General features: G+C 36.9%; 1 protein-coding gene across 1 annotated transcript; it reads right to left on the minus strand.

The window, feature by feature from the left end:
* Positions 1-239: 239 nt before the first annotated feature.
* Positions 240-29,603, minus strand: RGS13 (regulator of G protein signaling 13). The gene is made up of 6 exons (XM_081299817.1): positions 29,501-29,603; positions 28,166-28,237; positions 23,307-23,375; positions 20,183-20,244; positions 1,695-1,861; positions 240-670 (listed from the first exon to the last, which is right to left on the minus strand). The coding sequence occupies exons 3-6, from the start codon at positions 23,369-23,371 to the stop codon at positions 482-484; spliced, it is 483 nt and encodes a 160-aa protein (XP_081155943.1). The 5' UTR covers positions 23,372-23,375; positions 28,166-28,237; positions 29,501-29,603; the 3' UTR covers positions 240-481.
* Positions 29,604-64,392: the final 34,789 nt, after the last annotated feature.

Consider the following 64,392-nt stretch of genomic DNA (forward strand, 5'->3'; position numbering starts at 1 on the left):
CATAGAATGTTAGTTATGAACAGATTAATAGGAAAATTATACAGATTAAATATCTCTCAAGAATGTATCTTTTTAATATTATTCATGATAAAATACAACTGAATTACAAATACCAAATTTGTCTACTAATTCGAGTTATTAAGAATACTATATTTGCAGAATACATTCATGATAGAGACATAATTCACAGAGATAAAGTTTTTAAATAAGTAATCTGTGCATGATGACAGCAAAATTAATAAAAACATCCATTAGTTGATTACTATAGTAAAAATGTCATACTGTTAATATAATGAAGATAGATATCCTATACCTTGTGTTACTTATAAGAGTTGTAGAGTTCATTCCTTTTGGAATCTTTCTCTTTGGAACTAGAAATAAATTTTTAGCTAGATTTTTATTTTATTCCTTCTGTTGTTGTGATTTGTGCTTTCCTAAAGTAAAAGATCAAAGAAAGTACTTGCTATATACAATTTTCAATTTAAACTTTTGAGTGGCAGTCAGGAATAGTTTTCAAAAGTTTCTGGTACATTTCTGACTTTAGAAACCTGGGATAGGAATCCATTGCCATATGCATATATACTATTTTCTGAGCCTCTTCAAAACATGTTTGAGTGGGTTCCTGAATGTTCCTGATGATAGTTTCTCTTGTTGAATTGTCAATGTTAATCTGAAAAGGGAAATTACATGTAGAGCGTAAGTAAGCACAATTAAACATGGACATGTAAAACGGGAAGGTTTCATTTATTCCCCCCTCCTTTTCAGTCCAATAGGTAATTTTGCTCACAGTGTTCACAGATATCTAAAAAGATTTATCAGAGATAATTTTTTTTTTGCTTTTTAAAAGTAAATATCCACGTTCACATCCCAAAGGAATAAAGAAGCCACCTGGCCTAAGACCACAGGAGCCTCAGAAACCACACTCTACTTGGGAGGATGCTGGTGGCTTTTTTAGTGGATGTCTGCAAACAAGGAAGCTTATGAAACCAAGGCCTCTTTTTAAGGAAAGGGGAAGCTGGTTCTATTTTAAAATCTATCTTCCTTATTAGTTACAAAGGTTGTTTTCACTGAATATGCCCTGAAATGGGAAGAAGGTGAGAAGAGGAGAAATGGATGGCAGAAGTGGTTGTCTAAGTAAACCAAAAAAAATTTCCAAATAAGAATTTCAGAGAATAAGTTACCATTGTCTGTTCTTTTCCCTCAACAGGAATGTTCATTTTTCATTGTCTGCTAGGAAAAGTCTCAGTGAATCTGTTTCATTCACTGTAAATGACTGGTGGTAATCACAATGTGGATGTCTGCTGGGTCTGTTGGTTTTATGCGGAGGTGAACAGTAATCTCTGGTGCGGTGGTGGATTGCCACTGGGATGTGCACATGCCTAGTTATGGCATTTGTAGTTTCTGTTGGCAAGGACACTTTTTTTTTCTTTTTAACCTTCCTGGGAATTAAGATAATCTAATGAGAAATTTTGAAGCCAGACTGCCTACGTTTGAATACTAACATTACCACTGTAATGACACTGGACAAGTTCATTAACTTTACAAATTCTTTTTTTATCCATAAAATAAGGTTAGTAATATCAAATTTATAACATATTAGGAGATACTGGGATGTAAAGTGCCTGGCATGTATGGATGATTGACAGATACTAGTGTCAAAAGATGCACTGATTTCATTTCCCATCGGTTTTTACCTCTCTAGGGGACTGTGGCTGGATGTAGGTCTTATAAAGCTTCTTTGCCATAGAAACTCTGCTCCACCGTGAGGCAATTTTCTTATAGGTTTCACATGCCTTCCAGAATTTAATGTTCTCATCACTGTGCTCCATTTTTAAGTATGCTGCATAGACTACTGGACCATCTAAACATAGTAGAGAAATCAGTTTATTTTTATAGTTAAAATTATCAGAAAGTCTGAACAATATTTAAAATGCAGCTTAAAACAAAAGTCTGAATAAAATCTCCCTAGTTATTTATCAAGCTTAAAGCAAAAGTCTGAATAAAATCTCCCTAATTATTTATCAAGTGAGTGTTTCATATCCATATCTGCATCTATCACACTCTTAAATCTATACATCTGAGGCACATTCAACAATCCAGTCATTGGTGAGGTTATTTCTTCATTCTGAGTCACTCAGAGGAAATTGCTAACCACTGTGGATGGGTCTATGACACATAGGACAGGAGATGTCACAGGGACCTAGAAAAAAGGCTTAAGCTGGGCAGGTAGGAAGAGCTCTGATCATGATAAGAAAAAGCTAAGAACTCATGCCAAACTGGTGGCTAAGAGCAGAGTGTAGATTCTAAAAATACAGGGCAGGGTTAGAAGAAAACTATTCGAGCCATGTGGAAGTGATATTCTTATCAGGTTGTACAGCCTGAAGTGTTTCTGAGTATCCAGTCAGTGCAGGAGAACAGAGACAGATGAAAATTAAGCTTCTTATTCATGGTTTATGGTTCACATAAGAAATAAGGACCAGGCAATGAATGGAATTCAGATAGGATATTGGAAACTATCTCAGAATCTAATACAGGGAAGTGATTATGTGGAGCATGACCATCAAATGACACTTGATGCCAAGATAGTTATCCTCAGGTCTGGTCTTAAACTGCCTTTCTGGAATGAGTATATAAGGAAAAAGGTTGCAGGAGCTTTTCTTGGTTGTGGCACTATTTTCTAGGAACTTCTGTTTGAAGAAGGCAGCTTTCAAAAATCTAACACATGAATCAGAATTTTTGGGAAGACCAAGTACTCTCAAGGTTCACCATGAATATTTTGAGATTAATATTAAACTTCTTTTGGTGTCTATGGAGTCTCTTGACATGCCTGAGCAATCAAATTGTTAAATGACAAAACAACAAAGTAACTTTCTTTTCTTTTTTTTTTTTTTGATATGGGGGATTGAACCCAGGGATGCTTAACCACTGAGCCACATCCCCAGCCCTTTCTGTTTAATTTTTAATTTTGAGATGGGTCTTGTTAAATTGCCTAGGGCCTAACTAAGTTGCTGAGGCTGGCTTTGAATTTGCAATCATATATACTACATAAAATATAGTTAGCATAGATGCTTGATGTGACAGCTTGCAGTATTATTCTCAGTTTTCCTTGCTCTTCCTCTAAAGGCAATCTTTTTGCAATCTTCCTGCCTCAGCCTTCAGAATTATCTCAGCCTCTGGGATTACAGGCAGATGCCACTGCACCCAGCCAAAGTAACTTTTGATAGAAATGTGTGTATAGACATGCTGGATGCATGACCATTTAGACCCTGACTGCTATCATAGGATTCTTTTTTTTTCTTTTACAAAAATCTGTGCATAATTTAATGTGTACAACCTGATGTGTTTGAAGCTAAGTATATACCTATTAAACTGTCACCACAATCAAAGCCATAAACATATCCAGCAAGTGAAAAAGGATTTTAATTAATAAAACATTGGTCAGTAGCATTAACTATTATGAAAAGTAAGTATAATTAAATGGAATGGAAATAATGAGTAATCATAACCATGTTTTCCTGGGTTTTCACCTAAGAGCTTAGATCAAATTTTCTAACACGAGAAAGTCAGACTTTTTGACTTCTTAATTTCTAATTACTCTGTCAGAAATGATACAGGAATAAAGATAACAAAGTAGTTTGTTTTCAAGAAAAAAAACTCAAATAGAGGTAGATACCTTCTATGGAGGCAGTATGGTTATGGAAAGTTGGTAATCTGCAAGAAATATAACATCCTAATAACACACAAACTTAGACCATGGCTTAATATTGTCATGTGAGCATATGCAGCCTTCCTGAAATTGGGCAGTATGTTGTTTGCCAGGAATATTACCTCAATATGGAGGACATATGAGATGGGAGCAGAACATATATAGATATGTAACACAGGAAATGACATAGACTAGATGTTCCTACCGAAAGGGGGAATATATTTAAACTTAGATTTTAAACAAAAAATTTATTTTCATGTTAAAGTGACTTTATGTTGCACCTTGCCTTACCATAGGCACAGGAAATGGAGCAGAGAACACATGTAGCAACTGATCCTCCTATTAAGGAAATAGTCGGATGGGTGGGAAAAGCAAAACAAACAAACAAACAAATAAAAAAATAACCAAAAATTTATTTCTGGTTTAACATGTTAAGTTCAAGCTAGCGTTTTTCAGAATATATTGAAAGAAACAGCTGTATTTAAAAATGAATAAACATATAGTTTGTAATAAGAGAAAGTTTGACTTAATAATTAGGAATAGAAAATAAGCTCCTTAAAATAAAAATTAAGAAATGAGCTAGAGAATAGGAAAATAAAGAGCATATGTGAGAGAGACAGACAGACAGACCAACAGACACCTGGTAAAAATCCATAGATCATGGAATGAGAGTCAGCCATAGTTCCTAGAGTGATGAGTGGGTGGGGTGGAAAGATGATCTGGAAACCCCTATTAGATTCCACATTGTAATATTCAGATTTGTGTTTATGTTTTGCTTGATTTTGTATTAAAATGTTTATGGGTTGTCATTCTAGAGCCCACCTGCATTTACACCTGCCTTCCTCGCTTCCCCCCGTGATGGAGAAGAATGAGTTTCTGCTTCTTTTGGGGTTTGCCTAATGTTTCCACAATTCTCAAGACCTTTGCTAATGAAGTAATCTATGTGTTGCTCTATATAGTTTTTATGTTTTCTGAGTGATCGTTTCCATATATACTATATAAAATATAGTTAGCAAATACAGCTTGCAGTATTATTCTCAGTTTTTCCTTGCCCTTCCTCTAAAGGCATTATATTTCCCTATCCCATTTACATCTGCACTGGCCATTGAACTTGTGCTAGTCAATAAAATACATGCAAAAGTGCTGTGTGTAGTTCCGAGAAAATGGTTTAAGAACCCTCATGTGGTTGGTTCTGCTTCTCCCTTCCTTATGAAGAGAATGCGTCCTGGAAAAAAAGCTGCTCATTTAGCCTAAAGGCTGGAATGAGGACAGAGAAAAGAGTGAGAGCTGACCTTAGTTGCTATGTATCCTGAGCAAGGAAAGGATCTTTCTTACTGTAAATCATCGGGATTTTAATGTCATTTGTTACTGTATCATAACTTAGCAGAAGCTGACCTGGATGACTCGAACCCATCTGATATTTCGGATGTGATTCTGATGCGTGGAATGAGTAGACTTATGTGATTGGTATGTCTCACAGAATTATGTATAAATTAGGTTAATTTTTGTCTGAGTATGCTACACATTATCCAAACAGGCCGCTGAGAGTGTATTTATGTAAAAATGTTTCAGGAATCATAGTAAATATTAAATTCATACTTAAATTGCCAGTTTAGAATTTGGTTGATGCATGTACCACATGAATCATAATGTAAAAAAGTCTTTCCCGAATCAGACAATCGAACCCAATGTGGCCCATTCTGAAGTTTTAAATTATAATCATTCCTGAGCACTATACTGAAAAAGCCATGATTCTGCTGCAGAAGAGTGATTCAAAGCTAAGCAACAGAATTGGTCACTTAAGTTGAGAGGGTGGCAGAAATAGGTTTATGGCATATGTGGTGTATACCTTTTCCTTGAAGAATCAGAGTGTTGCTTTTGGAAATCTCTAACTTGCCCTTTTAAAAGTAGTCACTAAAATTAGCACTCCTGTGACACACAAGATGACACATGACATCGTTTCTTTTTTTTTTTTTTTTTTAATTATTTTATTGTTGGTTGTTCATAACATTACATAGTTCTTAACATACCATATTTCACAGATTGATTCAAGTGGGTTATGAACTCCCATTTTTACCCCGTATACAGATTGCTGTGTCACATCAGTTACATTTCCATTGATTTACAAATTGCCTTTCTAGTGACTGATGTATTCTGCTGCCCAGTGCCTCACACTTGCGAGGCAACTGCTTTACCACTGAGCCACAACCCCAGCCCGTGGAATTTCTTTTGACTGAATCAGAATGGTGGTCTATCTTATTCCAGGATCATGTTTTTCTGTAAGACGTCAAGTCTTGTACCATGTATTAAGTCCTAAAAGTGAGCTATGTCCATTAGAAATATGTCCAAACCAATTATAAATTCACCTTTTAATTTTAAATCTGTATCACTGGAGATATAATAAATTCCATAATTCTACCAGAATCTGTGTGAAGTTTTATCGTAAATCTTCCTGTTTTATTAAAATTTTCTGGTTTGGTTTCTAGGATATTAATTATTTCTAATCTTGCTCCTACTTTTTCTTTGCTATGTTATTATAAAAGTAGTTTAAAATGCTATGTTATTAACACAGAAAATGTCTAATAAAGTAGTATTTATTGTTGACAATTTGTTGTTTCCTTTTATTCTTTCAACCTATTGATCATGTAAAAACATGTATCTAGCTAGCATTCATTCATCTGCACACACAGATACAAATGCAAGTTACTTATTGACATAATGTAAAGGCATTTTTTTAAAAAAAATCACTATTGCTCTTTCATGCTTAATATTATGCAACAAACACTTTCCTTTTTACTTTAGATGATCATGATAGTCCATTGAAGGGCTAGGTTGTAAGACAATTGTTCTTCTGTGTCCATAGGGCATTGGTTTCAGGACCCCCTGAGGAAGCCAAAATCTGAAAATGCTAAGTCTTCTACATAAAATGGGATAACATTTGTGGATAAGCTACACACATCCTTCTGTATACTTTAAGTCATCTCTAGATTACTGATAATACCTAGTATCATGTGTTATGTAAACAGTTGTTATACCATATTGTTTAGGGAAGAAAAAAATCTCTCTACATGTTTAATATACATACAATTATTTTCCTAAATATTTTTCATCTGCAGGTCATTGAACTCAGAGCTGCAGGACATGTGGATACAGAAGGGTGACTGTATATTTAGTCATTCTATTATTATTGAACATTTGGATTTTTCAACTTTTTGGTATATAGATATCAAACATTTTGTATATAAATACCAAACATCTTGGTCTATAAGTCCTTAGGACCAATTATCTTAGGAGTGATTCAAGGAATTAAATACCTAAACTGAACATGTAATATTTTGAGAGAGTTTTGATACATACTGTAATATTTCCTAACCTTTTCTTCTTTTTTCCTGTGAACTTCAAACATTTTGTCCATTTTCTTTTGTATCATTAGTGTTTCTTGACTTTTCAGATAGTATCTTAAAGGCACTCTCTATAATATTATGGCTTTATTTTCTATTCTCCATTTACTCATTATTCTTTTAAAAGTATTATTATTTATTTAGATGGGGACTCACTATGTTGCTCAGGCTGGTCTCAAACTCAAGTGATCATTTCACCTCAGCTTCCCAAGTGACTAGGACAGGCTCTCACCTGCTGGCCTGACTTTCCTTTTTATGTGTTACTTTTGTTGATGATTTTGAGACTTGTGAACTCTCTAATATGAAAAAGCTTCAGTTCAACTCTGACCTGATCTAGCTGCCAATCTTTTCTGTTCTTTTATTCGAGAAAAATCTCTAAAACAAAACCCTAGTCATTACCATCTATTATACCTTTCAAAATTTTCCCATTTCCCAAATGACAAAGGCCGGACCTCTTGGCTGTGGTTCTAGGGCTCATTAGGACACAGCCCTCCATCTCCCCTGCTTCCTCCCTTGCCCTTCCTGGCTGGCAGTCTCTGAGCCTTATTTAGACACTTCCTGTGTGTTATGTATGCAGTTCCTTTCGTGTTGCAGGTTTTCTACCTTGATTCAAGACTTAGCTTATATATTTCAATTTCTGGAAAAAATTTGTCTGAATACCCCAAGCTGGATAAGCACTTCATATCAGTTGACAAATAGCACGGAGTGCATATCTGTTTTAATTTATAGTTTATCTATCTACCTACTCACAGTCTATTATATTTATGGGTTTACTTCCACTATGTTTCCATTCACCTGAGAAGCTTTGAGGATTAGGAATGAAGTTTATTCATCTTTATATACCCAGTTCTTATATACTACCTTATATATAGCAGGTATTGACTAAAGTGTTAATCTGGGCTTTTGTATCTCTCATGCTTCTACATTTTAAAGACATTTTGTACAGGTCTTGGAAAGTGAAGAAGTAGGCCCTAATAATTCACTATCTGAGAAGCACAAGAGACCAGAAGATCATACCTGGAATGCTATTACATTTTCATTTTTTGTGAGTGAGAAAAAAAATGTACTAAGTAAGCAGCAATGTCTATGAAAGGCCAGGTTTTCTACCCCCCTGCCAGGTGAAGAAGTGTGTGAGAAAGCAAAGACAAAATGTGCTAAATGCTTTCAAAGGGCTGAGGCAAGGCAGTGCTGTAATACAAGGGTTGATGCTGGTAACTATGGAAACGGCGTGGTTAGCAGAGATTAGAATAAATGGTAGTGTAGGAAGCTGCCAATCAGGAGTGAGCAGCAAAGACTTCCCCACAGATGAGAGAACTGAGAGAATGGTTCTGCCTTTGGGATCAAGATGCACCTGAGGGAGTAACAATATCCCTCAGTAACTTCCAACATCTGCCCTGCTATCATGTAGATAAAGAGGCACCAGGCAGCATAGATGTTCATCAATATAGAGCAGCCTCCATTGCCTTCAGCAGTATGGTAATCCAACATCATTCAACTAAGCATTCCCAAGATTTGTGCAAAATTAAAAATTAATGCAAACTCTCTGATTCAGAACACTAGCCTACCCAGGATGGTTATGCTATATCCCTGCTCTGCATCTATGCTGGAGCAAACTGAACAGGCCACAGACAAATACACAGCTGTGCTTTCTAACTTGAAATGATCACTGCACATTTTAAATGGGTACTCAACCATGTCTAGTCATTAACTCATTCTTTCCTAATATCACAGTTCTCAAAATCTCCAGAAATCATTTCATCCCTTTTCCCTTTTTAACATTTGAACACACCCTCTCTTCAGCAATCTGTAGTTGACCTTCAAACTTTGCTGAGACAGACAATCAGATGGAGATATCCTATCTTCCCTCCAGCAAATCAACCAACTACTTCCATCTGCACCTGTCCTTTCCAATTTCCTGAGGAATTTTTTTTTCAGCTCTGCTTTGCTTTTTCTGTCCATGTTACTTTTTATTGCATTACTATCTCCACCCTTCTCTATGTCACCAGTCCACTCTTCACTAATAGTCATCGTCATACAAATAGATTGCTGTATTTCCCAAATAAGACCCAACTATTGACCCCATATGCCCACTATTGACCATGTGCCCCCTTGGTGTCTCTACTTTTTTTTTTCTATTTTTAAACATACTTTCTTTTTAATTGACACGTAGTAATAGTACCTCTTTATGCAGGACAGTGTGCTATTTCTATCACTGTACACAATGTGTAATAATCAGATCCACATAATTGGCATATCAATAACCTCAGATAGTTATTATTTATTTGTGCTGGGAATATTAAAATTCCTTTTGACTACTACTTTAAAATACTCAAATAATTGTTGTCAACTATAGTCTACTGTGCTATGGTACATTAGAAATTTTTCTTCTTATAGAAGTGCATCTCTGTACCTCTTGTTAATCTTTTCTCTATTCCCTCTTTTCCCACACCCTTATCAGACTCTAGTAACCAATATTGTGTTCTCTACTTCTTTCAGAGCAATATTTTAGTTGTCTTTCTGTGCCTGACTTACTTCTTTTAACATATGTCTGCCAGTTCCATCCTTGTTGCTACAAAGGTCAGAATTTCATTCTTTTTATGGCTTAATAATATTCCATTTTATATGTGCACACACATGTTTATGTGTGTTCTACAAATTTTAGTGTTTTCTTTTTTCGTTTCTGTGAAAAATATTATTGGAATGGTATTGACTCTATAGATTACTTTGGGTGGTATGGACATTTTAACAACATGGATTATTCTAATCAGTAGACATGGGTTATGTTTTCTTTTTTTTCTGTATGTCTTTTTCTGTTTATTTCACTAATGTTTTATAATTTTACTTGTAAAGATCATTCACTTCTTTGGTTTAAATTTATTCAGGAATATTCTTTTTTTGGTAGCTAATGGGATTGTTTTTTTATGTCTTTCTTAGAAATTTCATTATTGGTATATAAAAGGGTACTTATTTACTTATTTATTTTGGTGCAGGGATTGAACTCAGGGGCACTTGACCACTGAGTCACATCCCCAGCCCTATTTTTGCATTTTATTTAGAGACAGGGTCTCACTGAGTTGCTTAGCCCAGTGCTGTTGCAGAGGCTGGCTTTGAACTCAAGATTCTCCTGCCTCAGCCTTTTGAGATCCTGGGATTACAGGTTTATGCCACCACGCTCTGCGAGACTGCTTATTTTTGTATATTAATTTTGTATCCTGTAACCTTACTGAATTTGTTTAACAGTTCTAGCAGTTTTTTTTTTTTTTGGAGTCTTGATACATATAATCATGTTGTTCAAACAGGCATAAATTGACCTCCTTTCCTATTTGGATGCCCTTTATTTTTATTTATTTTTTCTTATTGTTCTGACTAAGACATTCAATACTGTATTGAATAGGAGTGATGAGAATGGACATCCTTGTCTTGTTCCTGATGTTAGAGGAACAATTTCAGTTTTTTTTTTTTCCCATTCAGTGTCATGTAGTCTGTGGGTTTGTCATATACAACCATTATTGATTTTTGAGGTTTTGTTTTTAATCATGAAGGGATGTTGGATTTTATTAAAAGTTTTTGCTATATTTTTTGAGATCATCATAGGATTTTTATCTTTCATTCTGTTTATCTTTCATTTTGTCCCCTTGCATATGCTGAATCATCCTTGCAGCCCTGAGATTTCTGATATATAATATTTTTTTATGAGCTACTAGATTCAATTTGCTAATATTTTGTTGAAAATTTTTGCATCAGTCTTCATCAGGGGGATTTTTCTTGTTATGTCCTTCTCTGATTTTGTTATCAGGAAAAAGCTGTTCTTGTTGAACAAGTTTGGAAGGGTTCCTGCTCTTTATTACTTTGGAATTGTTTGAGAAGAATTGATATGAGCTCTTCTTTTTAGTTTGGTGAAATTCAGCAGCAAAACCATCGGGTTCTGAGCTTTTCTGTTTTGGGAGATTCTTTTTTTTTAATACATATTAAATCTTGTTACTCGTTTTTAGTCTGTTCAGGTTTCTTGTGTTCTCTTGGTTCCATTTTGGTAGGTTACATGTGTCCAGGAATATATCCATTTTCTTCTAGGTTTTCTAATTTGTTGATGCATCAATGTTCATAATAATCCTTAATGATCATTTGCACTTCTATAATATCAGTTGTAATATTCCCTTTTTTATCTATGATTTTATTTATTTAAGGTTTTTCTTTTTTTTTTCTGAGTTAGTCTAGCGGAAGGTTTATCAATTTTGTTTATCTTTTCAAAAGTCTGTTCTTTATTTTGTTGATAATTTTAGCCTCTATTTTGTTTATTTCTGCTCTGGTTTTTGTTGTTTCTTTCCTTCTACTAATTTTGGGCTTAATTTTTTCTTGCTTTTCAAGTTCTTTGGATTGCATTGTTGGGGTTTGCTTATTTGAAATCTTTCTATTTTTTAAAAATGTAAGTACCTATTGCTGTAAACTTCCTTCTTAGTATTGCTTTTGCTGTATTCCATAGGTTTCAGTATGTTGTGTTTTCATTTGTTTCAATAAAGTTTTAAATTTTTACTTTTGATTTCTTCAGTGACCAACTTGGTCATTCAGGGGACTATTTCTTAATTTCCGGGTATTTATACAATCCCTGAAATTTCTCGTTTCATGCCATTGTGCTCAGAGAAGATACATGTTATGATTTCAGTTTTTGAAAATTTTTGAGACTTGTTTTCTGGCCTTGCATATGGTATGTCCTAGAGAAGTTTCCATGTGCCAGTGAGAAAATATGCATTCTTCACCTGTTTGATGAAATGACATATAAATATTTGTCAGGTTGGTCTGTTGTTTAGCTTAAGTGTTTCTTGGTTGATTTTTGTCTGGATAACCTGTTCATTGATAAAAGCAGAGTGAAGAGTCTAGTACTCCTTTTAGAGCTAATAACATTTGCTTTATACAGTAAGTTGCTCCAGCTTTAAGTGCAGATACATTTACAATTGTTATTTCTTCTTGATGAATTGATCCCTTTATTTATACAGAGATCTCTTTTGTCCCCTTTTACAGTTCTTGATTTAAAGCCTATTTAAGTACAGACTATGAATAAGCACAGCCACTCCTGCTAGCTTTCAGTTTCAATTTGCATTGCTTATCTTTTCCCATTCTTCCACTTTCAATCTTGGTGTGTCCTCACTGGTGAAGTCAGTTTCTTGTAAGTAGCATTAGGTTAGGTCTAGTTTTAAAAAAAAAAAATCCATTCATCCAGTCTACCTTTCAGTTGGGGAATTGAATCTGTTTATAGTCAAAGTTATTATTGGTCAAGTAAAGACGTACTCATGCCATTTTGTTAATTTTTTTTCTGATTGATTTGTATATCCTTTTTCCTTTCTTCCTCTCTTGTTTATCTTTGTGGTTTAGTGGTTTTCTGTATTGTTAGGGTTTGATCCTCTTTCTCTTTTTGTGTATCTATCTTTGAGTTAGGTCCTTTTGTATATTTTCATAATGGTAGTTTTCCTCATTTTGCTTTTGAAATGCTCCCTGAAGCATTTCTTGTAGAGTTGGTCTGATGGCTGATGAATTCTCTTAACATTTGTTTCTTTAGGAAAGTTGTTTTGTTTCATTTCTGAAGACATCCATTTTGCTGGATATGGTAGTTTGGTTGACTTTCTTTTTTTTTTTCTTTCAGGATTTTGAATATATTATTTCTTGGTCTGTAAGGCTTTCCTGCTCTGTAATTTCTTTCCTCGTCTATTAGGCTTCTGTTAAGAAATCTGCTTTTAGTCTAATGCAGATTGCCTTATAAGTGGCTCTATTCTTTCCTCTTGCTGTTTTTAGAATTGCCTTGTACTTTTGAAAGTTTTATTATCATATGCCTCCAAGATTTTTTATTTTTAGTGCCCCAAGGTGCTTTCAATTTTTTGGATCTGAATGTCCATATCTTTTCCAAAATTTAGACAGTTTTCAGCAATTATTTTGTTGAATAAGTTTTCTAAGTTTTCCTCTGGACCACCCATACTATGAAGGTTTGTTTAATTTATGGTGTCACATAAGTCTCAGTGTCTTTCTTCATTTCTTTTAAAGTTCTTCTATTATTTCTATTTCTTCCTCTTCGCCTCTTCTTCCTCCAAGCTCAGAAACTTTCTATTCTTCCTGATCAATTCTGCTATTCAGGCTCTTCACTGTATTTTTTATTTCATTTACTGAGTTCTTACCTTCAGTATTATTGATAGGCTCTTTCTTTGAGCTGTCTTTACTGAATTTCTCATTCATATCATAAATTATCTTCCTAATTTCATTGCATCATCTGTATTTTTCTAGTGTATATTTTTTTTTTGGTATTTTCTTTCATTGTTTCCTTAAAGTCATTGCTTTCGATTATTTGTCAGACAATTCATCCATTTCCTTTTCTTCAGTGTTTGCTGCCAGAGATTTACAGTGTTCCTTTGGAGGTATCTGACTACCTTTTGTTTATGCTGCTTGTCTCTACTTTGGGAATTTTGTATCTGGTGGGTTAATTGCCTCTACCAATTTATAGAGTAGCTTTCATAGTGAAAGGCTTTCTTCTGATAATGTTGTTATTTAGATATGTTATATTGACTTTGATTCCAAGTTGTTTACTTTAGTATAGTGTTCATGAAGCCTCTTTAGCTGTAATCCATGTTGGTGATGTCTGTGGGTATTTTGGTGAGCTAGGCTGTGAATTGCACTGCCAGATGGAATTCAGCTCCTTTGGAGAGGTGGGTTTGTTGGCTGCTTTGTAAGTACATCTGGCTGCAGGTATGGGGAGGCATCAGTTTCTGTAGCTTATGTCAGAGTGAGGCCAAACTAGTGGGCCCCCTAGGACTGTGCAGGGCAGGTGTGTCTAGTAGTGAGTGGGGGGTGCCTGTCAGTGTCTCAGGACTGCACAGGGAATTTTGTGGGGCCACCAGGGGCTGACCTACTCCAGGGAGGTTTGCCCAGCTGCCTCCTAGTCATCTACTTCTCAAGGCCTAGAAGGCCAAACTTCAGAGAGTAGGCTACTGAATTCTTAGAGCCATTGGAGGATGAGCAGGGCTGCCCAGATGTTCCCTGGAGGAGGGAAATTTGGTAGGCTAAGCCACTCAAGAAAGGCTACTTGACAGCTTTTCAGAATCTTATGTGGATGGACCTGTCCAGTCACCACTTGCCTGGTCCTTCATGGGCCCAAGTGCTCTGGCCAGGCTTAGCTTCATTAATGAGCCATAAGGGTAGGTGGTCAGGGCTACCTGGCTGCTTCTGAAGCAGAGGGCAGATGGGTGGGCTACTTCCTGGGATGGAAGGTGGAAGGGTAATGCTATCTGGCTGTTTTCTGGGGCTTTCTATAGACCATACTACTCAATCTGGGCTGTTCTGGTACTTTCCAGTCCACAGGCTTGGCTGTCTTCCTGGTGGCTCACAGGACTGGCTCAGTGGAGCTTCCAAGGGAAATTGCCTGGTTGCTTCAGGTGGGTGAGGTCTCAAGATAGTTCCATGAAGCAAGAGTGTGGGTGGGGGAGGGCACAGCATGAGCTGGACTCCTTCTCTATGGCAATCCAGCACTGTGGTAACCTGGCATTTCCCCAAACTAAATCTAATGCCTGTAAGAGCCACATGATTCTCCAGCAGTGAATACCTCTGATGGATTGAAGTCCTTCTTGACTCAGGATTGATCTTGGAGATGGAAAGAGGGATTCTATGTGCTTAGTTCCCATCCTTCTGAGGCATAGTGTATCTCCATGCTCTGCACCATCTCTGCCACATCCCCACTCTACTCCAACACTCTGCTTCACACTCCAGTGAAACAGCTGCAGTTTATTTTTATTTTTTTCTTTTTTCCTTGTTTTGATCCTTCATTGTGGAGGAAGCACATTAGGCTTCCTATTCAGCCATTTTCCAGTCTCTGCTTTTTAGTCTGTTGAGCTTCACATCAAAGCGTGTGTGAATCATCCCTGTGTTACCGTCTTCACCGTGTGTCCTCCAAACTGCTCGTCAAGGCACTATTGGCTTCCTTATTGCCACCGCCAGTGGGCGCTGTTCTTTTCTCACCTGACTTTTCAGTGTTTTTGACACAGTTCAGGGTTCCTTTCTTGAAGCAACTATCTCCTTTGGCTTCCATGATCAGACACTGTCTTTGGTCATTCTCAACTCACCTGAGACTCTTTTCCCATCCTCTTCCACCACCCCGCTCCTCTTCTTGGATCTTAGTTCTCTATCTGAACCCTCCCTCCAGTGGTCTCATAGACCCTGGAGAGGTTTTTGCTACTTGGCCACATGCTACTTGCTCCCAGCCTTATCTTCTCCACTGATTCTAATCTGACCTGGTATATTGTAGAGTTGTGCAACCCGTCTCCCTGTTTCTTTTCATCAGAAGAGAACTAGGGTATCTGGTACACTAAGCCTTGTAACTCTAGTTTGAGGCCTTTCGTGTGACTTGTAAGGCCCTGTGCTTCTCTCATTTCAAATTTCTTTCGGTTATTTGAAGACACTAACCTCACTCACTTCTCCAGGGCCTTTAAAAGGTGGTTGCTCTCTGCTTGAGCCACTCTGACCACAGCCTTCAGCGTGGGTGGCTGTGTCTCCTCACTCAGCTCTTTGCTCACATTTTACTCCTTCTCACAGTTGTTCTTTAACTATCAGTGGAATTGTGACCTTCTACCTGATTTTTTTTTTTTAGTCATATCATTTGGTTTCATTTTCAACAAGTCACTGACCACTTTATGAAATTAGTTATTCATTAAGTTGCTTGCTTGTTTGTCTGTGTCCTCCCCTCAAAAGAAGCACAGGCTGAGCAGTGACCCAGTGTCTCCAGGTCTTGGATGTTCTTCCAGACACACTCTGGGATTGAATGACTCACCCAAGGAACAACTTGGAACTAAACATCTTTTTTAGTTGTATGAAATGTAATTGACACAAACATCAGTGAGCAATGCTGTTCTCATCTTTTGAGAATTCATTCATACATATAAGTATGTACCTTCTGCACTTTAGATATTTTTCTGGCATTATAGATTTTTTTTTTTTTTTTTTTTTTTTTTTTTTTTTTTTAGTCCTGACCTTTCCACTTTGAAGACTCCCTGGATTTAGGTGGTTGTTAGTTCTCTGACATCTCAAATGCACTTCTTTGTACCTTTTCTAGTTCCACTGTATCTTGGTTAAGTCTCAGTCATCAGAAAAACCCACAGAATTTCGTTTCTTGTGTTTACCTCGGTGATGCCTCATGTTTTGCCATGGTTTTGGTTGCAGTGCTATGGTTTGGGAAACCATCATTGAAGAAAAATTCTTAGGTGATTCTCTCAGGTATTTTCATGGAAAGATGACAAAGTCTTAACCTGGAACATTTAAAATTTCTCACTATCTATATGTCCATTTGAAAATAATTTAATATTTCCTAAAAACTCAGATGTTTGGAAACTTGAAGAACTTTCTATCACTTGTTCATTTGGAGATATGGGGGGAATTTTTGTGTTTCCTGCTTAATTCATTGTGGAGGATTTTATAATGATGTTAGTTTTCACATGAAATGCTGAGGAATCCTTCACACTACATGTCTTCATTGAAAGACACACACATTTAAATCTCCTGGACTTACTTCTACAATAGTTCTTTATCTTTAAAATATTGCCAGTCAGCTCCTAATGCAGCCTTAGCTGATTTTTTTTTTTGTCAAAGGCTATTATTTTTTTAAAGTATGCATTTGTCTTGCCTTTGAAATTATATTCAGAGTGCTATAAAAAAGAATTGCTTTAATTACTGTTTTCAAATTTTACCCTAATGTGCCTTAAATGGAAATCCTCCTTTTTCTTTTCTAGGGGATTTTCTGTTTTTGGAACTCCCTGCCACCCCCACCTTGGTATTTTATGTGTCACATGGGCACGTGGGATTTTTTTCCAGGCACCCTTCCTGATACTAAGAAGTGCTCAATACATATTTATTGAATTAATTTTGAATAGAGGCCCACAATATTTGTAAAAAATGTCTTCGGCATTTTAGAAAACTTGTCTGTCAACAATGTAACATTAGATAACATCTAGAATGTGTCTAGGTTACCAACATTCTATTTTTGGACTAGAGATTGAACCTAGGGGTACTTTATCACTGAAGCACATCCCTAGTTCCTTTTGTTTACATTTTGAGTCGGGGTCTTGTTGAGTTGCTGAGGCTGGCCTCAATTTGTGCTCATTCTGCCTCAGCCTCTCAAGTTGCTGGGATTACAAGTGTGTACCACTGGCCCCAGATCTAACATTCTTAATTTTTAACTAATGTCTCAATTTTGCCATAGGTCTATACTCAAATTGATGAGTTTTTTTTAAAGATCCCTTTTTCCATAAAGGTATTTTTATGGAATTATTTGAATCTTATTGTCTTTACTATGTATTTACTTAATGGCTCCCCAACAAACATCTTCTAAGCCAATACCTGCTCATCTCTTGAGACCCAGCCTAATATGTTTTCTTCCCATGTGACTTGCTGAACTAGTTGTTTTTAGAATCAGTGCTTTAATTTATGTAAAAGAGAGTCATCTGCATATCTTAGCTTAAAGGATGAATTTTGCTAGTGTCCTTGGTGAATGTAAACACATTTTTATACTGTGGAAAGTCTAATATTTATATTCATAGTTTTCTTTTCTGGCTGACTGCTCCACAGAATGATTTGTTTTATCACTTTAAAAAAATATTTTTATATAAACTTCATACTAATTTGATTTCTGACAAGATTTTTACCATATTTTTGCTTGTTTTTTATAAAGAGCAGTATGATGTCTTCTTGCTTTCATCTTTTCTGTGGACTTTGTATTCTTGTGACACCAGATTTTTGAATTGCTAATTCTAGCAAGGCAAGCACGCACTTGAGATTCTTGCCAAATAATTAACTCTATATTCTGTGTTTATTAGGTCCCCAGTATTGACACATAAATTTATATAATAAGGCTCACTGTCTTTTCTTCCTAATATTTATGTTGTATTTATTCCTTGAACATTTATTGCATGCCCATGGGCATGTTTTGAGTTCCTCAAGGGTGTGAAAGGTGAATGTGAGGCAAAATGCTCTTAAGAAATTTACAACCTACTGAGCAAGCTGCTGTGGGAAAAAACTATTACACACACAAGCTGAAATTAAAAGAATAGTGACACTGATAAATAGAAGAAGGAGGAAAAATATTTCTAAGAGGTTTTATGGAAAAGATGGATCTTGAGTCTTGTTTTCAAGGTAGGGCACAGTAGGTAGAGGAGACAGAAGGACCTGGAGCAAACGTCTGGAGCAGGAGAGTCAAAGATGTACAAGTAGAAAATGGAGGAACAGATGCCTTAGTGGAGGCTGTGTTGTGCAAAAGGGTATAGAGAGGGAAAATCTAGAAACTGTGCTGCGTTTATGGCATAGGGAGCCCTGAATACCAAATCTGTGGACATTTTGGTAGGGATCAGGAAAAAAAGATTGCTGTTCAGAGATGTGCACTTATTACTAATAAATATAACTACCAATTCCTATGAGCTCAGAACTACGATACTATATACAACATGAACAATAATACTGAATGCACGGGCCATATTCCCATTTTATAAAAGTGAGATTAATCTGGTGAAATTGCAAACATGGATTATAGAATGTTGGGACCTAAATCCAAACTATTAACAGAAGAAGAATCAACAGAGTTGACTAAACAAAACATTTTTGTCTTTTCTTCCCATTTAAATGCTGTCAAAAGTACCCAAAAGATATTGTTTAAAATTCACAGTCAGGCTGGTGAATTGGATCACAAAACTTTGAGGAACACCTTAAAAGTGAAAGAGGTAGTTTGAAAGAAGAAACCGTGGCCCCGAATGTTCTCTGGAAAGGCCTGGTAGGGAAGCAGAGCTCAGGGTGTGCCCCAGGCTGGGGTGCAGTTTCTAGTAGCAGGGCAGGGGCCATGCAGCAAGTTGTAGAGTCTTTAGCAGGAGTAGACAAGGGTCCCCATCTCCCAGTGGTATGGACACACTGTCCCCAGACAGTGACAGTGTGTCCATACCAAAGAAGGCTGAGTCAGCCCCTGAGGCAGCCCCTGGAGCGACAAGAGGTTCCTGTCCAGAATAACCACGAAATGCACCAATTAAAACATCTACGCAGAACACCTAGCCCCCCTCCATGGAGTCCACATTCACAGAGAGCCCGAAAGGGGATCCTAAATAAAAACATGGGTCTATAGGCAAAAATTAACAAAGATTTGACTGGAAATAACTCCATTTAAAAAAAAACAAAAACAAAAACAAAAAACTACCGATTCAATGAAAAATTTTCTGAGTACCCACTACTTTGTCTTTTGGTTTTTATCATTTTCTACAACCTGCCCCTTCCTTCCTTCCTTCCTCCCTCCCTTCTTTCCTTCCTTCCTTCCTTCCTGGTACTGAGGATCGAACCCACGGTGATTAACCACTGAACCACAGCCCAGCCCTTTTTGTATTACTTAGGGCCTGCTAAATTGCTAAGGCTGGCTTTGAACTTGCCATCCTCCTGCCTTAGCCTCTCAAGCCACTGGGATTACAGGCATGCACTACCACACCCTGTTGCCAGTTTCTTATCCCAAGTACAATTGGCAGTTCTCTTGAGTATACATCATCCTTCATATTTCCTTCCTTGAACCTCTGAATTTATCTCTTCCTATCCACTACTATTCTCTCTGATTTATATCATGTTGATACTTACATACAACTCTACACCGATCCACATCTAAGCCCACTTAAATCAGACTCTGATAAACTTTGAGGAGTTTCAGAACATCGAGATTCAACTTCACTCTTACTTTTGAAAGCGCTGGAACAGCAAAGCAGACTTTTTTTTTTTTTTTTAATGCTAACTTTGGAAAGCTATGGCAAGGCAGCATATTTCAGTATGTGTTACTATTTCAGCATATTTGCCAAGGGATTTTATACATATACTTGTGAAGAATAAATATCTGCAGTGACTAATCTTGTTTTAATTAACACTAGAGAAAAATAACCATAGTTGACACGACAAACTATTTTCAGGTTTTCTTTTTATAACGAAGTCAGTTGCCATTGAGCAGAACAGCATATATTCATCAACTAGATTCCCTCTTCTTTGTCTGAGAATGACACTGGCTGGTTATTCAAAGATTAGATATGCATATACTCACATTTGGTAGCCATCAAATTTTCAAAAGATTGGGCCCACTGTAATACTTCTTCCAGAGTAAGGCTTTGAAAAGGAAAAAAAAAAAAAAAGATGCTGATTGGGTTAAAATGTTCTTGAGGTTTTTGCTGAATTAAATATAATTATATTACCTCAAAAAAAAAAAAAAACCCTGAAATATAATTACACTCCATTTGTGTGTTGTTTTGTATGGAAATGTTTCTACTTACATTTAATTTTTATAATAAAATTTTAAAACTTATAAAACTCATAAAAAGCAGGATATTTTTGAAAATATAAGGAAATAAGTATTAAAAGGATAAAGAATCATAGTGATACAATCTTTCTATTCCCCAAAGTATCCCAAACTGTGGATAAGGCTTGCTGTGCCCCATAAGGTAGGTAATTTCTTAAAGAGATTAATGGGTAAAAAAAAAAGATGGAGTTTTAAGGTTCTTGGTACAAACTGCCAAGTTGCTTTCACAGGGTTGTGGACTGTATATTTCGGCCATGAGCAACATGTTTATCCCTTTTGTCTATTAGAATCTTAAGAGTTCACCCACAAAACCTATGTGCATGTACTTTTATAATAAAATTAGTAATTCTGTACCTATAATTTTCTCAGTCTCTTATTTGCTGATTTTTTGGGGGGGGGAGTTTGAAGGTTTAATATTAATTACAATATGTCAAGTGACATTTGTCTTAAACAGTATAAACAAAGCCATTTGTCATTTAGAAAATATCTGTGAAAGATGCTAATTCTAGGGCATCTCTTCTGTTCTTGTTGGGGAGCTTCCTGAGGTGAACTGGCAAGAGACTACATTTTCACATGCTGACTTTTAAATTACCCTTCTTTAAAATAGTTAATGTGTTCATTATCATTGGATTTGTGGTACATTCTTGATTTTTCTGCTCCCAACAACTAGATATAATCAAAGATGACTATAGATGGAAGCAAGATCTGTTCATTGGCTGTACTGTTGGGGGCTGTTAGCCCCAAAGTTAGCGCTGCAGGAAGAGCTATCAGTATTAGCAGGTTCTTAACGCAAAGAAGGAAGATTAATTACAGAGGTTAAAAAAAATTGCTGAGAACATGGAAACAGATTTAGAGCCCTAAAAAGGTCAAATATCTTTTTGTTTTCTAAAAATTCAGATGGATCCTGTCAATTTCGGATGGACTGTTTGTATCAGTACTGAAGCTTAACAGTGTACTGTGTTAGGATTGCTTTCAAAAATTTTTTTTTTCCATGAAATTCTACCTGACTCATTGTTCTTTTCTCTTATTAGAACTTTGGAAAGAGTAACCTAAAATAACCTTCTCAATCCAGGGAAATGGAAAGTGCTAGATAAGGTGTATTGCATGCCTATCTGTCCCACTCATTCTCATTATGTAGGAAAGAATAAAATCTACAACCTGAGGGAAGATAGGATCACTGTGTTGGGTCAGTGTAAGATTAGGAGTTGGAAATTGTTGGTAAGAGAATTCCTTTGACTCTAAGAGTCGTGAGATTTATAGAGATAGATTATGGTTAGAGTAATTATGCTTGAAGGTAGAGTTGTGAAATCTCTTTCTGTTTGAATATCATTTTTGTTTGTCATGTTTATTTCTATTTCACAAGTTTCATGCTGGCCCAGGAATATTTCATTGGTCTCATCAGAATTATAGTAAACACCTTTGTCCCCTCACCTGCCTGAGTTGCCTGATATAAGTTCTCCAGTTTTGCATCCCCTTCTTTCTTCTAGGCAGATAGGCAGTGTATGGCAATCGCACATGGAACATTTTGAGATGTCATGACATCATGGACAGAGGAATGAAGAGTGTTCAGAGGCTGATAACTCTAGGTTCTAATCCCAGTGCTATCCTTAATAGTTTCTGGTCTTCCTGTATTTAAAAATCTCTAAACCTCAGTTTCATTATCTAGAGAATGGATAATAATGTCTATCATAGTTACCATGAAAATTAAATGAGGTGGTGAATGCAAAGCACTTATCAAGTGACTGTCATCAAGCACGGCCTTCTGTAAACATGAATTTTCTTGTTTTTGACTTTCCCCTTCCCTCATTGTGGGACTGCAAGGCAGGTAGCTAAAAATGCAAGCTCTGATGATGATAGTCCATTGGAATCACCAGGAGAGGAACAGACAGCTGTTCTCAATTGCCTATTAACATCTTTTCTCCTTGGATGCATCTGTGTAGGTCAGCAGCCTCAACAGGTTTAAATTGCTGAGCTTTGGGTTTTCCCGTTGAGCCTCCTCCTAAAGACACAGTGGCTTGTGAGCGTTCTAGGACTTTCCGTACTTCAGCAGAGGTGCATGTAGGCCAGGAGCTGTGACCCTACAGGGAGATGAGCCCAGAGCTGAGGTCTCTACCTGGACTGGGCTAGGCACTCATCGTGAACCTCAGAAGGATCTCCAACCTGGGAAGTCTTTGCGGTGAGTACGTCCAATGAAAGGCTTCTCACATTTCTCAGGCATTCTTCTTTCTTCTTATTTTAATCCAGTCACTGTTCTCCTCCAAATGGCTACATTTTTTAGTTATGGCAAAACTTAAAGAGATTGAGAACTTGGCAAGCATTTCATTACCCTTCCAGTCTCATAAATTCCATCTAGGAATGAACTTTTTTCCTTTGGTACAGAGGATTAAACCCAGGAGCACTTAACCACAGAGCCACATCTCCAGCCCTTTTTTATATTTTTATTTAGAGACTGGGTCTGGCTAAGTTGCTTAGGGCCTCACTAAATTGCTGAGACTGGCTTTGAAATTGTGATCCTCCTGCCTCAGCATCCCGGGTGTGTGCCACCATTCCCAGCAGGAGTGAAGGTTTCTGGCACTTCACAGATGAAGGGTTTGAACTCTGAAAATATTTTGGATCAAAAAATCTCAAACTTTAAAAACCTCATAATAGATGCTAAAAATATTTAACTTGCTGAATTCTCAAGTGTAAACCATGAATAATGAAAACGGAATCTTAATGTAACACATGATTGCTCTTCTGGTGAAATTACTCATGTATAAATGCAAATTTTACTTTCTGGGCAAAATATATTGAGAGCAGTTAAATAAATACACACCTACTTATCATGTGACAAAAATACCTTAAATGGCCATAGAATTTAAATGCTACTTACTTTGAAGGGAGTCTCTTGGACTCATTGCTGCACATCTTACAAATCCAACAATTCCGCCTGCTCATTTTTCTAAAGAAATACAGTATATATTTGTATTATTTAGTCATTTAAAATAGTTATATGTTAGAGTTAATTTTTAAAGAACACTAATGCTACAAATGGTGAAAAAATAAGGATGAATTCTTGAAGTTCAAATACAGTGAGTGTGGAGTTAAGGAGGGGAAGGAAATGACTCAGCTCTCATGCATATTTTATATCAGTGCTTAGATTTCTATGTGAGTTTAGAAATTATCTAGCCCACCTATTCATTAAAGAATGGGGTTTTAAAAATGCAAAGTTCTGAGAAGTACCTTTTCATTTACAGCCCACTGACAAGGGAATTCACCAACTTCTAAGGTTTCCTTTTTTGGGCAATTTTTATTTTTCAAAAGCTCTCTCTATATATCGATCAAAAATTTGCTTCTTTGTAATTAGTAAAATAAAATAGTATAATAGCTAAATGAACAATGAAACTTAGGAATGAATTCTGAGAAGTGTGTTGCCTGTATAGTTTTCTCCATTCTGTAAATTGTTAGTTTGATTTAAAAAAAAAAAAATTAGATTGAAGTGCTTGGCCCTGGATACCTTATTATGCACCAGGCTCTGACTGCCAGTGGGTGGTCCACACAGATCTTGTTTCTTCTCTTCCTGCCTTTACTGCCAAGCAACTAAGATGCATGTGATGGGGTTTCAATACAGGAAGTACAGGGGAAGCCAGCAAACATGGGAGAATGCAGCTAGACTTGAGGGTGGTTAGTGGTATCCCAGTGAAGAACTATCAGAGCTGGAATCGGCTGAAGGTGTGGGAAAGTGCTGAGAGAGGGAGGAGGCTGCCTGGACAGAGGTCAGGAGGCCACAGTCAGGTCCTACTTGAAGAAAGGAAAGGAATGAAGTTGCCCTATGATTCTAGGGCACGGCAGGGAGAGATCTGAAAGAAACTAACCGAAAAAGTCTTTGGGACCAATAATCATGTTCAAAATGATTACTGCAGCAAGAAAGTGGTGGGAAATGAAGTTGTAAGAAGAGGCAGAGGCCAAGAATATTAGGCCATGCAGGCCCTAGATTTTATATTTAGAAATTGGAAAGTCATTGAAAGGTTTTAAATTTCAGAGGAGACGGGTTAACATTTGCAGTCAGTTTTGTGACTAGCATGAAGTGCCCTGGAAATCGGGGAGGAGAGTTTTTGGGCAACTGCAGGAGTCCAGATGAGGGATGAGTGGGAGGTGGCAGTGGAGAATGGAGGGAAGGGGAGAATTTGAAGGAAAAACTGCTAGCACCTCGTTGATGCATTGGACATGGAAAGTGAGAAAAAGAAAGTGAATAAGTTCAGGTGAGAGATTAGACTTCAAGGCCAAGACAGGCAGCTTTCATAAATGTGTAAGAAGCCAGAAATATGATGAGATGTCCAGGAAGAGTGTGAACTGAGGAAAGAATGCAGCTCCAGATGAGTGACTAAAGAACACAAACATTTAAGAGAAAGACTGTGAAATAAGAGCTCGTAGGACAAAAACCAAAATGACATGCTCTCATAAAAACCAAAGAATGTGCTTGTCAGAAAGGACTGTGGCCAATTGAGAGTTAAAAGCTGGGAAGAGACTGAGAACCAAGGATTGAAATATGTTGTCAAGAAGGCATTAATGAGCGTGGGGAAGAGCATTTTCAGTGGAACAGGGAGGGCGGAAACAGATGGAGGAAAACGGGAGGGAATGGAGCCCAGGTTACATGGAGGGATAATTTTACAGAGGTACTTGCAATTTGCAATTTTTTACCTCTTTTTCTTTCCTCCCTTTCTCTTTCTTGTCTTTTGGGAAAGCTGTTGACAGAACACTATATCAGGGACAGAGATGTAGGGCCCTGACATTTGGCTATTTTGGTCTGCATATCTTTAGGGGGTATCATTACAGTATAGCCTACACTGTGAATGGGTGGCACATCCTGAAGTTGGTAAATGCTAGCCATGGAGAGCAGTGGAAGATATAGGAGAAAGAGGGACCATCCGTAGAATTTTAAGTTCCTGAGAAAGAAAGAGGGGCTAGAATACAGAATGTGGGGCTGGGACCTTGGAGAAGTGGCAGTATAGGAAGAAGTTACTTCCTTTCTCTGGAAGGGCTGAAGAAAGTTTAGATGTCAATTAAAGTACATTTGGAGGTTTGGAGATAAGAATTTATGGGAGGTGTGGTCCTATATCTTCTATATGGATCGCAATTGTAAGTGGGGAGGAGCAAAATAACTCTACAGGAAGACACAAAGTTGAAGGGGAATAGGTTAATTGATTAGCCATTTTGATTGCAAATATAGATTCAAAATAGTATAAGCACAAGCAGAAGGGGGAGTTTATCAGTGGGATATGTTTGTGCAATTAGATTCTAAATGACCTTAAATGCAAGACTAAAGATGTTGGACTCTTGCTGGTAACAATAATTTGAAAAAATTGAGGCTAAGAAAGCTATTGCATTGACTGGGTTGTTCACACTGGTCCTATGTACAATTGAAGTCTGAACTACATGTAGTTCAAGATTTCTTTGATCACCCATGAGGTGCAGTCACTCAACAGCCCTTGCTTACTTTTTTAATTAGGAGGATGGTAAAGAATTTACTTTCTTCCCATGCCTTCTCTGTCAGTATAACTGCTGTCTTCTACCAGGATTGGACTTGTCATATGCTCTCTACATTTAATAATAGATTTTGTATCCCATTATCTCCTCATTTGATCTAGTAGAAAGGTGTGTACACGTTTTTGTCTTTCTTGATGTGATCTCTATAACTCCAGTGCATGTCTATTTACAAGTTATCATTATCCAAATAACTTTAGTGGAATTGTTTGGTAAAAGCATAGCTGTCTTAGAATTGCCATGCAATTCTCAGTGAGGTCAGAAGCACATTGAAAGTAATTTCTAGATGCATGGAGTTTAGGGGGTTCCCAGAATTCCTGAGAGGTGACAGAGTATATTCAAACAGACATGTACTTGAGTTCAGGCTCTTATAAGCTGTGTGACCTTGGGCATGTTAGTTCAACTCTGATTCTCAGTTTCCTTTAGTACAAAACGGAACTCTAAAGATTGGAAAAAGAGATATATGCAAAAACTGTTCCAGTTTAGCTTCTTGTACTCTGCCACTCAGGAAATATTTCTCTTTTGTGTGTACAGGAAGTGCACATTCTGTTGCACTATTCTTCTTTTTAAATTTCAACTCAGATATTACCAGTTTTTCTCATTAATATTATTTGTTCTTCAACATTTGAATATATTCTGAAAATCTTCTTCCTTTTGTTGCTTCCATATTTCTATTGTTCATATGGTGTTTTAGTGGCTGGGTTCCAGTTTTAGGATTAAGTGGGTCTGCTACAGGAATTCACTTAAGTATCATATTGAAGGGTTGAGACTACCAGGTCAGGTTTGTTTGGTCAGAAGTGCTCAGGCATGCTAGAGCAACAAGATCAAACTGACCATCCAGAGTGTCCCCTTAGGTACAATTTTGCAGGTTGTCTCTTCTACTTATATGTCTAGTCCAAAGGGGGAGAGGAAGCTGGAATGCAGGCAGACAATTCTTGCCAACTATGGGACACCAAGCTGTGTTCCATCCTGTTGTGGAAAGACTACTTTTTTTGTTCTAATTCTAGCAAAGCCTCTGTATAGACATAGCAGCTCTTTGCTCATTACGTGATCTATTCAGAGGGAGATTCTCGGGTCCAAGACTTTCATTAGTTGGGTGACATTGGGAAAAGAGTAAAATAAAAATGTCTGTGAAAACATTTAAGAAATTATGTACAAGATATATTATGCATAGAAGAGTTGTATGTTGTGAAGTTCTCTGGATTTCCATTTGCTTGAGAAATGGGACTTGTTGGGTGCTGTCTCAGTGATGGGATTTCTGCTCTCAGGAACTGCCCATTGCTTGGTGCCCTGTTGCTTGCCCCTAAGATCTTTGTAACTGAGTGGTCATATGCCTGTGCTGTTTTCTAGTTCTTACTTCTGGGTTCATAATCACCAGGCGCCACTACTCTGCTGGAATGTCATAGAATACTCCCCGCGTCCTCCTAATGTCATTTATATTGGGACAAAGGGTAAATTCAAAAGTGTTTAATCTAGTTCCAAGGAAAAAGGACAGATTGACCATTGGAGTTTATTATCTCTTCTAACCAAAACACTGGTAAAATTACAGTAAAAGAATATGTAAAACTTAAACACAAAGGAAAAAAAGAGATTAAAAGGGGGGGAAAGAAAACAAAATATTTCAAAGTAATTTTAGAAGATGGGAAGCAGATGGGGTAGAAATTAAAAGATTCTCATACCTCTAAAATGAGAAGAAAAAAGGCAGTCTTTGGAATTTCATCTGACAAAATGAAGAACATATAATTCTCAGTCTGAGGACAAATTCCAAAATAAGTAGGAATTTAAATATATATATCTACCATCCTGCATCCAACAATATTTATCATTAAGTAACACATTTCAGTCAATAATTTATACGAAAATATAGAATGGTAGAGTCAAACCCTCTCACATTCGTAATTCAGAACTTTTAAGAAATATTCTTGGTAATTCCAAAAAAGGGTAATTTACATTTTTTTAAAAGAAATATAGCTCTTCAGGATAAGGATTTGATTGAGCCTATTGATAAAATGAACTTCATTTTATTTGGCAAATTTAAATAAGAATATTTTTAGTGAAATTATACCTTCAGTCAAAATATAAGCAAAAATAAAAGTTCATTTCAAATACTCATAGAACTACAATTCTACTCTGGCAAATAGAGTTCCCAGTTTAGAATGACCTATACTGGTTTAATGTAGAACTGGTTTATATTATGAATAAACTCACCAAGCTTCAAATCAATGATGATCACTTTTTTCTCATGTTGGTGGCAATGGCATATGGAAACATTCCATTAATCTAAAAGTAAAATAATAATACAACCAATTAAAGGAAGATTAGTGCCAACTTCCTGAACAAAATATCCATTTGGCAAGTATTTCTATAAATACCCTGCTTTATGTCTTAAGTAAATAATTTTTCTACTCTATAAATGCTGCACTGTGGTTTTCTACATTTTTGATTTGTTGACTACTTATCAAGAACTTTAATTTCATGGATTAATTCATAACTATGCAAATATATATTTTATTTCTATTTTCCATTGTCTTCATTTAAATGTCTTATGTTTATCTTAAGATGTTTTAATTTGCTCTTATTTTTTAATACTTTGTAAACATGCATGCCTAGTTTAACTCAATCTACGCATAGAACATTTAGAACAAGTTTAGATCTTCATAATGATAGTGTTTTCCCTTGGTAATTATTTAAAAGAAATAACATTTTATTAATAGAATCTTAAAGTGGTTGTAAATGGATTGGTGATAAATGCAAAAACAGATTCACATTTCTTTCAGTGTTTAAATTAAATCTAAAAATCAAATAAAATATGAATTTCATTCATAAATGAATTTTATGAATCTTAAGCCTCTTCACATACTTAAATATCTTAATACAATCTGATAGGCAATCAGGAAATTCTTTCTGTTCATATTGTACATCTGCAAAGAAATATTGACTATGTTCCTTTATTTTATGATGTAACATGTTCCACAAGATTTAGAAAAATCTGTAGAAATTTACTTTTTAGCAAGATTTTGTTGGTCATAGCACACAAAATTCCCACCTTTAAAAAAAAGAAAAAAAACTTTGTACATGGGCATAACATGGAGCAATGAAGAAATTCAGTAAAATCGAGGTTAACTATACTTCAGCAAGATCTTATTGGAATTCACACCTGGAATCAGTACAGCAAATAAATTGATGGAACTCATACTTCAATGTGCAATTTTAAAATCAGCAATTCTGAATTGTCTGATTTTATATCTTTATTTAAACTAAACATACACACATATACATGTAAACCCACATAAAATGAAGGAATGTACTCCCAAATGGTAATATTCCTCTATTGCTCAATTAAGATTCCTTTTTATATGTGTGACTGTAAATTTTAAGAATAGAAAGTCTAAATTGGGATTACCGGTTTATTTTCTCCCTGGGAAAAAAATACCCCTGCTCAAACTCGTGGCAGTCCTGCTGAGACCATCAACTTCCTCGAGTCATTTCTAACAAGCCAACATAGTTGCACTCATCAGCTATTTTACAGAATTTCATACTTACAAATATATCCTGTGGAGCGGTCCACCATGCTGAATTTTATTTCCTCTTTGTTATGATCCTTTTGAAACTGGGTTCTGAAATTTCATGAGACACCCAGCATTTTATTTTTCCTGGCATAAAACGACCTTCCTGGCTCTATAATTACCTTCTATGGCACTCTGGCCTCGGTATGAATGTTCTGTTTTTACATATCTATGCAAAGAGAAGTTTTGTTGAATATGAAAAATAGTGCTGTGGGCCTGTGATGCATTGCTGATGAAGAGGTTTTATCTAATATTATCGGAGCATAGGAAGTTGTCAGATGACTGGAAGCCGTAGCTTCCCCATGAGATCTTCAACGTAATAGTCAAAAACTTTGTCTTCCCAAAGAATTCATGTTTCTAGTTTTAGAAAATGTATGGCCTAAAGTAAAATGCCCTTTTAGAAAAGACAGAGAGCTGAGGACAAATAAGAAAACTCCCATTGCAAACACTTGCTATTGAATTGTTGAAATATTAAAATCAACCTGTTTAGAATAATCAAATGACTAAGGATTTGTTTTAAAAAAAAAGTTCTGGTCAGACCTTTCTAGGTCCTCTCACTGGTCCTCTATGGCAGTTTTGGCACTTTGCATCATTCTTCAGCTAAAATCCCTGTTAAAATCTAGACTGAGCATAGTGCTTCAAATGAGCTCTAATGAATGTAAAATATGGTGAGATTATCTAAACCAACCGTGTGTGTGTGTGTGTGTGTGTGTTGTGGGGGTTCCAGAATAAAATAGGAAAGATCAAAAAGTGTTTGATGGAATGTTTCTTAAAATATTTAGGAGACTGATGAAGTAGAACATTATTATTTATATTTAAGGATTTTGAGGCTCAAATTTTTGAGGGAAATTGAATTTGTCAAACCTAAGAGATAAGAAACCAGAATAAGGCAAATGAGAAAGCCAGAAGTTGAGTAGCTGTGGCCATGTTGCGGGAAGTAAGAGCAGGGTTTGGACAAATCAGTTGGATCTGTATTGTTTTCTGATAGGGTCCATTTTCACTAGCTGCTGGTTGTCCAAGTTCCGTCTGCGTCTCAGAAAATATGGATGCTGTGATGATGGATCTTTCCAGGAAATCTCCAATCTAGTTGTTAAATCTCCTCTGCCCCCAGGATGATTTGTTTCTTGGGATTCAGGAGTGTTTCCTCCTTCTCATGGGTTGGAAGCAAGGAGCTAGCAGGGAAATTCTGGAAGTTATACCCTATAGGAGTAAAAGTTGCAAAGCCCACAGATGACATTAATCATGAACATCTTCCTACAGAATAAATACTGAATATCAAAAACGGCTCGGAAACAAAGAAACTGTGGACCAATGAGTTTCAGGGGGGAGGCGGAAGGTAGTCCTGGGGCATTCTAGTACAAGGTGTAGATGCTTGTGCCTCCCCCGCCCTTCCTTCTGATCAAACCTAGGGTCACTTTTTCACGGAGTTATATCCCCAGTCCTTTTATTTATTTATTTATTTTTAAAATTTTGAGATACAATCTCACTAAGTTGCTGAGGCTGGCTTTGAACTTGTAATCCTCCTGCCTCAGCCTCCTCAGTCAATGGTATTACAGGAGAAATTTCTAAGCATTTTTGTTTTCCCTGAGACAGAGATAAAGTCCAGTTAATGGAGTCAGAGCAATGTGGTCCTTGGTATACAGCTGAATAGGACTGATTCAGGGATGTGAGGTTAGGGAATGGAACAGGATCCTTGTGTATTTGCTGGTGTGGCTTGGGAATACCCTCTATTTGGAGATCCCATTTTTCTAATAAATTACAATCCACTTACCCTTGAACACTTTCCCTCTATTTCTATTTCAGCCAATTCCAAAGTAATAAAACTTCAAATGCTCACAATTAAAGAATATTTAATATTTTATATGTTTAAAATCCCACATGAATTTCACAAGAACAAAATAATGAAATATTAGAAATTAGGATCTGCCATTTATATCTCCTCCTAGTGTCGCTACTGGTTGCTTGTGAAACTGGCCTGATGTTTACAGCACATTCTCTTGATATCATATGGTCGTTGCCCTTTGCTCATAGGAGGGCATTTTTCAATATATTCTAGAAGCAAGATCAGTTGTTAGACACTGGTGAATTTTAGTGAAATGTATCCAGTTGAAATGTGTCAGTGTGGGAGGAAGATGAGAATAAGCTGCTGCTTTCCTTGAACTCTAGGTCTGTGTCTGCTGGAATTTCTGTTTACAGATACCTCCTTTTGGGTCTTCTTCCCAGGTGTTATGTTTGCAGAACAACCTCTGCCTGTCTTTGCAGACTGGGTACCCACATGGTAAGAGTGGCTAAAGCTCTACAACCCAAAACTTGACCCATCTTCTGTCCTCGTCCCCTCTGGCTGGATACCCCGTTGAAACAATGTAACATGGGCTTCTGGTTTGTGTGAACCCAAAATAGTGGTAATGTAAATTAGATTACTGGGTGCTCAACACTGTTGACAGCAAAAAATGTGCTTAAATAGCAATTATAGCTAGCAACCAGTTTTGTCTGCATTTACTCAAATGACTTGCTTTTAATTATAAATCCTGCCATTCTATAAGGATTATTCACTAACTCCCTATCATCCTTCATTTCCTTTGGCAGTTGCTCTAAAACATTCTTGTGGCCCTCCCAGGAAGTCGGTACTGTAATACTCTGAGGTTTCAGATCTCCAGCATGGAACAATGATCCTACCTAGTTTCCATTTTCTCCCATGCACTTAGTAGACCTCTCTATCCTTTCCAACCAGATTTCAAGGAATCTAGTTAGGATTTCAGTTTTTTTTCTCTGATGTATTTAAGGCAACAGTAACAGAGTTAGAAAAGTGATGTTCTTTTCATGGGGAAAAAACCAAAACCTTAGTCACTTAATTTGGTCTGATTTATTAGTTTTTTTAATAACATTCTATGTGTATTTGTAGGTCTACTTGTAGGTCTATTAAGTTTTTTTTTTTTTTTTTTTAACATTCACATTGTTTAAACTGTGGGGTGTTCTGAGGATTGGGTTGAGGGTGCAAGTCTTTGAAGAAGATTAGCATTGATTTTTCAGGTGGCCTGGGTGCTACCAGGTACCACGCTGGACTGATGTGTTATTTTCTTGCCTTGGCTTCCTGTATCACACAGGTAAGGTAAATTTAAATTAGAAATCCAGGAAAGCCCAGGCCTGGTATTGTGCTGAAAGATATTTCCTTGTCAACAGTTGGTACAGATAACTAGTTTTTCCTGTCTACTCTTTCACTGAAGCTGGGGAAGTTTAAGGGTCTCTGGCTCAGTTTATGACAACCTGACATCATGTTTTCTGACATGCAAACAAGAACTCTAGATAACTAAGAATTGTAAATGTTGAACTCAGCTGCAGTAAATGCTAGGTTGTTATTCTGGTTTAGGATTCCCTTTGGTGTTTCTCTCTCTCTCTTTTAAGTTTGTCTTACTTTTTTTTTTTCCGCAAGTTTGACTATGCATTTAAAGGGTGATATTATTCCTTTTTCCCCTAGCATTTCCAAGTATCTAGTGGAGAGATCTTTCAAGATATGTCTTGCCTCCTCTGCTCTGTTTTATTTTGTGTGAAAGAATGCTATATATTTTTAGATAAAAACCAAGTGCAATGAAATATCAAGGAATTTGGGACTTCAGCATTTCCTTGTCAGCCATGGAGGGACAGCACATTATTAGCTTTTTTAAGTGAGGGATGCCTCTATTTAGAAGTATGCAAGTGCAAAGCTGAGGTATGTTGGGTTTCAAATCACCTAATCAAAATACAGTCCTTATTCTATATATAAGTCCATTCCTTTTTACTGTGTCCAAAAGAGAACAAAGCAGAACAGACTTTTGCCACATTTCCTGCTTTTTTTTTTTCTCCTTTATCAGAGAGTTTGGGATGACTTTTCTGCAGATCATTACTTAAAAAAAAAAAAATGTTGACTTAATCTTTAAACAGATCTGTCCCCAGGGCAGTGGTGAATGGTGACAGATACACCTGCATCCCACCCATTCATGGATGGTCTCCAGTGACTCAGGAAAGTAGATGGCTAGGTTGTGACTCAGAGGAAAAGGGTAATTTGAGAAGAATAGGTACACCCACACCCACCCGCTGGTGGTGAGGCCTAAAGGAGTCTAGAACTCTGGATTAGCCTGTATTTCTTATCTCTCCTTGACCAAAAGGAATTTCCCACTTTTCTCATGCATACTTCAACTGCTTATGTGGACACAGCTTTGAGTCTAGCATAGTAGGTGCTCAATAAATATTGGAAGAATGAATGAATGCATTCCCTTTCTAGTAAGATTCATCCCAAATAAAACTGCTCTTAATTTTCTTTTTAACCATTTTTCACTTACATAAAAATTATGGAATGGAGTTTGGGAAGATGGTGTATATTGTTATGTTTTCCTATGTCTCATATCATTCTCAGGGTTAGTCCTACCTCTTTACTGTAACTTTTACTAACCTATCATTAGTAGACTTGCTAACTATACATAGTGGAAATACTAAGCTTTGTAAGTATAATTTACACAAATATATATTTTCATAAAGCATGCAAATTTGAACAATGGAGCCCTTGTGACTCTTGTCAAATAAGGAACTAGAGTGAAACACAAAGTAAATGTTTATCCTTGGGATCTAAAAGAAAAAAAACTGTATCTTACAACCTCTGGAAGGACATGATATACAAATAAGGCTGGACAAACAACTTTAATACTTAGTAAAGGCAAAGAATTTGAAGAAATACCTCAATCCTGGAAACTTTAGAAACCTACTGTAATATACTTTCTTTCATTAAAAAAAAAGTACATGATTTTTTTCTTCCTGAAATTTGAATATTTGGGGAGTTGCTTTAGTAACTCTAAAACTAGTAGATCAAATAAATGCTTTTTTTAATACAAAAAAAGTATTCTTAAGACATTTTTATATGAAAGAACAGTAAGTTTGCTCACAGAAAATTATATCCAAAGGAGAATGAAGAGGGATTATAATTATAACAGGGATGACCCTGGAGGGCCAGAACCATGTAAGACATTCTGAATGTACAGCATGAAACCAGCAGAGATTATGGAGTGGTTATTTTTTAAATAGATGAAGCTGAGAAAAAGAGAATAATGGGAATAGAACAATGGGAACACAGAGGTATGAGGGTTTTTTTTTTTTTGAGAAATTCTCATTTTTGAGAAAAATACGGAAGGTTATTAAACACAAACCTTAATTTTCTCAAACATGTCTTCAAACACTGCAGAAAATTATATCTAATAAAACATGAAACTTAACGTTTTTGAAAAATTCCAATTTTCCTGAATAATTCAGGAAAATGATATTTCATGCCCCTCAGCCCCCAACCCCATCAGTGGGGATTTTTCCCATCTTATTGCTTTTTCAAGGGAGTAGGCAGAAGGTAAATAGAAATGTGAAATTTATATCAGTAGTTTGCTATCCTGAATTCTTTGCTGAACATTTTTGTGAAGGCAGCTTTAACAACAAGGGAGATATTTTTATGTTTAAATATTCGTTGTCTGTGTTGAAAGTAGAAGATTTCGTACCAGAAACTGCTTTTGTTTATCCCTTTTTAAGTAAAAATTTCATCACCGACATTTAGAATTTAAAGAAAATTTAGATAATCCAGTTCAAAGTTTTCATTTAATTGAAGAAAAGAAACTGCATTGCCTTGGAGAACACAGAAGTTGTGGCAGAGCTGAAGATAAGCCCAGACAGCCCAACCCTGAGAACTTGGCACTTTGGTCATGACGTTCAAATTTCTCATTCGCATTCTGTTTGACTTCTGGGTGAAAGTCAAAGAATCATAGAAGTCTTATCTTTCCATGTGTCAATATGTCTATTCTCCTCTCTTTACCAGAAAGACAAGTGATAACAGTTCTGTGGTGACATGGATGCTGCCCATTCTGACTGTGTTATATTCATCATAATTAATTTATTCCATCCAATGGCCATGCCTTGTCCACTTGAGTGTTATTAACATGATCTCTACTGAGTTGAATGACTGTTCTGCTTGTAAATCATTTATTTGGCTCAGATGAGTAAATTTGGGTGTCGATCTTAAAGGGAACATAATTCATGCTGCCTACTATTGGAATATAATAAAACACCTGACAGAAAATATAGTTTAAGGGATGATCATTATTATTGAAAAACAAAGATTTATTTTACAAAAGATTTCTTTAGTGGGGTTGGGAGGAGCAGGGAGAATCTCATGAAAATAGAAGAGAGACCAGCAGAACAGAGAGAGGGAACCAGAGGGAAGGAACAGGGAGGTCCTTGGGCACAAAATTGACCAAACTATATTGCTATATTCTATGCATATAAAAATATGTATTAATAAAATTCTACTATTGTGGATAATTATAGTATACTCATACAAAAATAATTTCCTTGGTGGATTTCTCTTTAAGTTCTGATTTAGTTTATGATTAGTATTTTAAAAATAGGCTATATAGCAAAATACATCTGAATTTGATGAAAGTGAAAGACACTCAAACTTTTCTAAACAACTCTAGCAATTCAAAACACTAGTTATATCTGGTAATATAAACAATAACATACTTAACAATGTATTTCTAATTTTATTTTTATTCTCTGCCATGGGCCAGGGTTGTTTGGTAGGACAAATGATATTATCTGCAGATTGGAAACAGATTTAAATTGCTTAAACACAATGCCTAGAAATACCCTTGAGAATTAAACATGCCTGAGAAAAGGGGGTCAGAAAAATATTACACAACAGTGGTAATTAAGGAATATTCCACTTAGGTCTGTTTTAAGTCGAACACTGTTCCAAAATGACCATGTGGCTTTATTTTTAGGCTGTAGCTTATTGATTCAGGATGTAGCCTCTGCTAACTGGTAGAGTGTCTCTTAACCTACAGATGTGCTTTTGGTTCCAGATACTGAAAAAATAAAAAATTTTGTCTGTCATCCTGGAGAAAAGAAACCAATTGTTCTGCTGAAAAATCTTTGTCCTGGGTGAAGTCCTATTTTTAAGTGGATCAGATGCAAGGTTATTTGAGAGATTGAGATTCACACTGTCCACAGGCACAGAGTTTCCCTGGCCAGTTAGTAATGGACTAGTTCATAAAAATGCAGCTTCGATTTTAGAAGTCATACTTGAATGGGAATGTGAGAATTAGACTCCCCAGGTAACACGTGTAATAATTAGTTTGGTAAATTCGTTTGTTGACAGTCGGCTTCTGAGGAAAAAACTAGAAAATGTCAATAGTCTATAATATAAACCTCTGGAACCAAAGGACTGGTAAAAATCAATGGAAATTATTTCTGGTTATTTTTTTCCTGGCTGATGAAGACAAACTAAGTATATAACTGTAGAGGAGTTTAGGACTCAGGAGGAAGAGATACTGGTGTGGCTCCATAAACATGTGGCATGTATCATGTTTGCATAGAGCTCAGAAGTTGGTTTCAGTGTGCTTTTGTTGCTACCTTAAAATTACTAAATTTTTTTTGTTAATAAAGGGCACCTTAATTTTCACTGTGCATTGGGTTTCACAAATTATTTAACTAATATTTATGAAAGGAGACATAAAAGGTCAGGGGAGAGATATCAGAAGGCAAATTTTGTGGATACTTCAATTTGTGTTGTGGAAAATTCTATTCTCTTATTACAGGGTTTAGAGAAAAGTCATTTCAATCAGTTGAATACATTTTTATTGTGTGAAATGTCAGGAGGGCATTTGGTGTGAAGTTGCAGAGTAGAGAGGCCATGTAGTGTGGCTGATAGTGATGTTCTGGGTAGAACAAAGGACAGCACTGAATCTCACCTGGTGGAGGTGGTGAGGGGCTGGGGTCTTAGGACAAGCCCAGTAACAGCAGCCAGGTGAGAAAGCCATACAGTGGTTATCAAAGTTGCTTGGGCAGTGGCAGTTGACCAGATTAAGAAATCTGATGAATACATAGAATTCAGAGGGTTACATTTTCCTGTGCTCACTGGTGCTGGGAGAGTAAGTCACTTGACTTTCAGTGTTTCAGATGACTTATCAATGATTTTTCTTACTAGCTGCTTTCAAACAACAGACAGTTATTATATGATAGCATCTGTCCAGTGCTCTGTGCCCCTAGGAGATAAGTTCTTTATCAATCAGTACAGTAGCCTGCTCCTTTCAACAGAAAGTTTCTGCTGTGCAGAAACTACAAATTTGAGGTCTGGAAGAGTAGACTAGGAGTGTTTAAGAGTTGAAGTGTTCGAGTTGGCAGTTTTCTAGGAGATGTGGCAAATGTAGTAAACCACCATCCCACAAATGCTCGATGCATTATCTAGTTATTTGCTCAGAAAGTTAAGAATGGGGATATTTGGTGTCTCAGATATTGCATCTCTCAGATATCGGACACGAGTCCTGTTGAATCTAAAGAATTCATAAAAATGACATTCTGTGAGCTTATGGGCCGTTGCAAGCAATTTGAGTTGACTCAAAGATTTAAATGACAAAATGGCAAGAGAAGGCTAATGAAAGGCCCAGCCAAGTGTGTGGAGCCATTTAGTGACCAGGTCCACAGCTGGATCAGGGCTTCTCCTGTATCACACATGACTTCCAGACAGGTTCCTCAAGGCGGTTTGAGGCATTCTATACTACAGATGTCTCCAAGGGTGTGATGGAGTCTTTATTAATCAGAGTAATAATGAGAACAGCCACCATTAGTATCTGCAATGTGCACAGCGAACTAGCAGCTATGCCCAACCCTTTCAACAATCTCGAGAGGCAGTTCTTATTATCTTCATATTTTCTTTTTCAGAAGAGGAAATTGAGACAGTGTCACATGGTTCTTAACGAGATGGGCTTTAAGATTTCTTCAACCCTCCAGCAGTTTCTGGCAACTATTTATCTCAGAGCAGCTTCTGGCTCAGTTAGGGGAGCTTTTCTATTTGAGAAATTACAAGGGTATTTATTTTACAACCTTTAGTCTTAATGAGCACTATGAATCCAGTAATAGTCCTATGTTGATACTTCAGAGATGACTTTAAATTCTGTATACGTATATCATGGTTGTCAATAAGCCGAGGAAAATCAATTAAAAAGATATTTTCCTTTGTATTATTTCAATTAGTTGATGATACTTCACTATTTTATTTCTAGTTGGTGACTTTGAAAACTTAATTTACTCTGCATGATCATCTCTTGAAGTTGGATAATGTAGTCACCCACAAAGAAACCAAGCAGGAGGAAAGGGAAAAACACAAGATTGCTACTTTCATGGAAATAAAATGGCAACTCATGCATATTTGCCAATTCTCTGGAAGACATACTCAAAGTATACTGATTATAAAACAAGGCAGTATTTTAAATCACCTTAAGCAGAACTGACCAGAAATCAAAGGACATCTAATAAAAGGTTTTCCTAAGTTGTACTTGCCCAAGATATTCAGAATTTAAATGGAAGGGAGAAAATAGTTAAAACACCCATATTCCTCCCTCCCCTGGGTGCAGAGAACAGCAGAGTGGAGATAAGAAAAGCATAATCGATGGCAATCTGAGGAAGGGCTTTTGGACTTGGTGTCCCACCTTTGAAGCTGTTCGCTAACTCTGTTCAGAGACAGAGGGCATGGCACCTGGAAATCAACTCAAGGCCTCTGTTACCATTGTTGTTCATGTTAAGCAGCAAAGACATTAGACTTCATTTACCTAAGCTCATGTTATCCACCTGCTGTCATGTACGTGGTCTGCTAAGATTGCTGCAAGTAAACCCGAGTGTAAAAATTGCCCACAGGTTCCTGTTTGACAAGTGGCCTGCTGGTTTCTCATCACTCCCCAGAGGGCACTTATAATGAAAAATAGGTCTTGTGAGCTTTGAAATTTTTCCATTCACAACCCTGTATGTCTTTTATTATATTGCCTTTTAAAATTAGCATGCTATTTTAGAAAATGAAGAAACACACCATGGGCATCTGCTTTGCAGAAACTACTAATCAGCCCCTGTTGCTTCACATAGTCATGTTATTACCCAAAATAGGAAAATATGCAAATTCATGACACATGTATTGATTTTTATTTATCCAGAGGCTCTTCTGTGTAGCTAAGGAATGAATATCTGCCTGTAGATTTGATTCCTGTAGAATCCACATGTCTGTGCTTGTGGACTCCTTACATTATGTCAGCACCAGATCATCAAATAGATTTTATTGTTAGTAATGACTATGTGAATATCAAGGTTTAGAATTTATAAAAGTGAAACATTCTAATTTCATTGTTGTGCCTCATTTGTAAAGCCCTCTGTACTTCTGCATTACTATTTATCACAGGAAGCTACATTTGCATGTTGAATTATCTGCCTTTTCCACTAGATTTTAAACTGTTTGTCTTTCCTTGTCTGTCTCATTCATTGTTAGGTCCTCAGAAAAAAAATAGTGTATAGTCCTCAGTAGGTGCAATAAATTATTATTATTATTACAAGTACTGTCAAGAGTGCCTTAACACATTTTCTCATGTAATCTTCCCAATAATCATAGGAGTTCGTTACTTTGATCTTCATATTAGTGGTAAGGAATCTAAACCTCAGATAGGGTAATCAGTATGTTTAGATCCTGCAACAGAACTACCTCATTCAGAAATGGGTCTTTGTGGATACAAAGGAGGAATATCTTATTTACTATACCACTGCCTTGTGTATCAGAAGGTAAAGTATTTTACAAATCACTCCAGATGCAGATGAACACTTGCAATAATGAGAGATTTGTAAATTTGTAGATATTTTGGGAAAGTGGGATTGGAAGAAGAGGTGCATCCTCTTCAAAATTTGTGTAGAGAAGTTCCGTTCATTGATTATAAATGCTTCTTGCTCCTTACACAAATAAACTAAATAAGGCCTGTCACTGTTGCTGCCATTGGAATTGATGTCATACTTGGGTAGTGTTGTTATAGATAAGAATGGCCTAAGCATTTCTATTTGATTTAATTGATATGACTGAGCACATTGCAATTTTGAGATTGATATTGGGTAGGTTGGGGTTTGGAGCAGAACAGAGAACACAAGATAATATAATATACCTGTTATTGTCACAAACTGACAGTGTAGCAAGAAATAAGATAGGTAAATACATTACTATATAATAAAGAGAACACAATGTAGCTGAAGTTTTATCATCTGTAGAGGACCTACAAGGGCTAAGAAATTATATCTGGTTGGTGATATTATATATAAATTATGGAAGGGGTAGCCCTGGCAGGGTCCTTGAAAGATGGGCAAGATTTAACAGTTTCATGTGCAGGATGTTTGAAGGTAAATAAAGATGTTGTCTGTGCTCTTAAGAATAGTGAGTCTCATTAGTAGAGAAGAACATTGAATATTGATTGGTCAGAGAAGAGTAGACTAGAGAAAGCAATTAAGATATAATTATGCAAGGTAACATTAGAAAAGGAATACGTGACATTGCTAGAGAAGCAGTAAAAGTGTTAAAGGACTTTTAGACTGAATTAATTTGGTTGTTAAAAGTTTGCTCCAAGAAAGGACCCAAAGGGACTTTCAGAGAGTTGTAGGAAACTGACTTAATTAATATGAGTCCTCTTTTAAGTGACTCAGTTTTCACAGGGAGTTAGGGTGCTTTGAGCAGGGAGCCCACGAGGTCTGGAAAGGGAAAGGATTCTTCCCTGAACAGTGGAGAGGGTCATTGTAACATTCACCAGAATTGGCAAAGACGATGCTGGCAGCATTTGTGTTGGATTATGTTGAAATCACGTCAGAGACTGTGAATAATTCAAACCACTCTAGAGGGAAGTTTGTTTTCCCTTCTTGCAATACACATCTGACTCGGGCATGGAAAACCTTTTCCTAGTTAAATTTTGCTTCATTTCCCATATAAGATTTGTCACAGTAAATAATCCTTTCTTAAATGGCAATATCCTGTACGTAAAATGTAGTTCGAGCTGTCTGAACATTAGGCAAGTGGTCCTGTTAAGGGATTAATCAGCTCTACCTTAGATGAAGACCATAAAACAAAATAAAGTCACGCACATAATCAAACACTAGGAATGTTTCCATGGCAAGGACGACACTTTTGCTAATAGGAGGAAAATGGGATGTTAAAGATGGTAATCAGCGGCACTATAGCAACAGCTCTTTTTAGAGCTGTTTCTCCATTTGCCTCTCAATGTTTGCCAGCTCCATGTTGCTGACTGTCAAAATACAAAGCATATAGCTATACATTTCTGTTAAAGTGATCAAGTTATTAACAGCTTTCTTGAAGTTATTTATAGACCATAAACTTCACCCACTTTATTGTAAAATTTAGTGATGTTAGTAAATATATAGAATTATGCAGCCACCACCACAATTCAAGTTAGAACATAACCACCACTCGCAAAATATCCCACATGTCCACATTTACATTTGCCAGCCCCAGAAAACCACAGACTTCCTTCTCTCTATATAAATTTGCCTTCAACATATAAATTTGGGCATGGGTGGGGGCAAAATTCAACCCATGATATCCAATAACAGTAAATAGTCACATGAGAATAGACCAAGCACTGATCTGTGAGTTTTACAAATACTAGCTCATTCACTGCTCATAATATAAGACGAACATTATTATTATCCTCATTCTGTACATTAAAAAACGGAAGCACAGAAAGGTCACATAGCTAGCAAGTGGTGAATTGTGCACTAGAACCCAGTCTGTCCAGCTCCAATGTGCATATACTTTCAAACCCCAAAGCACATGGCGCCACCTCCTAGATATCCAAACTTGTCCAAATGAGGACTATGAAATATACAATTCATTGATAATGATGAGTTTCTGACCCTAATACCCTAGAATAGCCTCATGAGGGAACTATTACCTTCTTGGCAGAGAAATACAGATTCAGAATAGTCTTTCATTTTTATTAAAAAGAAAATATGTTAACATAGATGAATTGATTCATTATAATACTTTATATTAGGTTGAACCTGTCTTTTTATAAAGCAAAAAAAAAAAAAAGGGAGCATGTTGTTTATCTTATGTGGTTCAAGCTAATACATTTACCAGTCAGCTTCTGAGACTTGCTTCTGAAGAGATCTGAGTAGGCACAACACATCATTTCACTGGAAATTTCTTTTCCTCCTCCCACTCCATTTTCTGCCACCCCCACTTTTGGGCAGCCAGGCTTGCAACATTCATTCCCTCAGGGAGGGATAACACAAAACCCGCAGAGAGCAAAACCAATAGGAGCAAAATGCAAGTATTGACTTTTATGTTCTGATGTAAGCATTTGAACTTCAGAGAGATTTTTGAGGACAAGTAGAAAGTTTTCCCCTTTTCTGGGATTAAATAAAGATTCCTAGTACCACAGGAGGAAAGGAAGCCTGAGTAGCACAGAATCTTCCTTTCTGAGGGGTTAAAGACTAGTTACTAAGCAGGGAGTGTGCTTCTTACCCCAGGCCAAGCCTGGAAGGGGGGATTGGGAGGGAGAAGGGTTCTCTATGTTGATTAGTTACACATAGTCACTCATGCGTGCCCGTACACACACTCACTCACACACCCACCCACCCACCCCAAAATTCTGTAGTCTTCCTGGGACCACATATCTCAAATTGCATTGTGGCCATGTCTCACTGGCTTCTTTCTTAGTAAATCTAACTTTACTGATAAAGAAAATAAATTTACTTTAGAAAATGGAAAATTTTTGCACCCTTGAGTTAGAGTTCTGAATTTTTAAATCTTAAATTTAGCTCTTTTTATTTTTACACTAAATAAATGGTTCCAGCTTTTTAAATAGACAACAGTTGTTAAGGACTGAGGGTTCAATATTTCTAAGAAATATATTGATAATATATAGATAAACAAGACTCAAAGTGGAAAAAACTTAAGGATATTATGTTAAGTAATTCTTTCTGGCAAAAGTGATGTAGAGAAATGTTGAACTTTAATATTATTAGGGATGGGAAAAGGTCATGGATATAAATCTACAGATCAAATAAATATTAAACACAATAGGAATACTCTAGCTACAGGGAATAAATTGTCATATATCTGCAAAAAAATGTAACTTACCTGCTAATTTAAAAATGAACAGAAAATTTGAATAGATCTGTAACTATTATAGCAAATGCATGCTGTAATATTTTCAACCTTTGAATGAAAGGTTGAAAAATCTTTATCTCTCCTTGCATGTGATCTGTTGAGAGCCACAGCCAAAGGGGCCCCAGCAAACTTCCAGCTGCCGGCTGATGATTGGGTCACAACGGCCCCAGCAACATCTAGCTGATTGGCTCCTCTGAGGTGATGTTCATTGAGCTGTTTCCCTGCCCTTCAGACTGCCAGCTGATGATTGGCTCACAGCGGCCCCAGCAACATCTAGCTGATTGGCTCCTCCACAGAGCTGCTCATTAAGGGACTTCTTTGGCTCCACCCACGTGACCCAGCCAATCAGCCTCAAGAGCAGGAGGATTGTGGGAGGTGGTGAGGCTTGTGTGGATGAGAGGCTTGGGGAAGCCGGTGGTGGCAGTTGGGCTCTGAGGGTTTTTTCCTGAGGAGCTGTTTTGTTTGGCGTTTGTAGTTCTAAAAATAAAGTTAGTTTCTTTTGACAAGTGGCTCCTGAATTGTGCCCAGCCAGACTGCGGCATTTGGTGGCTCGCACGGGGAGCGACTGAGGGTAAGTAAACTGCTTGCCCCTGAGGGCAGGGTGAGAGGATGGGTAGCCATTCTAAGTTTCCTCTTTTGTTTTGCTTCATTTTTGTTTTAACTTGCCTGTCCCTGGAGATGAGTGAGATGGAAGAAAAACCGCTCACATCTGAGGAAAAACTATTTGCTTCTGAGGAACAGATAGGGAGAAAGGATGGATACACATTTCAGGAGGATAGAAAGGCTGATATAATGAATTATTGTTCCATTTTTACTGCATTCTGTCTCGGTTTTGTTTGGCGTCATCTTGTTGGGTTGTATTATAGTAGAAATACGGGATCAGAAATTAGTAAAAAACAAACCGAAAGACTGTTAAGTAAATTATTAGAGGAAGGAGGCTTCCCAGTAAAATCAAGAGCAGTCAGGGCATACGTTGATATAATACAAAAATGTAGCCCATGGCTTTTTAAGGAGGAGTTGTTAGATATATCACAATGGAACCATCATGGTGAAGATTTAAAAAGAATAGAAAAGAACAACCCAGGGACTCTGCCAGTTGGCACATTGCCATTGTGGATGTTCGTATCTGGTTTGCTTAGTCCAAAGCCTTCAGTTCAGACAAAGGTAGAGGAAGGAGAAGACATATTGATTCAAGTAAAAGAGAAGGTCTCTCAAGTTAGTCAGAAAGAGGAAAAGATTCAAGTAAAAGAGAAGGTCTTTCGAGCTAGTGAGACAGAGGAAGGAAGTTTAGAGCAGAAAAAGCCATCAGGGGAAAAGTTACAACAGGAGACTGCTAATAACACCTTTCTATCAGAGAGCGTAAGTGTCCAACCAACAGCACCACCTCTACAGGAGACTGCTGCTAACAGCATTCTATCACCAGAGGGCATAAGTGTCCAATCAACAGCAACACCTCCATATGCTAGGAGGCTCCCAACCCCCGCAGTTGATAGTTGGGATCCTGAGACAGGATCTCAAGTATGCCCTGTATTTGAGGTAGGAGGGCAGCGAATTTACCAGGGTTTAAATTTCAAAACAGTGAAGGAGCTAAAAGAGGCTGTAACAACCTGTGGCCCTCAAGCACCCTTCACTGTAAGTTTGGTCGAATCCATTACCAACTTAAACATGACGCCAGCAGATTGGGCTAATATTTGTAAAGCTGTGCTAAATGGAGGACAATACCTGTTATGGAAGGTTGCCAATGAGGAATTTTGCAAGGAGACGGCTAGGCGAAATGCAGCAGCTGGTTATCCTCAGAGAAATCTAGATATGTTGCTAGGAAAGGGACCTTATGAGGATCGGCAGCAACAAATTGCATATGATCCTGGTGAATATTTACAAATTGCTGTAGATGCAGTTAAGGCATGGAAGACTTTACAAGGACATGGAGGTTTACAAGGTCAATTATCTAAGATAATACAAGGAGCTAATGAACCTTACACTGAATTTGTAGATAGGCTTATTCAAACAGCTACCAGAGTTTTTGGGAATACAGAACAAGCAATGCCATTAATAAAACAACTGGCTTATGACCAAGCGAATCGTTGGTGCAGATATCATTAGACCATGGAAATAGGAAGATTTAAACACATATATTAAATTATGTAGAGACATTAATGAACAAGAGCAAGTCATGGCAGCTGCAGTAAAACAGGCTTTAGATGCCAGAGACAATAATGAACAAGGGCAAATTGTGGCAGCTGCAGTAAAACAGGCTTTATATGCCAGGCCAAGAACATGCTACAATTGTCAACAAACAGGACATTTTAAAAGGAATTGCCCCATAGGAGGAGGGTTTAACAAAACTAGGTATCAAAGGAGTAGAATACCGGGTATTTGCCCATGATGCCGTAGAGGGAGACATTGGGCTAATGAGTGCCGTTCTCAAACCACCATAGAGGGTACTCCATTACATTGGGCTAATGAATGCCGTTCTCAAACCACCATAGAGGGTACTCCATTATCAAAAAACGAACAAGGACCAAGTGTTTATCCACAATATCGTGGAGAAAGGCATCGGGCTCTGTTGCCAAAAGATGGACAGGGGGCCCCAATGCTCCGGGGCCCCAATGCTCCGGGGCCCCAAACCACAAATATACGGAGCACTGGAGGAACCCAGCAACCCCATCAGGGTAGTGACCAGGACACATTGTCCATCAGATCTCTCATCAGACAAACCAGAGGGAGCGCAGGGTTGGACATCTGCGCCTCCGCCAGGTCAGTACTCCAGAGATGGGAGTTCAAATCATTCCCACAGGGGTAAAAGGACCTCTTCCCAAAGGAACAGTAGGCTTATTATTGGGACGCAGCTCTTCTACTCTAAAAGGACTTTTGATAAGTCCTGGGGTAATTGATCCCGATTATGAAGGTGAAATAAAAATTATAGCCAGTTCTCCAAAGGGTATATCAGTAATTTCACCAGGAGATAGAATAGCACAGTTACTAATAATACCAAGCCTACATGATAAATTTTCCAGTCATGCTGTAGAAAGAGATTCCAAGGGATTAGGCTCCACAGGTGTAGATTGGGCTCTGCTTTCTTTAAATTTAGATTCTCGCCCCATGCTAAAACTAAATATTCAAGGACATGAATTTAATGGGCTACTGGATACAGGTGCAGACCTTAGCATCATCTCTCATCAAGAATGGCCAAAACATTGGCTATTACAACAAGCCACTCAAACGCTTCGAGGCCTAGGAGTGGCGACTAATCCCGATAGAAGCACAATGGTATTAGATTGGAAGGATCCTGAAGGATGTGAAGGAACTATACAGCCATATGTATTGGATCATCTTCCCGTAAATTTATGGGGCCGAGATGTCTTAGATCAATTAGGTTTGACATTAACAAATAATATCAATCAAAATACACCCACTATTATGGCTAGACAAGGTTTTAGGAAAGGAAAAAGATTAGAAAAACAAGAACAAGGTATAGCAGCACCAATACAAATAGATCAAGGAACAGACAGACATGGGTTGGATTTTCACAAAGGGCCACTGAGACAATAAAAATTACATGGAAATCAGAAAGACCAGTATGGGTTCCTCAGTGGCCCTTGACTAAAGAAAAGATACAAGTAGCCCATGATCTGGTCAAACAACAATTAGTGGAAGGACATATACAACCTTCTGTATCTCCCCATAATACTCCCATTTTTGTCATCAAAAAGAAATCTGGTAAATGGAGATTATTTCAAGACTTAAGAGCCATTAATAATGAAATGGTCATTATGGGACCTACTCATTCGGGGATTCCTCAATTGTCTGCTTTGCCAAAAACTTGGTATGTTTTAGTTATAGACATTAAAGATTGTTTTTTTTCAATTCCAATTCATCCTGAGGATAGTCCACGTTTTGCATTTACTATCTCTGCACTAAATCATGAAGGTCCTCATCAGAGATATGAATGGAAAGTACTCCCTCAAGGGATGGCTAACAGCCCAACTATGTGTCAAATTTATGTTAACAAAGTAATCCAGCCACTTAGAAATCAAAATCCTGAACTACAAATATTTCACTATATGGATGATGTATTATTAGCACACAAAGCTAAAAACACATTGCTAGAATGTTATGCCACACTTACAAATTTATTAAAAAATTATAATCTAGAGATAGCAATAGATAAAGTACAATTAAATTTTCCAATTAATTATTTAGGAGTTCTATTATCCTCAACCATGGTCCGTCCACCAAAAATTCAAATATGAGTAGATCAACTCAAATCACTTAATGACTTTCAAAAGTTATTAGGAGACATAAATTGGATAAGGCCTTATCTAGGTATTCCAACAGGAGAATTAGGACCTTTATTTGATATCCTAAAAGGTCCATCAGATCCAAATTCACCCCGAATGTTAACGCCTGAAGCAAGAAAGGCATTGAAAATCATTGAAACATATATGGAAAATATGCATTTGGATAGAATTGATATAAGTTTGCCTTTATTATTTATTGTACTACCAACAAAAAATATTCCTATAGGAGTATTTTGGCAAGAAGGTCCATTATTATGGATACATTTATCTTATTCTCCTAACACTATTCTTACTAGGTATCCTGAGGCTGTAGGACAATTAATACTCAAAGGAATAAAAACAGCAAAGGGAGTATTTGGAATTTCTCCCAATAAAATTATTACTCCATATACTATGAATCAAATTGATGAATTAGCTAATGAGTTAAATACTTGGGCAATAATCATGTGCAAATCTAATGTTTCATTTGATAACCACTTACCATCTAATCCTTTATTGTCTTTTTGGTCATTGCATCCTGTAATTTTTCCAAAAATGACAAGAAAAACACCTATCATGAATGCTCCAAATATATTCACTGATGGGTCAAATAATGGTACAGCAGCAATAGTTACACCTGATCAAACTTTTACATTTTTAGTACCCAAACAATCAGCTCAAAAGGTAGAGCTTAATGCAGTATTACAAGCTTTTGTGATGTTTAAAGATTCTGTATTTAATTTATTTTCTGATAGTCAGTATATAGTAAATGCTATAGTATGCCGCAGTCTGGCTGGGCACAATTCAGGAGCCACTTGTCAAAAGAAACTAACTTTATTTTTAGAACTACAAACGCCAAACAAAACAGCTCCTCAGGAAAAAACCCTCAGAGCCCAACTGCCACCACCGGCTTCCCCAAGCCTCTCACCCCCACACAAACCTCACCACCTCCCACAGTCCTCCTGCTCTTGAGGCTGATTGGCTGGGTCGCGTGGGCGGAGCCAAAGAAGTCCCCTAATGAGCAGCTCCGTGGAGGAGCCAATCAGCTAGATGTTGCTGGGGCTGCTGTGAGCCAATCATCAGCTGGCAGTCTGAAGGGCAGGGAAACAGCCCAATGAACATCACCGCAGAGGAGCCAATCAGCTAGATGTTGCTGGGGCCGCTGTGACCCAATCATCAGCCGGCAGCTGGAAGTTTGCTGGCAGCTGGAAGTTTGCTGGGGCCCCGTTGGCTGTGGCTCTCAACAGTGCTCATTTCCCTGAATAATCTTCACTCACACAAACACACAAACCCAGCCCCAGGTAACTTGAGGTGAGTCTTACTAAACTTGCAAGGAACAGATAATCATCTTCTTCTTCTTTTTTTTTTTTTTTTTAAATCAAGTTGGGTACTTCAAATATGCCCATTAGCCACTAGATGTCATCACATGCTATTATAATTAAAAGCCAGTATAATCTTGTAGAAAGAATCACTAGCAAAGTTTTTGCTGAAATATTAATGACACTTTCATAAAACTAAATGCATAGTTCTATTGATTTTCATCCCTGAGATTTTGTAGCTAAGTTTTACATAGAAATATTAATTAGAAGTAGATCCATGAAGTTATTTTCATAATCCATGAAGCAGGAATTAAAACTGTAGTACTAAAGATTTAGTGACTAAAACAGTGTCTGGTCAATGTCAAATAATGATAGCATTTATCCCAACTTTGTATTCCACTTGGCATGCTGCTTATTCACAGGAGAGGGCAGTTTGAGGGAAGACCCAGGTTCTGCACTGAATGGTGGTTTTGTTTCAGTGTGGAGGAGGAATGTACTGTAGATGGTTCTGTAGGAACTACTGCTTTGGTGCTTGAGGGACACATGAATTGGGCCTGGCTCTCTGCAGCCAACCATGCACATATTTTCTTCTGCACTAATTTTCTCTTGTTTGTTGAACTGTTTTCAAACCTGTATGAAAATTTGTTTTCTCTAAGTAAAATATTAATTTTCTTTTCACTGAGAATGCTGTTAAGGAATTTTTAAAATAGAATCCCCCAGTGAGAGTGGAAAGAGGTTGCAGCTGCAGTCTGTTCCCGAGGGCAGCCATCCTGTGGGATTTACTAGCATCATGAGATGCCTGGAGACTGGGGTGTGGGCAATGCCAGTAGCAGTGCCAGTGCCCAGGAGTGGCTATGTTGGCATGTGTGTGGCCAGTTTTGCTGCAGAATCTGAGATGTGCTTTCCAAACTCTGAGCCTCCTAGAGAGTATGAGGACTAACCAGTAGCCTTCTAATACATAAGTTCTTTCTATGCTTAATTAGATTTTTTTTTTTTTTTAGGGAGGGATTATTTTTGCTACAACACAGAATTTTGACTTACCTACTGCCAGCTTTCAGTGCAGAAAACCATTAATGGCTACACTGTGATAAAATAAGGGTCATCCCCCTTTTGAGCTTGCTAAATTATTGCAGATTTCCTCTTTGCTACCAAATAGGAGTAGAGCAAGGTGGTGGTGGTGGTGATGTTGGTGTGCATATTTGCCAACAGGGGAGATATCTGCTATTAGAGACCATTAACCAAGATCCCATCCTTGGTAGTTAATTATTTAAGTGCTTTATCTTTTCTTTACCCTTCTGAACAGCACACAGCACAAGTCACAGCATCTATGGCCAAGGGAATGCCAGTTTTTATGTAGAACAGTGGATGAACACAAATATGTGGGAGAAAGAGTGTTAAGTACTTATCCTTCAGCAGGATTTAGGTTCCAAAATCTTCTATGCCTGTTGGAGACCTATTCTACATATCAAAAGCATCAGAGTCTCAGACCTTAAATTAAAATATCTCACTTCAGGTGCTACTTACCACGATTTACATATTCATCCTCTTATTATAGGAACCAGAGGTGTGTTCCAGAGCATTTTGGTTAAGAGCACTTTGATTAAGAACACTAGGATATACAAGACTGTTACATCAAAGTACAGACATTTATTTGCTAGGCATCTCCAGTATGGGTTCCTTAAATTTACAGAAAAATAAAATTTTAATTACACAAGTGATATTTAAAACTGTTTTCTTTCTGAAAAGTAAATAATTACAAAGAAGTCTAAATAAAACTGCTTGGCACCTCTTCAGCACTGGATTTCCATACCTACCTGGTGATAAAATTTTCATCCCCTGCTGTCAGCCCTATCTGATAGCTTATACTTATTTTTCATTCTTCCTGAAATGCTCTAACCATAAATACAGAAAACTCACCTGTTCACTTCCTCCAGTTAAGTGTAATTTATTTTATTTTATTTCATTTTTTTTAATTTTTAAAAAATTTATATATGACAGTGGAATGCATTACAATTCTTATTACACATATAAAGTACATTTTTCATATCTCTGGTTGTATACAAAGTATATTCATACCAATTTGTGTCTTCATATTTGTATTTTGGATATGATGACCATCACATTCTACCATCATTTCTAACTCCATGCCCTCTCCCTTTTCCTCCCACCCCTCTGCCCTATCTAGAGTTTCCTCTATTCCTCCCATGTTCTCCCTCCCTACCCCACTATGAGTCAGCCTCCTTATATCAGAGAGAACAGTCAGCATTTGTTTTTTGGGGATTGGCTAACTTCACTTAGCATTACCTTCTTCAGCTCCAACCACTTACCTGCAAAGGCCATGATTTTATTCTCTTTTATTGCTGAGTAATATTCTATTGTGTAATTTTGATAATATATGCTACATTTTTAAAATAAATTCATCTACTGAAGGACATCTAGGTTGGTTCCACAATTTAACTATTGTGAATTGTGCTGTTATAAACATTGATGTGGCTGTGTCCCTAGAGTATGCTGTTTTTAAGTCCTTTGTGTATAGACCAAAGGGATAGCTGGGTCAAACGGTGGTTTCATTCCCATTAGAGGTATTGGTCTAAAGTTTTCCAAGGAATCTCCATTGGCTGCACCAATTTGCTCCCACCAGCAGTGTATGAGTGTACCTTTCCCCCCACATCCTCGCCAACACTTATTGTTGTTTGTCTTCATAATAGCCACCATTCTGACTGGAGTGAGTTGAAATCTTAAAGTAGTTTTGATTTGCATTTCTCTAATTGCTAGCGATGATGAACATTTTTTTTATATATTTGTTGATTGATTATATATAATTTTCTGAGAAGTGTCTGTTTAGGTCCTTGGCCCATTTATTGATTGGGTTATTGGTTTTTTTGGTGTTAAACTTTTTGAGTTCTTTATATACCCTAGAGATTAGTGCTCTATCTGATGTGTGAGGGGTAAAGATTTACTTCCAAGATGTAGGCTCTCTCTTCACCTCACTGTTTATTTTACTGAGAAGAAACTTTTTAGTTTGAATCCATCACATTTATTGATTCTTGATTTTATTTCTTGTGCTATAGGAGTCTTATTAAGGAAGTTGGGGCCTAATCCCACATGATGGAGATTAGGGCTTACTTTTTCTTCTATTAGACACAGGATCTCTGGTTTTATTCTTAGGTCCTTGATCCATTTTGAGTTGAGTTTTGTGCATGGTGAGAGATAGGGGTTTAATTTCATTTTGTTGCATATGGATTTCCAATTTTCCCAACACTGTTTGTTGAAGAGGCTATTTTTTTCTCCAATGCATGTTTTTGGCACCTTTGTCTAATATAAGATAATTGTAATTTTGTGGGTTGGTCTCTGTGTCCTCTATTCTCTACCATTGGTCTACCATTGGTCTACCAGTATGTTTTGGTACCAATACCATGCTGTTTTTGTTACTATTGCTCTGTAGTATATTTTAAGGTCTGTATAGTGATGCCACCTGCTTCCCTCTTCCTGCTAAGGATTGCTTTAGCTATTCTTGATCTCTTACTTTTCCAGATGAATTTCATGACTGCTTTTTCTAGTTCTATGAGGAATGCCATTGGGATTTTGATTGGAATTGCATTAAATCTGTTCAGTGCTTTTGGTAGTATGGTCATTTTGATAATATTAATTCTGCTGAAACAGGAGCAAGGTAGATCTTTCCATCTTCTAAGGTCTTTGACTTCTTTCTTTAGGGTTCTATAGTTTTCATTGTGTAGATATTTCATCTCTTTCATTAAGTTGATTACCAAGTATTTTATTTTATTTTTTTGAGGCTATTGTAAGTGGGGTAGTTTTCCTAGTTTCTCTTTCTGAGGATTTTTCACTGATATACAGAAATGCCTTTGATTTATGGGTGTTGATTTTATATCTTGCTACTTTGCTGAATTCATTTACTAATTCTAGAATTTTGCTGGTAGAATTTTTTGGGTCTTCTAGGTATAGAATCATATCATCAGCAAATAGGAAAAGAAGAACTCAAATTATTACTATGTGTATCCCTTTAATTTCTTTTGTCTAATTTCTCTGGCCAGTGTTTCAAGAACTATGTTAAATAGAAGTGGTGAAAGAGGACATCCTGTCTTTTTCCAGTTTTTATAGGGAATACCCTCAAGTTTTCTCCATTTAGAATGATCTTGGACTGGGCCTTAGCATAGATAGCCTTTATGATGTTGATATATTTTCCTGTTATCCCTAATTTTTCTACTGTTTTGAACATAAAGCACTGCTGTATTTTATCAACTGCTTTTTCTGCGTTTATTGAGATTCCTATGATTCTTTAAGTCCATTAATGTGATAAATTACATTTATTGATTTCTGGATGTTGAACCACCCTTGTATCCCTGGGATGAATCCCATACGACCATGGTGCACTATCTTTTTGGTTTGTTTTTGTATTTGATTTGCCAGGATTTTATTAAGAATTTTTGCATCTATGTTCATTAGAGGTATTGGTCTAAAGTTTTCTTTTCTTTTCTTTTCTTTTCTTTTTTTTTGATGTGTCTTTGCCTGGTTTGGGAATCAGGGTAATATTGGCCTCATAGAATGAGTTTGGAAGTGCTGCCTCTTTTTCTATTTCCTGAAATAAATTGAAGAGTATTGGCATTAGTTCTTCTTTAAAGGTCTTGTAGAACTCAGCTGTGTATCCATCTAGTCCTGGGCTTTTCTTGGTTGGTAAGCTTCTGATGGCATTTTCTATTTTGTCACTTAAAATTGATCTCTTTAAATTGTGTATAACATCCTGATTCATTTTGGGCAAATCATATGACTCTAGAAATTTGTTGATGCCTTCAGTATTTTCTATTTAATTTGAGAACAAATTTTCAAAATGATTTCAAAATACAAAATATCTTCTGTATTTCTGTAGTGTCTGTTGTGATATTTCCTTTTTCATCATGTATGTTACTGATTTAAGTTTTTCTCCTCTTTATTAGCATGGCTAAGGGTCTGTCAATTTTATTTATTTTTTCAAAGAACCAAGTTTTTGTTCTGTCAATTTTTTTGATTGTTTCTTTTGTTTCAAGTTCATTGATTTCAGCTCTGATTTTAATTATTTTCTATCTTCTACTGCTTTGGGGTTGATTTGTTCTCCTTTTTCTAGAGCTTTGAGATGTAATGTTAAGTCATTTATTTATTTTTTTCTTTTGAAGGAATGAACTTCATGCAATGAACTTACTTCTTAGAACTACCTTCATAGTGTCCCAGAGATTTTGATATGTTGTATCTGTGTTGTCTTCTCATTCACCTCTAAAAATTTTTAATCTCGTCTTTGATGTCTTCTGCAACCCATTGTTCATTCAGTAGCATATTATTAGTCTCCAGGTGTTGGAGTAGCTTTTATTTCTTATTTTATCATTGATTTCTAATTTCATTCCATTATTATCTGATAGAATGAAGGGTAGTATCTCTACTTGCTAAGAGTTTCTTTGTGGCATAATATATGATCTATTTCAGAGAAGGACACATGCTGCTGAGAAGAAAGTGTATTTACTCATTGATGGATGAAATATTCTATGTATGTCACTTAAGTCTAAGTTATTGATTGTATTATTGAGTTCTATAGTTTCTTTGTCTAGCTTTTGTTTGGGAGATCTATCTAGTGGTGAAAGAGGTGTGTTAAAGTTGCCCAAAATTGTTTTGTTGCCCAAAATTGTTTTTTGACTCTTGAACTTGAGAAGAGTTTGTTTGAACATAGATGCTCCATTGTTTGGGGTACATATATTTATAATTGTCAAGTCTTGTTGGTGTATGGTTTCCTTGAGCAGTATGTAGTGTCCTTTTTCATCCTTTTGGATTAAATTTAGCTTGATGTCTACTTTATTTGTTATGAGGATGGAAACCCCTGAATGCTTCTGCAGTCTATGTGAGTGATATGATTTTTCCCAACCCTTCACCTTCAGTCTGTGGATGTCTTCCTATGAGATGAATCTGTTGGAGGCAGCATATTGTTGGTTTTTGAATAAAAAATAAATAATTTTTTAAAAAATCTGTCAGTCTATATCTTTTGATTGGTGAGTTTAGGCCATTATCTTTCAGGGTTATTATTGAGATATGATTTGTATTTCCAGCCATTTTTGTTTATTTTTGGTATTTAATATGAATTGGTTTATCCTCTGATTAGGTTTTCCTTTAGTATAATACCTCTCTTTGATTTTAATCCTTGTTTTTTATTTCCTCCTCTTAAATATTTTGCTGAGGATGTTCTGTAGTGCAGGCTTTCTAGTTGTAAATTCTTTTAACTTTTGTTGATCATGGAAGGTTTTTATTTCATCATCAAATCTAAAGCTTAGTTTTGCTGGATATAAGATTCTTGGTTGGCATCCATTTTCTTTCAGAGCTTGGAATATGTTGTTCCACGATCTCCTGGCTTTGAGGATCTGGGTTGAAAATCTGCTGAGATACAAATTGGTCTCTCCCTATATGTGATCTGATTCCTCTCTCTTGCAGTTTTTAAGATTCTATCCTTATTCTGTATGCTAGGTATTTTTATTATAATGTGTCTTGGTGTAGATCTGTTGTAATTTTGTACATTTGGTGTCCTGTAAGCCTCTTATATTTGATTTTCCAATTCGTTCTTCATGCTTGGGAAATTTTCTGATACTATCTCATTGAAGAGATTGTGCGTTCCTTTGGTTTGAAACTCTGTGCCTTCCTCTATCCCAATAACTCTTACATTTGGTCTTTTGATGCTGTCCCATAATTCTTGGATGTTCTGTTCATGGTTTCTTACTATCTTCACTATGTGATCAACTTTATTTTCCAGATTGTATACTTTGTCTTCATTATCTGGCGTTCTTTCTTCCAAGTGATTTAGTCTGTTGGTTATGCTTTTATTGAGTTTTTTATTTGATTTATTGTATCATTCATTTCAAGAATTTCTGGTTTTTTTCCCCAGAGTCTCTCTCTCTTTCTCTCTATTTCTCTCTCTCTCTCTCTCTCTCTCTCTCAGGAATCTTTTGCTACCTATATTTGCTATCTTATCTCTTTGTTGGAGCGATTGATTTTTGCCTGTATTTTCTCATTTGGTCATTCTTTAATTTACAGATGATTTTAATTATAAACCTTCTGAACTCCTTCTCTGACATTTCATCAACTTTGCTGGCCATGGGTTCTGTTATTGTAGTATAGTGGTTTGTTTGGGGCATTTTCCTCCCTTGTTTTTTCATATTTTCTGTGTGTCTTCCTTTCTTGCAGTGTGGATCCTGGACCTGGGCCTCTAGCAAGTTGTTGAGAGCAGATCTGGGCCAGGCCTGCCCTCCCACTGTAGTCTGCTGGTGGGAAGGGCAGGTCCCATGCCAGAGGCTGGGCTCCTGCAGGTGTCCACTGGTGGCAGGATGGACCCGGGCCAACTGTGAGCCTGGGTCTCCGGCAGGGCAATGTGGGTAGAGTGTAATTTATTTTATAAAGTCCCATGTAATGAAATTTTACAAATTGAAATATAATTCATGCTTAAATCGATTGCATTATATACTTGGGGGGATAGAGAAGGGTAAGGTATTATTTTATGTAGTAGAGATTATATCTGCTATAATATTCCAGTGTTGTTAGTATATTCAGTCCCTCTAAGATAGTATGTTCAGGGGCAGTTCCTCTATGTAAACCTCTCTGCCCACATATCCTCTATGCCTTGAACCATTAGTGTTTTTGAATTTCATACTATTTCCAATTGATATCTGTTCCATCTTTTCCTTCATTCTCTTACTAATAAAAATAGTATAATACCTCTCTTTGATTTTAATCCTTGTTGTCTGTCTATCCCATATTATACAGATAATCAATTGATTCAAGTTCAAAGGGCTAGGAAGTAAAATGTTTGGGATTTGAATTGGGGTTTGTTTCTGTCCACACTGGTGCTGTTCAGGACAATACATTGCATATGTCTGCCCTTTGCATTCTCTAAAATACTATGAAGTTTATAAATCCACAATCTAATGATGTTTTAGTTAGCCCAACTGCTGATATAGTCATAGGGCTCTGCCATGTTTTTTCTATTAAGACTGTAAGTAACTATGATAGCAGAGTGGGTGGGTATCCATTGTGTATTTGCATTAGAGGCGTAGCCTAGGCTGGGATCCAAGTGGTTTCTAAAGACTGTTGAAAATAATAACTTAGTGTTATTTTTAATTAAAAAATAACTTAGTGTTATTTTTAATTGTTAAAGTTGAATATAATGGAAATTCATTATTATCCCATAAGCTTTCTTTGAAAACTTTTTCTTTTTATTAAGTTAAATTAAAAAAAAAAAAAAACAGCTGGCTAGCTGATTTTTGTAGCAGAAGTTTATAGGCTTGAGGAACTAGTGGTTTATGCCTGGCTCAATATTGTGAGGTGATTTGATATTTTCAAAATTGCCAAAAATAATAACATTAAAATAATAAAGCCAAAAACAACAGGAAAAAAAGTTTCAATCAAATACGTCACACATCTCTTAAGAGTCATCATCCTTATCAAGACTTATGTGTGGGGTTGGATGTCACTAAGATGCACAGGCCATGATTAAAAATAGTTGCTGTGGTCAGACATGTGAGACCACAAAGAGGAAGAAGTCTAATCTTGAGCCACATGGATTAAAAAAAAAAAACAATCCTAGTACCCATTTATTTACAGCAACAAGCTGGCCATTCATTAGTAACCAAGTCAGGAAGAAGTCATCTGATATTATGTATGGATTTAGTCACTTAAACTTGAATGAATACTGAAAGATTTCATTTTTAGAGACTTATATTTATTCACAAAACATTTAAATCTTATATCACATTTCATTACTTATAAGGTATTTTAGTATTTGCTACCTCAAACATTTTTCATGATATGATATTGAAGAAAAGAGGGTATATATTATGATATTAATTTGAATGTTATAAGTGAGGGAATCAATTCAGAGGTTAAATGACTGGCCTGGAGGGGCTGGGGATGTGGCTCAAGTGGTAGCACGCTCGCCTGGCATGTTTGATCCTCAGTACCACATACAAATAAAGATGTTGTGTCTGCCAAAACTAAAAAATAAATATTAAAAAAATTCTCTCTCTCTCTCTCTCTCTCTCTCTCTCTCTCTCTCTCTCTCTCTCTCCCTCTCTCTCTCCCCCCCCTCTCTCTCTCCCCCCCCTCTCTCTCTCTCTCCCGGAGTCATATATTTACTGGTGGAACTAGACTCAATGTAGTCTTCTAATCCCCAAATGTAATATAGTGTGAAAAAGAGAGAAACTGGACACTAGCGGAGAAGATGAGAATATTCTGTAGCATGTGTAAGCGTGAAGTCATGGGGCACATTAGCTTCATTTGTCAGGCAGTTTCAGAAAGGTTATGAGGACACAAGTTTCAGTGCAGTGGGTTGGGTGGTGAGTAGGAAGTGAGGAAATGCCTTCAGCAAGGACGGACTCTCATCTTCACGAGGATGCCTGGGCGAAAGGAATAATACATAGGAAAGTAGTTAGAAGCGCAGGACACCATTTTTCTTTTTCTTTTTAAAGAGGAGAGGTACTTGATCATTTCTATTTCATGTGGACACATGGGAGAAAACACTTCTGTGCTTTTAGGACCAAAAAGAGTGGCACTTCTGAGCAATTCTATGTTTTGAATGTCAAGAGCACTTCTGATTGAGAAATTGATCAGAGTTTTCCATTTTGCCTCGCCTTTAAACATTTAAGGCTAACTCTGATCCAACCATAGGACATTTATAGATCTTCATTGAATAGATTTAAGCCTCATTTCTGATCTCATTTTATGACCTTGTTCTATTTATCTCTCTTTGCTTCCATTTCTGTTACCTCCCTCTATTCTCTGTCTCTGTTTTTGTAACCTTATAACTAATTTCTAATACTTCCTGGGATGAGATCAGGATATAAATGCATTAATTTCACTCCTATATAAAACACATGGCTTGCCACATGGTAACATGTCAATTAGTATCTGTTACATGAATGAAATAAGTCTTCAAGATGAAGAGAAACAAGAATCGTACACGTCCTGGGAGGACATGACATGAAAATAAATAAAAGCAGTGAGGACAGGAAATAGTGAAAAATGCATAATGCTTCTAATCTGGAATCCTTGTGGAACTAATTGGAACAAAAGTGAGTTTTGGAAAAATAACATAGATTTATGAAAAAATAATTAGATTTGAAAAATTTCTAATTGACTATCATAAATAGCTTCAACTTTTTTATTCTATCAGACATGGCCCCGTATAACCATTATTTGAATTTGTATAGATGGGGGAGAGAGGTCTGAATAGAGGGATGGGCTGTCTGGGAAGAAGAGAATTGTTAGGAGTCAACTAAGGGCTCCTCACTGTGGGAATGTGCTCACATCCATGCTGGATATAGCTTGGGACTGTTTTCTCTAAAATTAAAATGTTACATTCTGGTTTCATATTATGAGCATGATCATGTCCTTTAATTCTAGTCTTTTTCAGGGTACATGTCATACTAACATCGTGGACAATGAACCAGAGGGCAGGGGCATGTCAAGAGTGAAATGAGAGAATAAATAATGGTGAAAATATTTGAAAGCCTTTCTTCCAACTTTTGAAATATATAGCACATTATTATTATTTATACTCGCCCTATAGGCAGTTACATTTAATCTGATGTAAACATTACACAATGTATGATCATGTAGAAAAAAACACATCATACCCCATATATGGGTATCATTTTTATGTTTATAAGTTAAAAACATATTTGATTAAAATTAAAAATGAAAACAACAAAAATGAAGAAATAATGTTCCTAGTAACATGGAATATAAAATGAAAAAGTTAGCAGGAGTCGATTCAAATCTTGTATTTAGGTTTCAACAATGAGGAGAGCTTCCTTTAAATAAGTTCATATGAAAATAAATACTTTTTTTTGCAATGTAGTCCAAAAATATTGAATAAAATAGTGAAGTGAGATTGACGGAGATAATAGATTCATTGTATTCTGCTGCAGCCCTCTGCTTTCTGTCTTTTAGCACTTTTTAGGGGGTTTTGACTAACTGAGTCATACTCTGGAGACAGTCATGCCAACGTACTTGACTTTGGGACCACTCAGGTCAGAAGATGCCACAAGATTTGGTGGTGTTAAAGAGAAGATTTGTTAAATATCTTAAAATATATCAAGGGTATCACGTGGAAAAATAATTTGACTTCAATTTGTGATCTGTTGGAGTCATTTAAGGTTTCTTTTTAATACATAAAAAAAATTAACAGGCACTGGCCTTAGTTACTTCCTTTATTCAGTGACTACGTAGTGCTATTTATAAAATGTATTCTGTGGGTGGAAGTAAAAAAGAGAGTTTGAGAAGGGAAGAGGTGCGGTTAACACCCTTAGAAAGCTCATCACCACCGTTTTTGGTTTTTAATAAACTTGGAGAAAACGCCTCATCTTGTCCCCCCTTTTGTTCCCCAAGAGTTTCCAAAGGGCTGGTGCTTTCTTAACTCTTGAGTAACCTCAGAAAGAAGGAAACAAGTCATACTATTGAGAGTTTATGGTTCTGTCATTCAGAGACAAGGTTGAATGGTTGTCACTTGGGGTGAAAACTTGTGATCTCATCTGCCTGATGCTGAGATGGTGTATGCTCATAAGGAAACAGTGCATTAGTCAGGGAAGATTTTATTTTTGGATTGTTTTAAAAAAATTAGGCTTTAATAATTGGACTGTAGAAAAAAGTAAAGTATCAGCTTAAGATTCCAGAAAACTGACTTCTAGTCCTCTTTGTGTTTTGTGGTTGGAGCAAGCTTGCTTATCTCTCTCAGCCTCTACTTTCCAAGGTGTATAATTAAGGGCTGGGATGGAATGACAGAGTTGTGTGTCCTCTTGTGGATAGGAAGGCTTCCTTCAACTCTGAGTAGCAACAATGTCCTCTGGGGGTTTGCATTGATCTCAACAAACTACCTTGAACATTGCATTAAAACAAAAAAACAACTAGTGAAGTCTTCTCTTAGAATACTACTGATTTCTTGAAACAATATCAGGTATTTTTTATAGCATTTTATATTTTTCATATCCAAGTCCAAAGCATTCTTATCTGGAAGCCATAATTGAATAAGTAAATAAATGTACACAAAACGTTACAGTGTATAAGACATTCAGGGCCACAGAGAAGCCCAAGGTAATATGACTAATGTGAGGTAGAAAGGAGATTCTATACTCTTTTTCAAATGAACATGTCTAGGAAAGTGTTACTCATCCTTGTGTTTGTGTTACCTGGAAGTAAGAGCCATACTCTGCCCAGTTCTCCTTGTCTGCTGCTACAGAGATCATCAATGTACTACTCTGAGGTAAACATGACAAAGATCACTGCCTCATACCCTTTATCTTCTTTTTGAATTTAACATACTGACAGCAAAGGGAACTATTAAAAGTGGTGATATTTGGGTAATGCCATTTCCTTAGTGATTTAAGAAACCTTTGGGAAAACTTTGATTCCTCCAGGTCCCATGGATCTGGGCCGCCTCTTGGGTGGTCCTCTTCACAGCCCAGAAATGCTGCAGTTCTGTTATCCACCTGCTGGAACACAGGCCAAGGTGACCCACCCCACTCCTCAGTTACATCAGTACAAAGCTTTGGGATGGTTGCTTCTTCTGATTTATTGTGATCGTAATCACCAGATAGAGAATGGAGTCAAGGGTTCAGTACTTTATCCTCAGTTGGGCAGGGAATCCTTAATCCCAGGATTTCATGATTTGCAGTGCTAAGAAACTCCCATATCTCTGTGGCCTCTGGAGTCAGACTGAATTGCTACACATGTTGTTCCTACTTGGTGACAATGTGAACTTGAATAAATTACCTAACCTTATTAGGCTTTAACCCATCTGGACCATGTTTGAAAATAAAAACAGGTACCTTAAAGCGTTGTGAGTGAGGATTAGATGAGAAGCCCAGGCAAAGCATTTAGCTTAGTGCTTGGCACAGAGTGAAAGATCGGATACTCTCTTATAATTCTCATGTGTCTTGTGTGTTGACAGCATCCTGGGACCAAAGGTATCTCTGAAAGTAAGAATACAGAGACTCGTACTAAGAAGTATGAGTTACAGAGGAAAAGGCATGATTTTTATTTTTCCCAGAGTCATCCTAAGTATTAAACACTGGTTTTGAGAATATAATTTATTACTTTGAAAAATAGAATCCTATATTATGGATATAAATTATAGTAATAGAGAGATTACAGTGAATCTCTGAAGGGATAGGTTGTCCTCACTATTCCACTAACTGCTCGGTGCTCTTAGGAAAATTATTTTGCTCTTCTTAACTTTTATAAAATGAGATTTAAATGATCTCCAATCCTAATTCCAGATCTAAGAGTAGATGAGTCTTACAAATCTATATAAACCTACTGCTATAACTATATTTGTATTATTTTTACGGTTATTTCTTTTTATAATGTTGGGGATTTTCCTTTGGGTAATCAAATGGTATGAGCACATTTTGAAAGTCACAAAGAGGGAAAGCTTCTCCACGTTGGTTGCTTTGCTAAAGGAATTTAATGACCCCCAGAGATTGTGTAACTTTATAATATAAATTATATAAAAATCAGTTGCTTAGTATTGTCAGCTTTCCCCATGCTGGGCACCAAGCCACCAACTTTACTCATAGTTATTTATTTGTCACACAGCCTGCCAGTTAGGTACTGTTCTCATGTAACAGTCGGGAACCCTGAGGCTCAGGGATGTTCAGCCACTTGTCCACGGTTACGCAGCAAGTAGTGAAGCCAGAGTATAGGCTTGATCTGTCTGGGAATTCTGACTGGGCTCTTCTCTTCAAATTGTCTCCGCAAAATGGTTTAAAGTGCACAATCATTAGGAAAGCAAACCAAAGATTCTGGGAAATAAACTATTTACTGACTGAGTTGACAGTATTTCCATAGGCACCTCTGACAATTATTGGGTCAGATAATCCATTGGCTTCCAGGAGGGAAGGATAAGGTGTTTATTTTTACCACTATGCTCCCAAAACTTAGTACAGTGCTGGAATGTGTAGGGCATCCAGTCAAGATGTGTTGAATAATGAATATTCAGGTACAAATTTATTCGTTATTTTACTTAGAAGCCACTTATTGACTATAAGCAAAGTGTTCTGAGACATAGTCCTTGCCTTGTAGGAGATTTTAATTTTGGGTATGGAGCGGGGAAATAAGAAATGTATTTTAGTTCTGTATAAAGTAGCATTTTTTTTTCCTTCAAGATGATCACTGCTCTATTCAACCCTAGATTGTAGACTGTGTAATAATCAAATTGTCCTTAGCGTCCTTTTATATTGCTTGACTTCTTGGTTTAATTGGCATTTATCTGCCTTATCAGCTTAAGAATATATTCTTATAGGTCTAATATCTGCAAATTTCGGCAATTAAACCCCCCTCCCCAGGTGAGTCACCTTTTTCACGTCTATCTTGTCAGTATGAGACAAACTGTGGCCAAAAGCATAGTGCGATCTGTCTACCCTGTCAGTAAGTTTTCCACAGAAGCAAAACCAGTATATAAAACTACACATATGGGGGCCAGGGCTATAGCTCAGCAGTAGAGCGCTTGCCTCACATGTGGGAGGCACTGGGTTTGATTCTCAACACTGCATAAAAATAATTTATATTGTGTCCATCTACACCTAAAAAATAAATAAACTACATATATATTCATAATGCATTTCAAGGAACTGACTCTGGGGGCTGGCAGGCTGGAAGCTCTCAGGTGAGAGCTGATGCAGTCTAGAGGCAAAGTTTCTTCTTCAGGGTGACCTTGATTTTGCTCTGAAGCTTTTCCAACTCATGGGAAGACTACCCCCCCCCCCCATATTACCTATGATACTATCCTTTATTTAAAATAAACTGATTATAAATGTTAACTATATCTATAAAACACATTTTTTTGGTAGCAACAGCTATATTTGTGTTTGATGGAATAACTGTGCACTACAGCCTAGACAGATTGATACATAAGAGTAGGTACCAGTGACCTCTTCATGGTATGGAGAATGTGGCCAAAATAATAGTTTTTCTTTTTTCCTTTCTTCTGCTTTTCACTTCCCTCCTTCCTTCCCTCCCTTCTCTCCTTCCCTCCTCCTTCCTTCCTTCCAAGTATAAAGGACTCTTTTGTAGCCCTGTCCTGCGCGGGCTATGGAACCAGGGTCACTCGGGTGAATTTGGGCTAGCACGAATAGATTACACAGATCCAGAAAATACCTTTTTCTTGGGCGGTTTCAGGATGGCTTCTCTGCCTTAGATGTAAGCTCCCACAAGGGGGGCAAGAGAAAAACACGGGAGGCAGGTGAGAGGCGGGGGAAGCACG

Source organism: Spermophilus citellus (genome assembly GCF_964194105.1).
Source record: "Spermophilus citellus genome assembly, chromosome: 6".
NCBI lineage: Eukaryota > Metazoa > Chordata > Mammalia > Rodentia > Sciuridae > Spermophilus > Spermophilus citellus.

Coding starts and splice junctions, on each gene's coding strand:
- RGS13 (XM_081299817.1), bottom strand. CDS start 23,371: ATGAGCAGGCGGAATTGTTGGATTTGTAAGATGTGCAGCAATGAGTCC. Junction 20,245..23,306: donor TCCAAGAGACTCCCTTCAAA/GTAAGTAGCATT, acceptor TCCTTTTCAAAG/CCTTACTCTGGAAGAAGTAT. Junction 671..1,694: donor AGCCACAGTCCCCTAGAGAG/GTAAAAACCGAT, acceptor TTCCCTTTTCAG/ATTAACATTGACAATTCAAC.